The following is a 72,089-nucleotide window of genomic DNA, read 5'->3' as shown; positions in this document are numbered from 1 at the left end:
TTCACACCTCTAGTTGGGTGTTGTCAGTCTTTCAGGCTGGCCCAGTGGCTCTACTTGTCTCTCTCCTGTCTTGAATCTGGTTAACTGAACTTGTCCATCCAAAGACTTCACAGAAGCACACAAATGGCAAGAAAGGATTTTTTATGTAGCATTTAATAAAAACAAAGCATGAGTCGCTTCAAAAAGACTACATTTACTGCAGCTGGCAGAGGCAGAGGTGTTTTCTATTGATACACGGAATTTACAGAATCATTTTAAATGTTAATAGGGGAAGACTGCAGGAGGGAGCAGTAAAATGCAGGGGTCCCCAGCAAAAACAAGAAACTTTACGAGTCTGATGAAACCCGCTGGTTTTCCATCAGGCAGTCACGGGGCAGCTCCAACGACCCAGTGGCTGTGCTGGGTCAATGTTATCGAGCTCAGTCCGGCTCGGCCGTGAACGAGCTGAGGCGGCGTCGTGCTCTGCTTAAGAAGAGGTGTTATTTTCCCGCTTCAGATGAAGCGTCCAACGTGTTTTTACGCTTTCTCCGAGACATGTCACGTCGCTAAGTTGTTAGCGCCACGCGCTAACACGTCAATAGTGCAGCGTAGCTGCTGGAGGTTTTAAGGGTTCAGCTGAAAACACCCGACCTCTCACGCTGCTCACACATCGAACTTAAGTTGTCGCCGTTGCGCTCACGCCGTAATACAGTATTAGATGCGGTTAAAGTCAGACATGAAAAAATAAATAAATTTTACATGAATAAGTGATGCTTAGCCTGGTGGGGGGAGGAGAACCTGACCTAGTAAGCACTGGAGGAAACCCTGTCAAGATCGTCAACACTCGTTTATCTTAATGCTATTGAAACATGTAAACCACAAAGCATTATATCCACTGCTACCTTTCTAATTTTAAACTCAGTAACTTATGCTGTAACTTCACCTTGCCCTGCCTGCTCCTTTCTTCTTGCTGCCCACTGGCTGTGATCACAAGCGACAACATAGTAGTTCCCGCTGCTTCTTCGGGAAACAGCGCAAAATAAATAAATAAATATAACTTGGGATCTTGTAGGCGTGGCGGTGGGATTTCAGCCGTGGCGGGCCGCCATGGCTACGCCTATGTAAGGGAAACCCTGTGCTTTTATTTTCAATAAATTCATCATGTTTCACATTTCTCATGTACCATGTTCAACGCCTTGGGCTTCCCGACAGGCGCTTTATAAATAAAGCTTTGATAGATTGATGTGGCATTACAAAATAAAGTGCAATCAAAAGTCATTAATGACTATTTTTACTAATTCCATGGTAATTTCTCAAAAACTGTTTCATTCCGCAACATCAATCCACTTCATTCTTAGAGTACACATCGAGCACTACATCCTCCCCAAATTTCATAAAGATCTGATGTGGCATTTCAAAATAAAGTGCAGTGAAACTAGTCAGTAATGACAATTTTCACTATATTCCACGGCTGATTTCTCAAAAACTGTTTGATTCCGCAACTTCATTCCACATCTGCCTTAAAGTACACATAGACGACTACATCCTCACAAAATTTCTGATGTATCATCAGGTCTTAATAAAATTTGCAGAGGATGTAGTCCTCGATGTGTACTCTAAGACTGATAAACAACACAACACTACAAATGATGTTGTGGATTCAGACAGTTTTTGAGAAATTAACCATTGAATATAGTGAAAATTGTCTCTAAAGTCATATTTGATTGCACTTTATTTTGAAATGCCACATCAGGTCCTTATGAAAGTTGGGGAGGATTTAGCAGTCGGTGTGTACTTTAAGACTGATGTGGAATGATGTTGTGGAATTAGACAGTTTTTGAGAATGAAACCATTGAATTTAGTGATAATTGTCAATAATTTTCACTTTCTTTTGAAATCCCACATCAGATCAGGATGAAAGGGAGGGGAGGGATAAGAATTGCAAAGTAGACAAATGTGTTTATTCTTTTAATTTAAAGTATTTTTAAATGGATAAAATCATAAAAAACACGGTTTTATCCTGCACAAAATTTTACACAAACACGTTTATATCGTGTTCATTATTTTAACTAAAAGTATTTTTTAAATAGATAAAATCATAAAACGCAGTTTTATCGTAGACACAATTTTACACAAACGTTGAAATGTGTTTTGAGCGCTTTTATTTTGAAAGGCACTCTATAACGAGGACACCGTAATTTCTCTTGTAGTTGCGCCTGTAAAAATCGAAAGACGGCTGGCTAAAAGGCAGTCAGAAAACTGAGGTCCGCTTGCTGGAGATGATCTACACAAGAAAGCAGCTTTCTACACACCTTAAATAATAACAGGACAGGGCCCCGGGCTAAATAATTGTCCCAGTCCGTCTCTGCACGAGTCCCGCTGGTGTTTCTTACCTGCTCCGTGCGAGCGGCTCTGTGGTTCCCAGCTCACATCCGACAGTCTGCGCTGATCACCGAGCCCTTCCTCGAACTGGGCCAAGGCTTCTTCAACCTTCGTGATGAGTTTTCTAGCAGTAGCTACTTGCTTGTTGACAAAGTCCATCAGAGACTCTCCTGAATCCATGTTTAACCCAGAGACTCAACATTCACCTCAAACAACAAGCTAACTTTGCCAACGGTCACTTTACTTCTTCTTCGTCTTGGTTTTGGTTGGCGCTCGGAGAACAATGAACGTGTTACCGCCACCTGCAGGTCAGGATAAGAACGACACCAAGTGAGAACTTGGAAGTACAAATCCAAAATATAAACTTTCTTTCATTGTAAAAACCAGGGTTCAAAATTAACCTTTATGATCATCACCTTGGATTTCCACTAGCCATTTTTTCTGCAGTCAAAAAAGAGATTATGAATGCCCCTGAATGAAGATTTTGTCATTTTATTAACACTGCTGTTGTGAAAAACGCACACATACTGCAATACACACAAGAACATATAGAAAGTGCAACATTGATTTATTTTTTTCCCACTGTATCTCTTTCCTCTGAATCAAACATCCTCATCCTCAGAGCTCTCTGAACTTGTTTCTTTTTCTGAATCTGAGTAAGCATCACTTTCTTTTGTTGCATTTTTGCGCACAAATTCAGGCCTGCGTCTGCGCAAACTGTCAGCATGCCAGATGTCCATGGCTGTGGTTGGATCAAAGTCTTTAATGTCAGGTGAGCACAACTGGGTTTTCAGGAGGTCAGAGAGGGTCTCACCTTTCAGAATCAGAAAAACTTTATTTATCCCCGAGGGGCAATTAAAAAAATAAAATAAAAATAAAAATAACAGCAGAGCAGGATGATGTTGGACATACGAACATTGAATAAATAGGCAATAAGGAAGTAATAAAGCAGCAAGAAGATGGATAAAACAGTAAAATATGCAAAAATCACTGAGTAAGTGAATAAAGTGACTACAGGAAATGCAGCGTAGGCGTCGCCCAGAGGGGAGCCATTGAAACGTGGGGTGAAGAATGTGAGAGGGGTTGTGGAGGATTTTGGCTGCCTGTCTCTGGGCTTGTTGATAGAAAACCTGAGCAAGAGTTCTAACAGGCAGGCCTACTTTTGGAACACACTGATGTAGTGTGCTGCAGTCTGTTCCTGTTCTGGAGGCTAAGAGAGTAGAACCAGCAAGTGATGGAGAAGGTCATGATGTTTTCCAGGAAGGCACAGTAAAAAGTCATCATGACTGAGGAGCTGACTCCAAAGGAGTTGAGCTTCCTAAGGAGATATAACCGTTGGTGGCACTTCCTGAGAATCTCCTCTGTGTTAGCAGATAATTTCAGGAGGTTGTCAAAGGTGGTTCCCAGATACTTGTACTCCTCCACTACCTCCTCTGGGGTCCCATGGATAATGGTGGTGACTGAAGCAGCCGGATCCCTCGGCCTCCTGCAGAAGGTCACCACCATGTCTTTGGTTTTGCTCACATTCAGGTCACGTTTGGAGCTGTCACACCACTCTACAAACTCCTGAAGAGCAGGTCTGTGGTGTTGTGAGGAGCCTGACAACAGTGATAGGAGGACTGTATCATCAGCGTATTTCACCAGGTGACAGTTGGGATGTGTGGATCTGCAGTCGTCGGTGGAGAGGATGTAGAGCGGGGGGAGAGCACACAGCCCTGGGGGGAGCCGGTGGAGGTGGAACGGAGACCGGAGAGACAGTTGTTGACCCAAACTTTCTGAGTCCTGTTGGTTAAAAAGTCCAGTATCCACAGGGTTAACTGGTCATCTAAATGAAATTGGGAGGAAAGTTTAGTAGCCAGGATGTGAGGCTGCAGAGTGTTGAATGCTGATGAAAAGTCAACAAACAGAAGCCTGGCGGAGGAGTCAGGGAGCTCCAGATGTTTGTGGATGGAGTCCAGGATGAAGATTTTTGCATCATCGGCGCCTCTGCGTGCATGATAAGCAAACTGGAGTGGATCCATCAGGGGCTCAGTTGCTCTTACAATGTGCTCTTTTATGATCTTCTCCATGGCCTTCATCACCAAGGAGGTTAGAGCTACAGGACGAAGATCGTTAGGAGACTTTGGGCGTGAACGCCAGTCACTCTTTACCTGCTTCATGACACTGAACCCTCTTTCACCGTCAGCTGTACTTGCAGGGATGGTGAGGAGAGCATCAAAGAGGTAAAGGACGTCAGGACACCGATGGCGCAGCATTCTGTTCACAGTAGGCCAGGTTTTCTCAAAAGTTCCTGCAGAAGGGTCGACAAAATTACAGTCTAGCAAGCAATAGTTTAAAATGCTGCTTTATATATTATTTTAAAGACATAATTAGATTTGTAATGCGCTTTTAACAAATTCAAATCTCACACTATTAGACATTTAGCTTTTCAAGGACTTGTTAAAAACTTTGCCATTTAGGAACATCAATGTTAATTTTTTTCTCTAACATAATTCTCTAAATACCTTGGCTAAATCCTGCTGTGTACAGTTCAGCCTTAAGAATTGTCCATTGATCAGGGATCAAGTCCACATCCACTCCAGCAGACAGCAGAAGAGGTCGGAAGTGACTTGTGAGCTTGTTTATCTCCTCATCACCAAAATCTGAGCACAAGGGAAAACATTACTACAAAGTTCAGAAGTTGTCGTAAATCATAAAATGCATTGGCAAGATGTGTCCACCACTAACCGAAACTCGTGTCTGCCTCTGGCCAGCACTGGAACCTGGTCAGTCGCATAGCATGCAGGACACCACTGTTCACATCACTAAATCTCGCAGTGATGCATTGACACAGAGAACCGATCAACTCGTTCTTTGCCTTGTTGTGCTGGCCAGCATCAGAAGGCTTCAGAAGGACTCCCTCATATGTACAGGTGCTGGCCAGTAAATTAGAATATCATCAAAAGGTTGAAAATATTTCAGTAATTCCATTCAAAACGTGAAACTTGTACATTATATTCATGCAATGCACACAGACCAATGTATTTCCAATGTTCATTACATTTAAATTTGATATTCATAAGTGACAACTAATGAAAACTCCAAATTTGGTATCTCAAAAAATTAGAATATTCTGAAAAGGCTGAATATAGAAGACACCTGCTGCCACTCTAATCAGCTGATTTACTCAAAACACCTGCAAAGGCCTTTAAAAGGTCCCTCAGTCTTGTTTTGAAGGCACCACAATCATGGGGAAGACTTCTGACTTAACAGCTGTCCAAAAGACAATCATTGACACCTTGCACAAGGAGGGCAAGACACAAAAGGTGATTGCTAAAGAAGCTGGCTGTTCGCAGAGCTCTGTTTCCAAGCACATTAACAGACAGGCGAAGGGACGGAAAAAATGTGGTAGAAAAAAGTGTACAAGCTCTAGGGATAACCGCACCCTGCAGAGAATTGTGACGACAAACCCATTCAAAAATGTGGGGGAGATCCACAAAGAGTGGACTGCAGCTGGAGTCAGCGCTTCAAGAACCACCACGAGGAGACTCATGAAAGACATGGGATTCAGGTGTCGCATTCCGTGTGTCAAGCCACTCTTGAACAAGAAACAGCGCAAGAAGCGTCTCGCCTGGGCCAAGGACAAAAAGGACTGGACTGATGCTGAGTGGTCCAAAGTTATGTTTTCTGATGAAAGCAAGTTCTGCATTTCCTTTGGAAATCAAGGACCCAGAGTCTGGAGGAAGAGCGGAGAAGCACAGGATCCACGTTGCATGAGGTCCAGTGTAAAGTTTCCACCGTCAGTGATGGTGTGGGGTGCCATGTCATCTGCCGGTGTTGGCCCACTCTGTTTCCTGAGGTCCAGGGTCAATGCAGCCGTCTACCAGGAAGTTTTAGAGCACTTCATGCTTCCTGCTGCTGACCAACTTTATGGGGATGCAGACTTCACCTTTCAACAGGACTTGGCACCTGCACACAGTGCCAAAACCACCAGCACCTGGTTCAAGGACCATGGTATCCCTGTCCTTGATTGGCCAGCAAACTCGCCTGACCTTAACCCCATAGAAAATCTATGGGGTATTGTGAAGCGGAGGATGCAATACGCTAGACCCAACAATGCAGAGGAGCTGAAGACGACTATCAGAGCAACCTGGGCTCTCATAACACCTGAGCAGTGCCACAGACTGATCGAGTCCATGCCACGCCGCATTACTGCAGTTATTGAGGCAAAAGGAGCCCCGACTAAGTATTGAGTGCTATACATGCACATTCTTTTCATGTTCATTCTTTTCAGTTGGCCAACATTAGAGAAACAAACATTTTTTCATTGGCCTTTAGAATATTCTAATTTTCTGAGATACCAGATTTGATGTTTTCATTGGTTGTCACCTATAAATATCAAAATTAAACGTAATAAACATCGGAAATACATTGGTCTGTGTGCATTGCATGAATATAATGTACAAGTTTCACGTTTTGAATGGAATTACTGAAATATTTTCAACCTTTTGATGATATTCTAATTTACTGGCCAGCACCTGTATCTGTGTCCAGCACTGATCTCAGCTTAGGCCCAGGTCTACAGTTGTGCAGATAGATTGATGGGTGTCATTTCATCCATCCACGTATCTACAGTATTTATTTGAAAGCAACAAAACCTAAAATCAAAGAATACAATGTAGGTTACATACCTTGACTTGTACTTTTGAATGGCAGCTTGAGTAGAAGACAGGCAACTCTGAGCTTCAGCCAGGGTTGACACGGACCTCTGCAGTGACTTGGAGAGGCTGCTCAGTTGATAGATGGTGTCATGGAGAAGGCAGCAAAACCTGAGCACCCCACCATCCTTGGCTATGTTGAGGAACCCCTTGGCCTTTGCCCTCACAACTGCATTGGTGTTCGTGGTATTTTGGGACTACAGACAAACAAACTAAATTATATCACAGCCACAGACCGCATTAAAACTGATGATAATGAGTATCAGATTTAGAGAACATTGTATCTATCTACACTAGTTTTAGTAGGCTGTAAATTACCTTCTCCTCTAAGTGGTGGACAAAGCCAACATATCCCCTGAGAAAATGATCAAGTGCATTGAAGAAATGTGGGAGCCACCGGGTTCCACCTATTCTGGTTGGCATCAAAGGCTTCAGGTGGAGCTCCCTGAAGTGATCCTTTAGGCTGGCCCTGTTTACGCCACTCTTATGATATAAGGTGTAGAGTCCACTCAACAGGTCCTCAACTTGCCTGACCATCACATTCTTCCTTATTCCATCCAAAAGGGAGAGTTCAAGCTTATGGGCCATGCAGTGGATTCCAAGCACGTAACATCTGTCTCCACGCAGTTTTGTAACAACACCATTGTTTACTCCTGTCATTACAGATGCTCCATCAGTCGTGATGGCAACCAGCTTCTTCTTCCAATCAGTGCTGACTTCACTGTCCAACATACCGCACACAGCTTCAGCTATATTTGCAGCATCTGGCTTTGAGACTGATTTAACCCCAACGAAGTCTACTTGAACTTTTCCTTCACTGGCACTCCTGACATAAACAATTTCTTCTTCCATCACTGCACTGTCCAGGGATCCATCTGACATGACTGACATGAACTTGCCATCTAATAATCTTGTCTTCATTTTTCTCCTCTCATCCTCTGCTATGTAGTGTATGAATTCTTTTGCTTGGTGGTCATTTGTATGTGTCTCTCCTATCTTCAAGCCTTTCTTTCTGTCCACCCTAAATTAATCATGTGAATAAAGCCAAAGTTAGTGCAGAGTTCAGTTACTGAGTTCTTTTATTTTTTCTTTTTGAAATCAAGCATAACATTTCATCTGTGTCAGTAAAGGCGTGTACATCATCACTCTGTATCAGTTTAAATGCACTGATTCTGAAACATGAAAATGGAATGATTGATTTACTTACTCACACATCCATGCGAAGTCGGTGAAAGGCCTTCCCTTTTTGCGATGGCATGAGCATTTCTAAAAAGAAGCTGCATCTTTTCCAACTCCAAACTTCTGAGTGAAGAGAGGCTTTTCCCAGCAACACTCTCTTCAACTGGAACTGCCTTAGCAATCTTCATTTGGAGGCTTTCCTGGTGACTTTGAGCTTTCTCGTGGTCCTTTACAGCAGTAGCGGTTTTAGGCACGGGCAGACAGGGCAATTGCCCGGGGCAGCATTTTTTCATGACACAAAAGGGGCGCACAAGCGCTGAGAAAAAAAAAAAAAGAAAAAAAGGAAATCTGCGCCGCACTGAGGTTTTCTATTATCTGTCATATGACAGTGTCTGGATTGGAAACAGCAAGTTGGCGCCCCCTGCAGCTGCTGACTGAGAACGTTCACGTGCACCGTGTGTCTATGAAGAACAGGAAGGGGAGGGGTGCGGCGGGGGAATTCACCTCTGCGTCTTTCCCAAATGAAATGAGCGCAAAATGAGCGTGCAGGGGCTGAATCAACTGTATTAACATGGCTAAAGTCAATCACATCTTAACGTTCTTCCATATTTCATTCATAATATCATAAACACAGGCCTATCATTCTTTCAGGTTTCTCTGAATTGTGTGAAATGGCCGAATAAAAAAAGGAAAAACAAAACGATTTTGTGGTCACCCCCCCATCAAGGTCAAATAGTTTAGTCCTGACTAAAGGAAACTTACTGAGTCAGGAGCCAAACAGAAGAGATAAACATAAAAAGGCTAAAACTACCAGGTGCCCCATTCAGGGGGAAAAAAAGAAAAAAGAGGAGAAAGATAAAGGTATGTAGCTCTCATGATGCATGTTGCATGATGCATGTTTAACGGTTAAATGCGGTCAACTAATTGCTAACAGAGCTAATAGGGCTGAAATATTGAAACGAATATTCAAATGGTTCGAAAAAAGTCCTTGAATCGTTTTTTACTGATTCAAACTAGGATTTGTTAAATGCTCACTGCAGCCTGTGGCCTGCCTGAACAACAAACACATGTTTATCATGTTCACATAATAATAAATAAAACAACTCTACAAGCAGAAGAAAACACCCCAGTCACCACTAACTATCCTGTTTATTTATTGCAGATGGCTGCACTGATTATTTTTACATGATTTGTTCTGTAAAAGTTGGCATTTTTGGTAGTCTACAGTTTTTTTTATGTCAGTTTAAATTACAATTTCAGAGGCAATTCTAAAATATTATGGATCATGAGATCTATTGGAGATCTACCCCAACTTTTGGACTGCTCTGCCAGTCACTGTGGCTCAAGCTGAGAGGAGCTTTTCAAAACTTGATCAAGTGATACCTGAGGTCACCTATGTTTCAGGGGCGGCTCACTAACTGTCAGGAACCGAGTTCAGAAGACCCGTGAAGACGCCAACACAGTAAAAATATATAAAAAGTCTTTATTGAAGGCAGAGGTACCTGGAGGGCAAGGCTGAGTCAGGGTCAGAGACAGGCAAGGTCCAAATGGCAGGCAGCGAGCAAGGCAGGGGTCAGGCAAAAAACAAGGTCCAGAGGCAGAGATCAGGCAGGGTGGATGGCTGGAGAACTACTGGCAGAGCTGTAATAATCTGGCATCTGTTGACTGGATGGCTGGTTCTTTTATAGCAGGGGAAGCAGGTGAATGGGATGAGGCTGATTACAGGAGCAGGTGGAATGAATGGAGCTGATTGAAGCTGACAGAGGTTGCTGGGGAAAGCAGGGCTTGGCTGGAGCTTGGGGAGAGGAACCAGGTGAGCTGAATGAAGGTATAATGAGGAAGTGGCGGAGGGTGAAGGATGGGAGTCATGACAGAACCCCCCCCTCAAGGGCGGATACCAGACGCCCACAGGAAACCAGAGCAGGGCGGGAGGAGGGGGACCAGGAAGGAGGGCCAGAGCAGGGCGGGAGGAGGGGGACCAGGAAGGAGGGCCGGAAGGGTCTGGGGGGCCGGCGACGGGGAACCAGGAGCCGGGACTGTGGGAGTCTGGGGGGCCGGCGACGGGGAACCAGGAGCCGAGACTGTGGGAGTCTGGGGGGCCGGCGACGGGGAACCAGGAGCCGAGACTGTGGGAGTCTGGGGGGCCGGCGACGGGGAACCAGGAGCCGAGGCTGTGGGAGTCTGGGGGGCCGGCGACGGGGAACCAGGAGCCGAGACTGTGGGAGTGTGGTGACAAAGGACACTGTCGGACTACGACTAAGAGGAGACACTGGACTACGACTAAGAGGAGACACTAGACTACGACTAAGAGGGGAAACTGGACTACGACTAAGAGGGGACACAGACACTAGACTACGACTAAGAGGGGAAACTGGACTACGACTAAGAGGGGAAACTGGACTACGACTAAGAGGGGACACAGACACTAGACTACGACTAAGAGGGGAAACTGGACTACGACTAAGAGGGGAAACTGGACTACGACTAAGAGGGGACACAGACACTAGACTACGACTAAGAGGGGACACAGACACTAGAGACTGGGGAACTTCAGACTGGGGAACTTGAGGGCAGGAGGGGTCCTCTTCAGAGCAGGGGCAGGAGGGGTCCTCTTCAGAGCAGGGGCAGGAGGGGTCCTCTTCAGAGCAGGGGCAGGAGGGGTCCTCTTCAGAGCAGGGGCAGGAGGGGTCCTCTTCAGAGCAGGGGCAGGAGGGGTCCTCTTCAGAGCAGGGGCAGGAGGGGTCCTCTTCAGAGCCTGGAGGCATCGACCCTTGGACTGAAGCCCCTTGGACTGGCTGGGCCGGAGCCCCTTGGACAGGCTGGGCCGGAGCGACCTTCAGAATCACCACTGGAACTGGAGACAGAAGAGACATCAGAACAGCGGTGACGTCATCAGACGAGCCGACGTCAGGGGAGGCAGACGAGCCGACGTCAGGGGAGGCAGACGAGCCGACGTCAGGGGAGGCAGACGAGCCGACGTCAGGAGAGGCAGACGAGCCGACGTCAGGAGAGGCAGACGAGCCGACGTCAGGAGAGGCAGACGAGCCGACGTCAGGAGAGGCAGACGAGCCGACGTCAGGAGAGGCAGACGAGCCGACGTCAGGAGAGGCAGACGAGCCGACGTCAGGAGAGGCAGACGAGCCGACGTCAGGAGAGGCAGACGAGCCGACGTCAGGAGAGGCAGACGAGCCGACGTCAGGAGAGGCAGACGAGCCGACTTCAGGAGAGGCAGACGAGCCGACTTCAGGAGAGGCAGACGAGCCGACTTCAGGAGAGGCAGACGAGCCGACTTCAGGAGAGGCAGACGAGCCGACTTCAGGAGAGGCAGACGAGCCGACTTCAGGAGAGGCAGACGAGCCGACTTCAGGAGAGGCAGACGAGCCGACTTCAGGAGAGGCAGACGAGCCGACTTCAGGAGAGGCGACGTCATCAGACGAGCCGACTTCAGAGGAGGCCACGTCGACTTGGGAGCCGACTTCAGAGGCGTCGACATCTCTCCCGGGAGCGTCTACTTCGGGGCTCGAGCCGGGAGGAGTTGACTTCTGACCTGGGGCCCCATGGATGGGCTGGACCGGAGCCCGTGCATCCTCCTCTGCCGAGGCAGGATGCGATGCGTCCTCCTGGACCATCACGGAGACAAGGTGCGATGTGTCACCTTGGACCACCGCTGGAGCGGGAGGCGATGCGTCCCCTTGGACCACCGCTGGAACGGGAGGCGATGCGTCCACCGGGACCACCGCCGGAACGGGAGGCGATGCGTCCACCGGGACCACCGCCGGAACGGGAGGCGATGCGTCCACCGGGACCACCGCCAGAGCAGGATGCGATGCGTCCCCCGGGACCACCGCCAGAGCAGGATGCGATGCGTCCCCCGGGACCACCGCCAGAGCAGGATGCGATGCGTCCCCCGGGACCACCGCCAGAGCAGGTTGCGATGCGTCCTCAGAGACCACCGCCAGAGCAGGTTGCGATGCGTCCCCCGGGACCACCGCCAGAGCAGGTTGCGATGCGTCCCCCGGACCACCGCCAGAGCAGGTTGCGATGCGTCCCCCGGACCACCGCCAGAGCAGGTTGCGATGCGTCCCCCGGACCACCGCCAGAGCAGGTTGCGATGCGTCCCCCGGGACCACCGCCAGAGCAGGTTGCGATGAGTCCCCCGGGACCACCGCCAGAGCAGGTTGCGATGCGTCCCCCGGGACCACCGCCAGAGCAGGTTGCGATGCGGGCGGATGGTGTTTGGACAGGGGTTGCTGGCGACGGTTCCGGCGTCGTCGTCGGGTGGAGGGAGAGACAGCTTCAACAGGGACAGGGGAAAGGCAAAGGAAACCGGATCTGATGGGAGCAGGAGAGTACTGATGCACCGGGACAGACAGAGTGGATATGGATGAGGTGACCTGATGTTCTTGGGGTGTGGAATCGGAGACAGGAACAGGAGACGAGCAACGACCAAAGGTCTCCTGCAGACCCCTGGCAAACTCCCAGAAGGACACAGATCTGGACGGACGCAGAGAAATATAGTCCATTGCCCATACCAGGGCGTCACCACCCAGATTAGACATTATGAACGAGACCTTTACATGATCTGAGGAAGCCAGGTCCAAACAACGAGCGCAGGCTTCGATATAAGTCCGGCAAGTCTCTGGGTCTCCACAGTATCTGTAATGGAGAGTTTTTGGTGTAGTCCAAGATTCTGCTGGATCCATGTCAGGTCAGATGAAAAGTCGAGAAAAAAATATAAAAAATAAACTCCCAAGTACTGTGTCGGCGTAGGGTCAGAGTTTGGCCAGATTATTCTGTCAGGAACCGAGTTCAGAAGACCCGTGAAGACGCCAACACAGTAAAAATATATAAAAAGTCTTTATTGAAGGCAGAGGTACCTGGAGGGCAAGGCTGAGTCAGGGTCAGAGACAGGCAAGGTCCAAATGGCAGGCAGCGAGCAAGGCAGGGGTCAGGCAAAAAACAAGGTCCAGAGGCAGAGATCAGGCAGGGTGGATGGCTGGAGAACTACTGGCAGAGCTGTAATAATCTGGCATCTGTTGACTGGATGGCTGGTTCTTTTATAGCAGGGGAAGCAGGTGAATGGGATGAGGCTGATTACAGGAGCAGGTGGAATGAATGGAGCTGATTGAAGCTGACAGAGGTTGCTGGGGAAAGCAGGGCTTGGCTGGAGCTTGGGGAGAGGAACCAGGTGAGCTGAATGAAGGTATAATGAGGAAGTGGCGGAGGGTGAAGGATGGGAGTCATGACACTAACCTGGCTCTGATTAGTATCAATCACTCAGTAGGGGAGCAGATTTCATGTGATGACATTATTGATGACGTTGCATCAAGGTTAGGTTTTAATTTTAGTTTGTGTTTTCTGTTCAAAGTGCAATGCTGTAGTGATTATCTTTAGTTTGTTATGTGTGAAATATTTGTGCTATTTAGAATATTTATTATCTATTATGTTCATATATTCTTAATATTTAGTTATTGTTTGTTTTTGTATATTTGATTCTATATATTTTGATACAGTATATAATGTATATTGCTTTACATTCTGACAACTTCATAGTAATTAATGTAAATATGTGCAACTTAGAAAAATGAATGTTCAATAGTCGTTCTAATAAAACATGCCTGTTTGTAGAAAACATGCGTGTGTTCGTGCAGCTGGGGTGGTGTGGTGGTGGTGGTGGTGGGGGGGGCGGTTGGGGGGGGGGGCGCTCAAAGGGGGCCTCGCCCGGGGAGTAATTCGATGTAGAACCGCCACTGCTTTACAGCCTCGATTTTAAAATTATTAGTCCCCACCACAAAACTGTTAGTTTTGTTTTTTTCTTTCGTGTACACTCGGCAAATTTTACAAAACATTTCTGCATTTTCATTGTCAAACACAAGCCATTCACGGCCTGTCTGCCATTTACTGTTGAAGTTTCTTCTCTTCGCTTTGCACGCTCTGTCAACACTCTCATCTTCTGCTTCCTTCCTCTTCTCACCTCCTCCAGACGTCTGTCCTAACCACCACAGCATTTCATCCAACTTCGCCGTCCAGCTCTGATTTTTCTTTGTCTTCGCTCTTCATCACGCATTTTTTGCTTGTGTTTTCAGGCGTTTCTGGTGTCGCGCTCTCATTGTTGATTGGACCAAATTGCACAGCAGACAGAAGCGTGCCTGTGCGCTGCAGCCAATAGGCATCTAAAACGTCACAAATAGCACACGGTTTACGGTAGTGTCGTGACTCGTCTTCGAGGAGGGCAGGAGGGGGCAAACGACCCAGAGTGTCTCTGACATGAATTGCTTGGTTGCCTCACGGATCACCGGCCAAACTGGCTAGTAATATTTTAACAGTACCCGCCAAAACGAATTTTAACCCGCATTTGGCGGGTTGGCGGGTGTTAATTTCGAACCCTGGTTGTAACATATCATCATCAGAAGTTTCTGTTCATAGGAAACCAAAAATACCTATAAGCTGACAAACCATTCAAATTAAAGCTGCAATAGCAAATCTGCAAGGAAATCTAGCTTTTAAACACAAACACGGTCACAGAACACTTAACCCATCATCCCTGAGTCGCGTCCGGCAGATACCGGAACCAGCATTGCCACAGTAATCAAGAAAGCACTAAACACCAGTCGCCATTACCTACGTCTAAACATATTTTGTTGTCTGTGACTTCTAATAGTGTTTTTCATTTTTTTGGACTCTGGTAGTTTGTCCTAAAGTTCAAGCGGTAGCAGTTGGCTGTTTCTCCTTCTCTGATATTGTTGAGCCAAGAGAACCTCTCACACCAGTGGTGTTCTGCTGCAAAAAACAAAAAAAAAACAAAAAAAAATCTCATAATGAGCGGAGGACCCAGGAAAGTGCGGCGGTTTGGCAAAAGCGACAACCAATACCATAGATGCTTTAGACAAAGCCATGTTATTGGCATGGTTTTTAGACAAATGCAAGAGAACCACAAGTTGTTGTATTTTCTTTTATCGCAGCAAAACATTTATAGCTAAACTATGTTAGAACGTTGTTAAGAGGCATGAAAAAATGTGTTATGCTAGTTTGTTTAGCAGAAAAATGTATTTTTAGAATCTGTTAGTAACTTGTCTTTGTTTTGTCTCCATCTGCTGGCAGATGTTTTGTTTTGCTTTATCATTCAGATATTTTTATGCAAAATCCCAAAAAAATTTAAATGTAAAGGTAATTTTCAGACTACTTTAGTCACTTTTTCTTCAGTTGTTTTGAGGTCTAAATTTGCACAGAAACTCTATTTATACTACATTTTCTATTAATATTGTATAAATGTCTTTTTCTTGTTTGTGGGCATTTTTAAAATGATTAAGCTGTTTGTGCTTCATGCTATTCTATTTTTATTTTAGCCAGTTTGTTACATAGTCTAGCTCATGTCATTATTCAACTTTTCTTATTTTGCTTTAATTTGTGGATTGTTTGCCAGAGTTAGGCACCAGCTCTCCATGACCCGTATGAGGATTAAGTGGTATAGAAAATGAGTGAGTGAGTTTGTGGGCTATTTTTGTGGTTGCATTACCCTTTATAATAGTTAAAGTGTCTCATGTTGTCCCCTTTGCAGCTCCCTTAACACAAAAGACAGAAGTTTTGACATTTTAAACAATAACCTCTGAACTTTAGTTACAGTTGCATTTCTCACTTGTGTATACCACGAGCTAAGTGTGATCAGATGGAATTCTTGTGTTAGGTGTGTTTAAAGACCATTCAGCATAACAAACAAGTGGTTTTTCAGGGTTGTGTTTGAGCTATAAAATGTTTAACTTGTTTTTTCATAAAGCACCTAATTTCTGTTGGCTTTGATCACATTTCTGACTAATACTGCAGTTTTCTGACTGTCGGACGGATGGACGACAGAAACACAAACACTTCTTGTTTTTGTCCAACAGGACAGGAACGTTACGGGAACATGACCCAGGTGTATTACAGAGAAGCTGTGGGAGCTCTGGTGGTCTTCGACATGACGAGGCTGTCCACGTTCCAGGCTGTCCTCAAGTGGAAAGGAGATCTGGATTCAAAGGTAAGTGACTTTGCTGCAGTAGACTGTTGTGTCCACTTGGGGGCAGACTAGACTCAACCTGTGGCAGTTCCAAGCAAGTCTGCTGTTCCACCAGGTCACCCTGAGCAATGGAAGGCCAGTTCCAGCTGTTCTGTTGGCCAACAAATGTGACCAGAGTAGTCACGGTTTGTGTCCCAGACTTCCCAAACTGGACAGCTTCTACCAGGAGCACGGGTTTGTTGGCTGCTTCGAAACCTCTGCCAAGGCAAGACGCAGCTTTTATTTTCAGACACCAAATTGGGCATTTGTTTGTGCTTAACCCTCCCACTGTGACCCCGCGAGGAAAGTTGACCATTGAGCAGGGTTGATGGTTTATCCCTTGGGTCCATGTGGCAGGGGTGAGGAGTGAGCACCACCTCACCCCTGCCACCCCTCAAGGGATAAACCATCAATCCTGCTCAAAGGTCAACTTTCCTCGCGGGGTCACCCATAAAGACAGTGGGAGGGTTAAAAGTGTTCAACTTTAATGATCAGGTTTGATTCAAATCAGGGGAAAAAAGAACCAAACCTCAAAAAACTAAAAAGTGTTGGCAAACCTCTCCAGTAGGTGCAGTAGCGAATATCTGCATCCATCTATAAAACACACAGAAGGCTCTGTGATGATTCAGCCATTCCATCTAAAAGGCAGTTCTGAATAATGAGAAGTACCACCCTACCTCAGTGGTTCCCAAACTTATTTAGCCGCGCACCCCCTTCTATGTCCCGACCATGTTGACGCACCCCCCAGCCAGTGGCGGCTGGTGAAAAATATTTTTGGTGGGGCTGTGCTATTTTTTTTAAAACAAACTTGTGCTTTCTGAGCTTTGTGCACAACTTCACTATTTCCTGAATTAAGCACAGCTCTTTTATTTCCTGTCTTACATCATTGGACAAACTGATTAATCCAGGTGTGTCTGACTATTGGCACGCTGCCTTGCGGACCAAGGTTGAAAAATACTGCATTAAATTGCACATAAAATAACACGACCATAAATGGTAAATAGGCAATGCAAGAGGCAAGTAGCAAAAACATTTTCTTTAATTTCAACATTTGAGTGAAAACGAAAAATTATGAGCAGGTCACTGTTACAGTAATGGTAGTAAACACTACTTAGACAAAATGCCAGAAATTTACACTGTTAGGACTTATGGAAAGTGGAAACACTTTCATAGGAAATAATGTCATCAGTATCCTCTTACAAATGTCATATTTCCCACTTCCCAAGCTGGGGAATTTGTTTGCTGCAGCAGAAGTGTAACAAGTAAAATGGAATCAGATTGATGTATGTACAAATTTACTTGAAATACACATTTACGTGATTAAATATGTATAATAGGTATGTGTGTTGAAATTAGTTTTTACAGTTATTGCACATTAAACAATGTACATGTTATTAAACAAATGTCCCGGTTTGTGGGACAACCAAGGATTTCTGATTCTGATTGTCTTGTTTACAGAAATGTAATGTACAGCTTACCTCTGCACCCAGCTGCTGTTCTCCCTGTCCAAACGTCCTCCGTTTCTTTGTTGGCTGCTGCACTGATGCGCTGCATTCCTCAGTCAGAGAATGAATGGAGTCCCCAATGAGACACAAGTTCCACATCCACCTTCTGTGGATCCCAGCCGTTTTGAATAACAAACACAGAAAGCAAAATAACGCATTAGCGTGATTGCATCCAGCTAGCCACTGCTTCCTGGTGTACAAATTTTGGGAGAAGCGTCGTGTGTACAGTTTACCCTTCTCCTTCTCCTGCTGGCTTATCTTTACGTCGGGCTGATCTGGTCCAAGCTCTTTGACATTAAGTTTTTCCACCATAGTTCTCCTCTCGAACGGATACTGGAGGAGACCGAACTGAATTCAGTGGCTGCTGAGATCCGGTATCCATGTTGTAGGCGCACTGTCTACGTCTGCGTCACGACCGTCAAAACGTGCTGGAGTCGAGACTCTACGAGTTCTACCAAACATCAACGAAAGCCTTGGCGGTAGCTCTATCGCCCATCATGCTTCTGAAACGTTCTGAAACAACGTCATCGCTGATTGGATACATTCCATTCCTACCCTTTGATTTTCTTGTCAGCAATTGGACAACCGGTCCCGTCCTGTTTGGGCGATTGAAAAACAGCACACAGCCTCCACCGCTCGGCAGAGACCGGCAGAGATCGGCAGAGACCGGCAGAGACCAATATAGATATATATATACATGTATGATTTATTTTTGTTACAAAACACACAATTAACTTAGAATATGTGATTATTGTTAATTTTATTTATTTATTTTTAAAAATAAAAATTAAAAACACAGGGGAAACTGGGAGGGCGGCGCCCTATCGCCCTCTACTGGCCAGCCGCCACTGCCCCCAGCCCCACATCAGGGCATGTATATATATATATATATATATATATATATATATATATATATATATATATATATATATATATATATATATATATATACAGTTGTGGTCAGAGTTTTACATACACTTGTAAAAAATATAACATAATGGCTCTACTGAGTGTCCCGTTATTTCTAAAACTCTGACTTTTCTCTGATAGAGTGATTGGAACAGATACTTCTTTGTCATAAAAAACATTTATGAAGTTTGGTTCTTTAATGTCTTTATTATAGGTTAACAGATAAAAGTGATCACATTTGCTGGGTCACAAATATACATACAGCAACATGAACTAGCAATTTTGTTGACTTAGAAATGTGTCAGTGAACTGAGCTTCATAGCATGGCCTCTTAACTTCTTGTGAGTGATTATGAGTGACTACAGCTGGTGACTTCTCTTAGGCCAGGTAAATAGGGCTCATTGGATACAAACGCCCACAAACGCTACAATGGGAAAGTCAAAGGAGCTCAGCATGAATCTGAAAAAGCGAATTATTGACTTGAACAAGTCAAGAAAGTCACTTGGGGCCATTTCAAAGAAGCTGCAGGTCCCAAGAGCAACAGTGCAAACAATTGTTTGTAAGTATAAGGTGCTTGGCACTGTTTCATCACTGCCAAGATCAGGAAGAAAACGCAAGCTATCACCTGCTGCTGAGAGGAAATTGGTCAGGAGGGTAAAGAGTGAACCAAGAATCACCAAAAAGCAGATCTGCCAAGAATTAGAAGCTGCTGGAACACAGGTGTCATTGTCCACAGTCAAACGTGTTTTGCATCTCCATGGACTGAGAGGCTGCCGTGCAAGAAGGAAGCCCTTGCTCCAAAAGCGGCACCTTAAGGCTCGACTGAAGTTTGCTGCTGATCACATGGACAAAGATAAGACCTTCTGGAGGAAAGTTCTGTGGTCAGACGAAACAAAAATCGAGCTTTTTGGCCACAATGCCCAGCAATATGTTTGGAGGAGAAAAGGTGAGGCCTTTAACCCCAAGAACACCATGCCTACAGTCAAGCATGGTGGTGGGAATATTATGCTGTGGGGCTGTTTTGCTGCCAATGGAACTGGTGCTTTACAGAGAGTAAATGGGATAATGAAGGAGGAGGATTACCTACACATTCTTCAACATAACCTAAAATCATCAGCACGAAGGTTGAGTCTTGGGCGCAGTTGGGTGTTCCAACAGGACAATGACCCCAAACACACATCAAAAGTGGTAAAGGAATGGCTAAATCAGGCTAGAATAAGGGTTTTAGAATGGCCTTCCCAAAGTCCTGACTTAAACCCCATTGAAAACATGTGGACAGTGCTGAAGAAACAAGTCCATGTCAGAAAGCCATCAAATTTAACTGAACTTCACCAATTCTGTCAAGAGGAGTGGTCAAAGATTCAACCAGAAGCTTGCCAGAAGCTTGTGGATGGCTACCAAAAGCGCCTAATTGAAGTGAAAATGGCTAAGGGACATGTAACCAAATATTAGCACTGCTGTATGTATATTTGTGACCCAGCAAATGGGATCACTTTTCTCTGTTAACCCATAATAAAGACATTAAAGAACCAAACTTCATGAATGTTTTTTGTGACAAAGAATTATCTGTTCCAATCACTCTATCAGAGAAAAATCAGAGTTTTAGAAATAACGGGACACTCAGTAGAGCCATTATATTATATTTCTTACAAGTGTTTGTAAACCTCTGACCACAACTGTATACATATATATATATATATATATATATATATATATATATATATATATATATATATAGAGAGAGAGAGAGAGAGAGAGAGAGAGAGAGAGAGAAACGTCACGCTAAACCAGGGGTTGGCAACCTGTTCCCATCAAAGAGCCATTATTACCCATTTCCCACAGTAAAGAAAACACTGGAAGCCACAACAGCCGCGGCGTTGTGGGCAGGGCCTACCCTCAGACAGCAGAGCACTGCTCACAACAGGTGACAGCAGCCAGTACCGGTCGCTCGTATACGTCAAAGCTATCTTTCATAAGAAGATAATCAATAAAACGATTTATATAAAGTGGATCCAGAAGTTGTAGCCCGTCTCTGCCTACAATATTTTGACATTTTTCACCCTGTTGGTGGTTTTACTGAGCAGGTGCCACTTTTGTCATACGTTTCTTTTTAAAACATGTTTAGAATGTTCAGAATACAAATCCAGGCTCTGTCACGTTTGATTGTTGTAATTAAACTTTGTAGGTGGGGAAGGTCAGAAAAGGATCCGATCATTTTGTTTTTCCCTCATTTACAGTGACGGAGATAACAGCGCAGTGCGCCTGGCTCTGGTGTTAATCAAGTTAAATTTGTAACAATTTTCACAGGAAAACAAAACAGTTAAAAGCAGGGCTTGTGTTGTGTTGACCGGACAGTTCCTGTATTTGGCTGTTTATTTTGACGGAGAAAGAATAGAAAGAATTACCCCGACGCATGGAGACGAACTGACACTGTATTCGTTTCGCAAATCGCAGATGTAGCTAAATCACTTAAGAAAAGATTTCCTTCTGAACATCTGAGCTGGACACCGCTCAGCGCAGCTCACTGTCAGCGTGTACATAAGGTGCACAGCGAGCTGAAGATGTGGAGAGGGGCTTGGAACGCGTTGCAGAACCAGAGCGCATGCGGGAAGATTCCTTCCACTGAAGCGAGAGTTTTCCAAACCCAGTCTCTCAGAGAGACTTGTCACTTAGAAAATGTTCCCTGATTATGAAACTTTGGCTGAATTGTGCTTGTTCCTGTCTCCAAAGTGAAGTCTGAGGAGAGTCCCAGAATCTCACAACGTTTTCAGCTCAGAAAGCGCCTATGATTACGCACAAGCGTGCCGCGTCAACCCGGTCACACAGACCGGGTTGGACCTGTTCAGGTTTACGCAGACAATCTTTACATTTAGAATTAGCTTACAGATGTAAAATTAATGCAGTAAAATATAAAGCATTTTTATTTAAATATCCATTCATTACTTTACAAGCACAGAGAGCCGCATCAGATGGATGGAAGAGCCGCATGTGTCTCCAGAGCCGCGGATTGCCGACCCCTGAGCTAGGGCATGTGCGGAGGACACACACACACACACACACACACGCACACACACACACACACACACAAACACACACACACACACACACACACAAGCAAAATATACTTGTTTTCAATTACGTTTATTGGGCTCACTTACATTTTCGTAGGCCCACCCACAAATGAGTTTCTGGCTACGCTAATGGTGACTTTTGACAGACTTCTCTGAGCTCCGCAGCATTACACTTTTCACCTCGCGCACCCCCTAGCGGCAGCTCGCGCACCCCTGGGAACCATCTGGAGCACATCTGCTACATTATCAGAGCAGTAGAGGCTTATCACGATAGAGAAGACACAAAGAAACACCATCAGTCATGGCTCAACCTCTGCAGAACCCAGAGGAGTCAGAACACAGAGCAACCAGGAAGTAAAGATTGGAGACAACTTCTCTAAGTCCACTTGAATTGCACGAATAATAGCATTCATCTTTGTTTTTAGGATTTTTCAAAAAGTATTTTCAATAAAGGGTTAACTTTTTCTATTTTCAAATGAAATAAAAGAATATAGGATCAGATTAGATCTTTTGCACTCACTTCTGGACACCCTTTTAGGTGACACCCTGGAGTCAAACACTGCCCTCAAGTTGCCATAAATAAGAACTGGATGCTGTCTTTGCAAATGTAAACAGTTCTGTTGATTTTATTTTTTCCATCAAAATTAATTTAGCTTTAATTGTCATGAAGAGGAGGGTGTCCTCCACGTCTCATTTCAATTATGACGGCCTTCTTTTTTTTACTTTTCCAGAAAAACGATTTTCATAAGTTTATTTAAATCATAATAGACATCCCAATAAATCTTGAGCTGCTGTAATACTCTAAAATATATATATATATATATATATATATATATATATATATATATATATATATATATATATATATATATATATATATATATATATAATGCTTTTATTAGACTGTAATAATTTGTGAGAAAATTAAAGAATCTACAAAGATCCTGCTGATCAGGAAAAAAACTTTTTTATTGTGTCTTCTTTAATTATCATCTTTATCCTTAGAAGTAGCTGAAAGTTGTCTGTTACAACCCTAATGATCCTCTGTTGTCATCTTCACAAACCTTTTTCTCCAGGATGACACAAATGTTGATGCTGCCATCACGTGTTTGGTGAAGACCATCATAGCTGCAGAGGAGGAGAAATCAACGATTGACACTGCCAGAAGTGACATTATTATTCTCCCTCGCTTGGACTGTGACAAGAAGGAGAAGGCACTGGGTGGGTGTTCAGGATGCCCCCAAGTAAACCCCAAAACCAAGGAAATGACTCAAAACAGATTATGGATCTGATTATCAAAGGCAGATTTAGTAATTTGGGGGCCCAAGGCGAACACAGACATGGGGCCCCTTACACTAAATTTTCGACAATCTTATCTTTAACTGGATTTGCGAAACTCTCCCCTCTTCTGACATGAGTTATTTTCCCTTTATATTAGTCCTCCTCTTTTTTCCTGTATTTCCCGCCCTTTGAGCGCTTTCAATATTTGCTCTGCTTTCTTTTTCCTGTCAGTGCTCCTGTGCTTTAGCCTTAGTTTTTTTTCTTCTATTTTACATTTTGGTCTATGTTTTCCTCCCTTTAAACATTTTCCATAGACTTTCCTTTCTGCTTCCTTTTGATGTTTACATCGAAAAACAACGTCACTTTTAGAAGTGAAAATAAAAGCTTTTATGAAGCAAGCTGCTTCTTTCTCTCATTGGAGCCACTAGGATAACTCCATTTCATGCTTAATGTTTTGACTATTGCTTTGAGTTTGTTACGAACGCTCGCGCCTCTCTTCTTATCTGTGGTCTTATGGCACTTGGCAAACAACAATTTGGTGCATTACCGCCACCAACTGGATTGGAGTGGAATGACTACCAATCACTTCCTGTTTGTGCAACGCTGTCTTAATAACCCTCTTATGACCATAATTATAACAGGGTCGCCTGGTATTTTTTCTTATATCTTATGGCTGTAAAATTGTATAAAAAAAAGTGCAAAGTGTGTGTAACTCTTCTCCTTTTTTCAGAGCAACCTCAGCTTTCAGAGTATGATTTGTATTTAGAATTTATTTCTATTAAAGCCTTTAAAAATTCAGCTTAAAAGTGAAAAAAGCAAAAAACGGATTAGAAGTTTTTTTACAGGAACTTCAAAATTACTGGGCAAACAATTTGGAATGAACAATTTAAACTTTGAACTGCATCTATTCTTAAAAAGTTTGAACCTTGGTATCTTTTTTTAGCAGTTTTAAGACCATTTATTTTTGTAAACTTTCAGATGTTTTTATTTGATGTGGTAGACCTTGAAGAGTTTCTCTCCAGCTGCAGGCAGAGTCTTGCACACCTCACACTGCCATGGGGTGCTTCTCTTACACACCGTGCACTGCTATACCAAAAACTTTTGTTTTAGCAAAAATAATTATTTATTGTAAAATGATAAATAATGTTGGAATGAAGCTAAATCTTACAATTAGCAAATAGTTGAGGGTTGTTCAAATAAAAAAATAAAAAAAAAAAGACTGAACAAACATTCATACCCTGGTTCACTGGAGATCTGTCCTTCTTCATGGTCACTGTCTTCAGATATAAGCCTTCTGGGACACCTAATGGATCGTGTTGATTTTCTTTGAGGCATTTCCAAAATTTCATGCAGGCTTTTTATGCTAATTAGCTTCCCCATCCCGTTATCCGCTTTCACTGCGGCGCTGCGCTCCGTTTCAATCAGGCAGTACAGCAGGATTTCCCCTCGTAGCGATATTGTCCATAACTCTGATTGCTTCATGCTATAGATCGTTGGGAAGCTGTTTTTATATACTTTTAGGAACCGTTGGAATTTTTTGAATCTGATCAGCCATTCAATAGTTATAAAACGGAGCACTTTGGATGACAAACTCAGCACTTCTCTGAATCTGTGTTGTGATTTGTTGCGCTCAAGACAGGGGATCCCGGTGGCTACCGTAATGTATTGTACATGCACGAAAAGCCCCGTTTTTAATCTTTCCAGCACTTTTGGAATTTTAATGATATCTTGAACGGTTCAGGAATTATGGTAATGAGAAGTGGGTGTGGCTTACATCCATATATTATTTTAAGTCTGAAATTGATATGGAATGATCAGAAGTTGATATGTGTATTGTTTATTTGAAAACTATTTACAGAGCAGCCTCGAAATTGAGATTAAATATTTTTGATCATAATAGTAAAGAAAATATTACAGAACAAGTATTTCAATAAAATCAGAACAATAATATTTAAGTGCATGGATTAATACATCTGAACTCATGCAGTAGGAACTAGGAAATATGAAATGCTAGAACCAGACAACTTTATGTATAATTTTTTATTTTAATTTGATGAAACTGATTTATTTTTTTTATTTTTTTTTTTTACCGTGTCCTGTCTGGCTGTGAAGCAAGCAGAATTGATGTCTGAATGCTGGTGACAAGCCTTACAGATTTACTCTCAGGTGGAGCATCAAAGCGTTTGCTTTTAATGTCACGCCTGATACTTAAAACTTTATTGTTATTGTTGTATTTAACCAAAGTACATCCTTACTTTGGTTAAATAAATCAGTTGTTGAACCCCCCCACGCCTCTGTTTGGTCTCCTTTCTTATTACAGCCCACCACTTCCAGTCTGGGTTGTAACAATCTGCAGACAGATTTCTGAGTATCTCCTCCTTTGGTATACAGATCCTCACTGAGCCATGTACTGTGAACAAATAGTTTCTCCATGATATTATCCAGCAAGGTCCCGTTTTTGTCAAAACAAGGGTGAGGTAATGAAAAAATAGAATTATTTCATTAAATTAACATTTAATTTATTTATATGCATCATTAAAATAAAAAAAACATGTTTTGAAATATATAAAGTGCACCAAACTGGACTCAGTTCATTCAACAATTCTAAATGGACATTTATGTAACTCATCAATTAATTATTTGAAAGGATAATTTGTCAATTAAATGCTGAAAAAAACCCAATATATTAATGAGGCAAGAACTTTTTAAACTTGAACATACATACACCCACAAGTCTATTTTTACCTGTAGTCTCCTCTCAAGAGTGGCTGAAGTAATATTAAAACTTTGACAGAATACAAATTCTCTCTCTCTCTCTCTGGAAGCCCCACTCTAAGGGCCTTTGCAGTGTAATAGTGACTCATATATTGTACAACCACAGTCATAAAGTTTTCAATCAGTAGTTTTATTTCAGTATGTATTTTTCCAGTATCACAAAAAATATAATTTTATATGGTTAAAACCATCTAGCTTATGTGCACTTTTTAAAACACTGCCCAGCAAACATTTGGACGTTTAATGACAGTTGAACAGTCACAACTGTAAAATAATATCACAGGAATTAGAAAAAAATAACTTGACATCTACTCTATTTTCCTTGCCCGTACTCTAACCTGGATCCTCCGGGGGGAGAGTCACCCGCTCTCCCAGCTGAGCTATGACAACAACTAGTGAACAACAGATTTTTTTATATAGATATAGCTTCCATCATTTTGGTCCGGCAGGAAGCCAATGGGCCAATGAGGTAGAGGGTAAAGTGCGGGGTAAACTAACCAATCAGAAGACAGAGAAGATCTGCCACAGGCCACGCCTCCAGAGTGCCAAAACCCCTTCACAGCCGAGCGAGCAGGATCAGAAACCGAGCGCGCAGAGAGGCTGCCGAGCGTGCACAGAGGCTGCCGCGCGCGCACGTTTTCCTCTGCCGTGTGCTCGTTGACAACGCGCGCACGCAGGTTTGTCACTTGTGCACATCCTTGTGCGCTCACAGACACCGTTTGCTCCCTCTCAGTGCACAAATGACCTCTCGCCATGTATATTTTCGCTCGCGAGTCCCGTTCACACGCTCGCGAGTCCCGTTCACACGCTCGCGAGTCCCGTTCACACGCGCGATGTGGACCCAATCCGCGTGCACGGGTTGTGGCACGACTCTGACGCCATACATATACCTTATTAATTATTTTACTGTATATTACATCTAAATTTCATGGTTAAACAGTACACGTTAAAATTGTAGTTTTCTGATAAGCTCAGCTAGTGCAAAAGCGGCAGTAACCTAAAAAACATAGACATAATTTTACTTACCGGAAATAATGAAGTGGAGACTCCTTGGACGCTCTATTAGTGCAATTAATACCACAGCAAGTCATTTTGTCAAACAATTGCACAAATAATATCCAAAAAGAATGCACAAACGCTACAACTACTGGTCTAATTTCAGAGACTAAAAGTCGCGGAACAGTTTTCAGGCGAGACCGAGGCTCTACTGAGGCCTTTCCACGGAGCTAGCTCTGTGGTCACGTGGGTCTGAGGCGGCTGTCACGTGGGTCTGATGCTCATTAATTACACAGAATTTTAGCCATTTAATACATTTAAACAGAAGAGTGAGAAAAAAATTCACCCCCCTCAGAGTTGTCATGAGTGTAAACTAGATCATTTAAACCAAAAACATGTTTTGGTACCAGGCTGTAAACATGTTTATTTCTGCTGTGAAATTGGTATTTTTAACATGGGAGTCAATGAGGATTTGCTCGCTTCTGACACCAGCCCCCAACGGATGAGGGTGGAACTGCAATTTATTTCACTTCCGGGTTTGCTTCAGTTTTTGACCGCATTGTGGGGCTTGGGAGAAACAAAAAACAACCTGCACCAAACCTAGGTACATCTGAGAAGGTAGTAGAAGGTAGAAGTTTACAACACTGTTGCATTAAGGATTGACTACATACACATGAACTGATCAATAAGATGTGATAATTCCATGTAAATATGAAATATCAATCTGATTGGCCTTTGAATGTTTAATCAGAAGACTTGAGTTTCTTGACTTATTCGGGGAACATACAGAAACAAACACAATTATTGTGTTGCAAGTCTTTTTATCTCTTAAAAATGTTTAAAAATATGTCTTTGTCTAACATGTCTGGCTGCCAGTCAAATTCAATTTAATATCCTAGTTCTGGTTTTAGGGCCTTACATGGACAAGCTCCATCATACATTGGCGATCTTCTCAGTCCCTACACCCCCAGCAGGTCCCTGAGGTCCATTGACCAAAGCCTGGTTGTGCAGCGCACCAGGCTCTGGAACTCTCTCCCCATGAGCCTGAGATCGTTGGACTCAGTGGTCTCCTTTAAAAAGCAGCTGAAATCTTACCAGTTCAGGCTGGCTTTGATGTGACCTTTATCATCACCCTCCTTATTCTGCCCGGGATCCACCGATTTCTCTCTTTCCTCTTCGTTTTCGTATTCCCTTTCCTTACATTTTTAATCACAAATTTTAGAATTTTTTCAAAATCTTTTTTATATTTGAAATTTTTTGTTCTTGTGAAGCGCCTCTGATTTTTATCTTGAGAGGAGCTATATAAAAATTGTTTCCTTTTCTTTCTAATTAATATAGGCCATTTTAGTGGATGTTATTGTTCCTTTATGCCCAGATCATATCTGTAGAACTCATAACTTTACAGGAAATTTTTGGCCAAGCTGTGTGATCAGTATCAGTAATGAACACTCTTTGAATTCGTGATTGGAAGCAAAAAACTTGATAGGAGCATCCCTAGATATGGCTTTTCACATGTATGTACATTTTATTTATATAGCACTCATCACAGACAGAAAATCACATGGTGTTTCACATAGATCAAAACAAATCATTAAGCCATAAAATCATAGTGATCTTAAAACAGAAATAAAATCTAAGTCACATATTTATAAAATACCATTAAACAAAGCTAAGATGATTACAAATTTGAGTTAAAAATAAGAAAATACAATATTTAGAAATGGCAGCTTTAAGTGAAAGTCTTCTGCTGTTTTTTTAAAAGTGTCCAGACTGTCAAGACTACGTAAGGCTAAAAGGAGGACCACTCCAATATCAGGGTGCAACAGTCTGGAAGGAGCCATCACCTGGACTTCTATAATTGGTCTTTGGAACTTCTAGAAGGTTCTAGTTTGTGGACCTGAGGGCTCGGGTTTGAGTATGAGGCTTTAGCAATTCAGTGATATAATGTGAGTTCTCATGTGTTTAGCCGAGTGACTACTGTCACTAAAACATTTACCACAAGTTTTACATTTAAATGGCTTCTCACCTGTGTGAGTTCTCATGTGTGTAGTCAAGGAACCACTGCAACTAAAACATTTACCACAAGTTTTACATGGATATGGCTTCTCATCTGTGTGAGTTCTCATGTGTGTAGTCAAGGAACTACTGCGACTAAAACATTTACCACAAGTTTTACATGAATATGGCTTCTCACCTGTGTGAGTTCTCATGTGTGTAGTCAAGGAACTACTGCGACTAAAACATTTACCACAAGTTTTACATGAATATGGCTTCTCACCTGTGTGAATTCTCATGTGTTTAGTCAAGGAACCACTGGCACTAAAACATTTACCACAAGTTTTACATGAATATGGCTTCTCACCTGTGTGAGTTCTCATGTGTTTAGTCAAGGAACCACTGTCAGTAAAACATTTACCACAAGTTTTACATGAATATGGCTTCTCACCTGTGTGAATTCTCATGTGTTTAGTCAAGGGACCACCCTCACTAAAACATTTACCACAAGTTTTACATGAATATGGCTTCTCACCTGTGTGAATTCTCATGTGTGCAGTCAAGGAACCACTGACACTAAAACATTTACCACAAGATTTACATGGATATGGCTTCTCACCTGTGTGAGTTCTCATGTGTGTAGTCAAGGTACTACTGACACTAAAACATTTACCACAAGTTTTACAATGAAATGGCTTCTCACCTTTGTGAGTTCTCTTGTGATAAATCAAAGCAGCACTCTGTGAGAAACATTTACTACAACTTTTACATTGAAATGGCTTCTCACCTGTGTGAGTCCTCATGTGTGTAGCCAAGTTACCACCGTGTCTAAAACATTTACCACAAGTTTTACATGAATATAGCTTCTTACCTGTGTGAGTTCTCATGTGCCTTTTTTGTTTTTTATCATCTACACTGTCTCTGTGATTTTTGGATTGGCATATTTTATTACGTGTCAGTTTTTCATTGCTGTTTGATTCTGAGTTTTCTTTCCTGCATCCACCCTGATCTTGGTTCTCAGCTTCTGTAGTACTCTGACACAAGGGTTGCTTCTTGTTTGGTTCTGGTTCATGACAGTCTGTTTCTTCAGAAGGAGAAGTCTCCATGAAGGTAACAACTTCCTGCTTCAGAAGAAACTGCCCTTCATGCTGATGGATAAGGAGTTCTTGTTGTTCCTCTTTCATCAGTGGAGGTTCTGGTTCCTTCTGGTCCAAACTGGAGGTCCATTTCTGTTTAGAGAGCTGCTGGCCAGTCAGAGCCATCTTGTTTTCCCAGACATGATGCTGTGGAAGTTCTGGACAGGATAAAAGACAAAACAAAATGTAGATTAATGTGAATTAAAAAAAATCTCGTGTTTGGACAAAGCTTTTCATTCAACGTGTTTTCTTTATTTTCATGACCATTTACATTGTGCGATTCTAACTGAAGGCATTAAAATTATGAATGAATACATGTGGAGTTATGTACTTAACCAAAACGGTGACATAACTGAAAATATTTTTTATCATCTATTTTCTTCAAAATAGTCACCCTTTGCTCTGATTACTGCTTTGCACACTCTTGGCATTCTAGGTTCGCTGGAGTTTTTGACAATTAAAATTGCACCCACATTTTCCAAGTTAACACATCTCTTTTAATAATACTTTCTGAATCCTACTTCAGCCCTCTCCCCCCTCCCCCTGCGCAGCAGCCGCAAACTGATGAGCCTGCAGCCTCTCGGAGTTCCTGCTGCTACATGAAAATAATTATTTCATTTTCTGTTCCTCACTTCTGATTACCTTCAGTGGTGTCTGTTTGTTGCAACCAGCAGGTACAAAAACTAACTTGTTTTTATTTGACTATTTTACTTTCCTGTCTGTTTATTATCTTCCTGCATCTCCTCTCAATCCTAAAGAAAAACTAATACCTGGGTTCATTTATATTCACCTTATGAGTTACCTTTGAACTGCAGTTCTAAGATCTACTGACCAGAAAACAGCGGAGTGACGCTGCTCGCCTGCCGACTACAACAGGACCGTTTTTGCTGCGGATTCGTGCCGGAGCGGAGCGGAGATAGTGGAATTTTGGGGGTGTGTTACCGGAGAACAAAACAAGTGATGTGCCTCGCTCCGCAGCAGCGAAACGCATCAGGCACAAATAACAGACAGAAAACATTAAAGGAAATTAGCCGACATGAACGATCGCGTGTTTAATTTGTTTTTGAGGTGGTGACACCTGATGTGGCGGTGCTCAGGACGCAGATGTCTGGAGCGCATCAACGATCAGAGCTTTGCATGCGAAAACTGGTTAAGATTAAGATGGGGGTGAGGGGAAGGTAAAATTGCAAGAGGGAAAAGGTCACAGTCTGGTTAAATGTCCGTTTTACCGCCGGTGTCGACGCTCTGGCACAGCGCGTTGCCTCCGACTCCCGACGCAGGGGCTCATCACCTGCTGTCTTTTCCGAGGACTGCATCTTGTCAGTCATTATCACGTGACAGCGACTAGTCGAAGACAGGCATAAAAAGTCACTACAGAGCCGTGAAGTCGACTAGTCGACTAGTTCATACAACCCCTAATATATACACATATATACATATATATATATATACATACTAGGGCTGCAACAAACGATTATTTGGATAATCGATGAATCGGATGGGGTCTCTACACGATTAATCGATTAATCGGATTACATGGGGAAATTTTTAAAAACTGCTAGGGAAACGTTATTTCTCTCCTTCCTTTACTTTATTTAACACAACATTATTAGAAAACAGTTCAATAGCAGAAAAACAACATGCCATCACCTAAATTGTCTTATAAGGTGTATAGACAGAGACCCTAAGCTACATCTATCTGTGACCTAAAATGCTTGGTCCAAGTTAAACAGCTTAAGGGCAATTCTCATCGGTTTTGTTTGATCTCATCTGTAGACATTTATTATAATTGGGGATGTCAAACAACTAATTTTTAAATGTAATTAAACATAGGCTGTGAATTAATCAAAATTGATCACTATTTCCAAAAATGACTGAAAAAATACCAAATAAAACAAAAGTAAATGAATGCCACCCTCCTTGTGATGATGCCCTGGGCAACTGCCATAAAGTCACATCAAGAAATGCTACTGATCATTCCAATGATCCCAAATAGACTCACATTAGGCCACATGAAAGCAACTGAACCCAAAAATATATTAACCAGTATATAACTGCACTCTCACACAACACGCCTGCAGCAACAGTTAGGACTCCTCCCTCCCTTTTAAAAGCGTTTTTGCTTCCGAGGACATTGTGGTTGTAAAACCACATGCTAGTAGTCTGGCCCCGGTGTGATCAACCAGTTTCTGCGGGAATGTGACGGCGGAACCAGGGCCAGATTAACACGTTGTACCCTGGGCAACAATATTCAAGGGCCCCATCATCACGACCCGAGGATCACCATAATGTGGTCACATACAGAATATTTTACTATAATATGCAGTAAATATACTCAATACTTGAATGCCTGACAACACGTTACCCGCCCAGAGTAACCTTTGACCCAACTCGTGTGGACTGACCAATGAGGAGAGGGTCTTAACTTGAGGCCCTCTCTTCATTGGTCAGTCTGCTTGAGACTGACTCTCAACTGACGTTCAGTCATAGGCAGCGAAGCGTCTCTGTGCAGCGCAAAATCCCGGGTGGACAGTTTGTTTAAAGAGCAAGTAACGTCTAAATTAACTTTTTTTTGCTGATGAACTGTATAAATGAGTGTCTATTAGTGTTTTAAATGTGTGCATTCTTTATTTTAGCATTTTGGTGCATTTTCTGTAAAAATAAAAAATTCTGTCTAAAAACCACAGTAATGCGCCACCTTCAGCTGAAAACATAGAATTTGAGTCATTTTGAATAAATTTTAGCCAATGGCTAAAGAGTAAAGTACTACGTAAACCAGTAGAGTACTACGTAGCAGCTCCGTGCCAAAGTTATAAAAGCAACGAGCGTCTCGGCCACGCCCTGTGGCGAGTGGGAGTTGGATTTGCAAGCGAGTGTAGGAGGTCAGCGGTAGTTCAGCATTAGCATATAGCATTAGCATATCCTAGTCTTAGCATATCTTTTAGTGTTATAAATACTTATTTAGTGTTAGATTTGGCTGTTGGATATTGTAGTTGAGTTAGTGTTTGGCTGTTAGTGTAATTGGGAAAGTATTTCGGGTTTAGTGCTCCATATCGTCTTAGTATTGGTGAGTAGGTGTAGTGTAGTATGCTTGCGGTGACTCTGTGGGCATTTTACCCGCGATTCTGCACGTCTCCGTTTGAAGAGGGAGGCTGTGCCCACCGTGGCTCTTCCGCGATTTAGATGCAGCCCACCGACTCTGCTCCCCCACCACGGCGGGCTCCAGTCTGAGGTGAGTACGCTAAATAAACGTTTTAACATCTTCTAAAGACAATTCCCTACCTAAATGCAAAGTCTGAGAGACGTGGTTCACTTCCTTTAGCTAGTCAGTCGGCAATTCTGCAACAGTTTCTCTAACTGACGCAGCACTTAGACAGCATTACAGCGTGAAATCCAGCTTGTGAACAGGTTCTGTGAGGAATTCTGTTCAGGAGGTCTCCTTTCAGGCTCTCCACATCATATGTGACTGACTTTTACGTTATAATGATCACACACTAGGAATGTTATAAAGCGCCTATATGGGACAGTTTCTTTTGTATATTATCTGACTTTATAAACTCCCAACAACAATGTGCTTATATATTTTTTTCAGGCTAAATCTACCCAAGACACTGGCTGTCAGACTGATTTAGCTGCAAGAATGCACTTGTCCAGGCTGACGTGAAACCTTCCCTGTAGCAAAGGTGAATTATTTTTAATAATCTTCTATGTAAACATTTTATTATTACCTTCTAGTTTTAATTTGTTTTACAGACTATTGTTACATGTGATTTTATGCTCTTTTAAACATTTATAAATGTGCTGCTTCTTTGTTTTTACATAGCCAGCCAGAATGGAGTTCACAGCCGCAGCGTGTCTGGTGACCCACAGGGACCATGATGGAAATTCATCTTCCAGAAAGTCCCAGAGCAGCGGCCACACCCCCTGAAAAGACCAAGGTGTGAGGTGTCTGCTGTTGATTCCAGCTTCCACCTCAGTGACAGTGCAAGCTCAGTGAACTGTTCAAGGTAAAAAAAAATTTAAACATTTCAGAATTTTTAAGATATTAACAATTAAATAAGTATGTGATTACATCATGACGGAGGCTACTGATTCTGCCACCGTGACACTTGGTGGTGACGTGTGAGCTGATTCACCTGGAAAACAACTTTTACATTAAATATTTTGTTTTTGCTATCAAAAGTAAATTAACTAATAACCTGCATTATTGCAGGACACTCAGCAAAATATGGACTCTACACCATGAGGCAGGTACATGTTATTAACTCTATAAGAGCACATAAGGTGAGCAACACCACATATTGTACACTGTCCTGAATTTGTTTTCTTTCTGCATCTCATTAGCCTGGCTGATCACCTGATAACTCCTGTCATCTGGTCGTGACAGCATGAGGATGTCCTCACACACCTGTAACCTATCAGCTCATCTGGCAGAATAGAGAGAGAAGAGACAACACCACATCTCCTGTTCCTGGAAAGCCTTCAGCCATCCTTTGATGACTGAGAACCTCCATCAGCTCTGTCTCCTGTCTGCCTACAATTATTATAATAAATATTGTGTTTGACAAGTTTTTTTGTGCTGCCAAATATCTCATAGATTCCAGTTTTGATATTTTAATGGATATTTATAAATTACATTAATTGAATTATCACAATGCATGTTTAACTAGCTCTGTTGTGATGAATTAAACTAGCACCTCACTGTTAAAAGCTCGTTTTAATTTCAAGCATGTTTAAGTATTTATGGACATGAACAAAAACAGGAAATATATAAATTGAGATTTATTTAATTAATATAACAAATAAGGGGGAAAGAGTCATTGAAAGGCACATTCTTCTGGAAGCTCCTGATCCTGACGACACCAGCAGAGACCACCTGCAGACACCAGAGGCCAGCTGCAGACACCAGAGGACCTAGAACCAAGAGAGCAGCTGTTATCAGTAAATAAATAAATCAGGGCAGTTTTAGTGAGCTGAACACATTACAGAATAATTTTCTCATGGGGTATTTTCATAACTTTATGCAGCAGACTGTAACTTGAGCCCAGAGCTACCGGAGAGCTGCTATCCAGCATGTTTCAGTGGATTTTCCTGCTTTAACAGGTTAGATTAACTGTTAAGCAGCTCAGCTATTTGTTGCTGATTAAAACCAGGTGTGCTGAAGCAGATAAACCTCTAAAACATGCTGACTAGCTCTAGGGCCGTGGAGACAAACCCTGCAGCTAATCCAATGCTATGGCTAACGGCTACTTACGTTCAGAGGTGGTTCTGTTGGGTCGGTTCTGGTAGTTACAGGCAACTCACAAGCTCACAACAATAAGACTCAGGTCCGCTTGTCTCCTCCAAATAGACTTGGTCCCTTTCTTCTCGAGTGTCTGGGTAAGGAGGGGGAGAAACATCCTCCACTTCTAATAACTACTCAGAGTGAAGGGAGCTAGCATCGTCTAGTTAGCCGTCGTCTTCGTCACTGCCGCGGCTCCGCCCTCTCGGTCCTCCAGGCAACGCCTACTAATGTTGCATTTTTTAAAATTGATATGTGGGTGGAGAAGGACTCCATGGCTCAATTGACCCGCTCTTTAATGTAGGGTGACCATATTTCCATTTCCAAACAAGAGGACAGGGGATCTGTGCCTATGACGTCACACTATGGCAACTCCACACAAACCATGTTGGGACCCATTTTTTGTAAGAACTAAATTAATATCAGATTCTGCCAATAAAAGGGCTCTAAAACAATTCATATCTAAATATTTTGCAAATTTAATGCAAAATCTCATTTTTCTGCTTTAGTGCTGCAACAAGGTTTTATTAATAATAAATTATTATACCTTTTGTTTTACTACAGCATTGGTAAGCTTCCTGTGCACAGATTATTAAGGATGCTTGTTTCAGCTGTGAGATTAGACGATAGGATCAATGAAAAAATAAGTTGTCCCACACTCCATGGAAACTTTCAGAGAATCCACAAATAGTGGCTTTCAAATAGTTTTGGTACTTTTTGCAAGTTTAGAAAAGAAGCAGATGAGACAGCATGCCTGATTGTTTAGTTTTTCATCTGATAATATTAGAACATGTCAGTAATGTCTGAGGGGCTTTTATAAACACTGTATAACTAACACTACTGGAGAGAGTATGAATTACACAGAGGCTTCTGGGGAGCCCAGTTATGAGGGGGGGGGGGGGGGCATTTTGCCTTGGCCCCCAAAATGTCTTGAAACGGCCCTGGGTGTGTGACTGAGTTTTGAAGGTGATCTGAATTGTATCAGATGTATAAATATGACATGTGTATAACTTATTGTTTTTTACTGGTAAAAACGTGTAGTGGAGATAAATCTACCTACATTTTACTTTTCAACACTTTGTTTTGTTTTCTTGTTTTTATTTAACTATTTTCCTGTCCTGTCTCTCATCTTCCTGCATCTCCTCTTAATTCTCCGGAAAATCTGTTGGCTGGATTCTTACTTTTTCACCTCAGCAGTTACTTTTGAGCAGATCAAAGGGATCTCCTGACCGCAAAGCGCAGAGCACGTTTTCGATGCTGCGTGAGGTGAAATCACCGCAGCACAGGTGATGAGCTCCGCAGTAGCAGAGCGCTTCAGGCACAAATAAGACAGAAAATAGAGAAAATGTGCAGACATGAACGATCGTGTGCTAATTATAGTTTTTTGGTTGCGCCACTTTGAGAATGGACCGTGCGCTGGAAGCAGCTGTCTGGATCGCTGCGCAACAATGCGCTGTGCCGCTCTCTGCTCAAAAGAGTCCAAAAATGATATAATATAGGTAGAAAACTTTTTTCCGGCTCCCCTGGATGTGTAGGATATACAGCTCCCCCATAATTCGATCCCTGCTCCTGGATGAAAAGCTGGACATTTTCATCAATACAAGAACCCGCAGTCCGGACGCGCCGGACAGAGAATGAAAAGTGGACATGTCTGGGGAAAACGGAACGTACGGTCACCATAGTCCTCATAAAGCGGGAAATTTTAGATACAGAATTTTCCTCGTGCCCTGGGCCCTTTAGTTCGTGGGCCCTGGGCAATTGCCCAGTTGCCCATATGGTTAATCCGGCCTTGGGCGGAACCGGTTCGCAGCAGCGCGAGTCCCCCCCGGCTCATCTAATAAGCGTTGCGCTCACAACTTTAGACTCTTTTTTTTACGAGCTTAGGGCATGTATAGCTTGTGTAATAATCCGGGACTTGGATGAATCACTTTTGAAAAGTTTTTAACTTACACGGACACAGAGTCCTCTCCTTCCTCGCTGATGATTCTGACATGCTTGCGTTTAAGATGCTGTATCATCACCGTAGTACTCCCGTGCCATGCTAAGTCTGACCTAAACGTTGCAGGTAACGAATGTCTTTGCCTGATTTAACTGAAAATGCTCCCAAACTTAAAAAGTTTTTACTTTTTTGACTCTCGCTGCTTCTGCCATGTTCCTCTTCCAAACACCTGCCGGCTCTCCTTCGCACTGATCTGCTGGCTCTCCCTCGCGCTGATCTGACTTGCTCTGGTCTGCGCGCAACGGCGGGCGGGAAGGGGGGGGCGCTTTTGGAAGAGTTGTGCGACACAACGAATCGATGACGCAATTCGCTGCCAACGCTTTTAGCGATCGATTTTCATCGAATTTATCGATTCGTTGTTGCAGCCCTAATACATACATATATACAGTATATATACATACATACATATATATATATATATATATATATATATATATATATATACATACATATATATATATATATATATATATATATATATATATATATATATATATATATATTAGCGTCACGAAATGTCCTGTTTTTGGCGTCTGCTTGAGCGGAGACGTGATGTCTCCGTCAGGAGGCCTAATCTACATGAGCAATTGGCCCAAGGCCTTTCATGTCCTCTGCTCATCTAAACTGCTTCACCTCCTTACAGCTCAAGACTAGACGGAGAACTCTTTTGATAAATACATAATCAAACAACGATAGTTATTGCAAATTATAATGTGAATCAGATGTTCAATCATTTTGTGAAATGACAATGTATTACTTGATATAATAATCCTGTGATCAGTAGTTGTTACGTGCCGTGTCCCTTTTCGGTCACAAGATGGCCTCAGTGGCCTTTGTCTCGCCCGTCTCCCGGTGCCCAGCTGTTCCAAATCATTGATGATCACTTGGCAGCAGTTAAAAGCTGCTCCCAGCCACCAGTTGGAGGAGAAGGTCAAGGAAAGTGTAGACTGGGAACAGTTTATACTATTCTCTTCTCCTCGGTTTGCTTTTGGTACAACTCGGTTCACTCGCTAGTCTTCGGTTTGCTCTCAATAGGATTTCGGATTTAGATTTAAGATTAGACCATTTGGCGTATAGACTTCGGACCGGCTTTAGACCCTGACCTCGGATCTCCCTTTTTGAATATATATATTTATTATTCTCGGTTTTCTTCCCACCCCCTTCTGGGGTGGCGTTTTCAGTTTCTCCCTTTTTAAATATAGCTCCTTTTGTTTTGTATATAGCATTGTTTTTTGAATTCTTTGCAAATATTCCATTCATTTTGTAATAAATCCCTTGTTTTTTAGCGACACAGCACTCTGTTATTATTTATCCCGCACACTAATTTTATTACTCCCCTCCTCATCTCTCTTAGAGAGCCGGGGATGTAATAGTAGTACTTAATTATAATTTTGGACAGCTGCACTAGACAGGTTGACACAGAGTTTTGTTAAGTCATATTGCACATTTCCTTTTGTCTGATACAATCAGAACCTCCGTTTCTGATGTAAGGCGTGGTTTTCTGTGGTTAGGGATGGGTACCGCATTCGGTACTTTTTAAGGTAACGACCGAATTCCACAGTACCGATCGAGCACCGATTCACTTCATTTGAAACGGTGCCTCGTTTCGGTACCCGTCCTTCACAATGAGAACTTGCCTAGACAGCTGCGCATGCGCAAGAGCGTTATGTCGTCGGTCGCTGCGAGCGAGTTGTAAACAGAGCAGCATGGTAGAAAGAACGAACGCTAAAGCTTGGGTCCACTTCACTAAATGTGATGGGTAACTAGGTGATTATTAAACCAGCGACAACGATCTAAGTGAGACATCCTCATCTTAATCTGCTCCAGTAGGTAAATAAAATGTAAGATAACGTTAGCTTGATTTGTTAGCTTCTGTTTCACTAATGGTGCATTCGCTTTCTCCTCGGAACTCCGAAATTCCGACTAGAAGAACATGAACGCGCACTAAAGTTTGGCTTCACTTTACTAAATGCGACGGGTGATTGGGTGAAGATGAAACCAGTGACAATGATTTAAGTGTGAGGCATCATCGTTTAAATCTGCTCCAGCAGTTAAATAAACTGTTTAAGATAACATAGCTTGATATGTTAGCTTCCTATGCCACCATTGTTATCATCTAATGGTGCGTTCGTGTTCTCCTCGGAAATTCTAGCTTCCCAGTAGGAAAAATCAATTGAAAAAGGACAGTAAAAGGAATGAAGATACACAGTAAATTTAGTTCACAGTAAAGGTGTTTGCTTCTGTTTAATTATCAGCTTATAAAACTACAAGGGCGATGTTAAAATACAAGCAGTTGTATGTTATTTATCGTGATATTTATCAAATATGGTTATAAATTGAGAAAAATTTATATATAATTATAAAAGACAATTAAAATATTAAACACTCAAAAGTATCGACAATTGGTACCGTTAAGTACCGGTATCAATTCGTAGGTACCGGGAATTAGTACCGGATCGATTCAAATGTCAAAGGTACCCATCCCTATCTGTGGTGTCTGTATAAGCCCTCTTTTGCATGTCAAATTCTGATTCGCCAGTAAACCAAAATATGACAATTATAAAAACTATTCCCACGTCACCTTTACTTCAGTTCAAAGCGTTCTAGAGAAGTTTCGGACAGGCCATCCGGAACCTTTACAACCATAAGAACCTTGACAAGCTGGATAAAATCTGTTGCACGTTACACCTGACTGCAGCGGTTCCTTCAGAATAAAAGTTGAACCTCACGACCCCTTCAAGGTCTCGCTGATGCCAATAATAACCTGTCGTGACCTGGAAGCATTCCAAGACTAGTCTGGTCGGCACTGCTGCTGTCTCTACCGGCTTCGGTACCAAGGAAGGTCCAAGGACCTCGACATTCTGGATCTGAACGGAGGCTTCCCCTGTGGGTACGTAGACCGACAGATGGCGTTTAATGTGTTTTATAAATCACCAACCGTAGTTTAGAGCGAAACATTCGCTCCCACTCAGAACTAATTGCTTCTCCGGATACGAGAGCTCTGAAAACAACATTCCACACATACACCATTCATCTCACGTCTCATTCAACTCAATTCAATTCAATTCAAAAATACTTTATTAATCCCGGAGGGAAATTGATTAACTCCACCTAGTTTCATCAGTACACAGAGTGTTTACAGTTAGGCTTGTTTAAATTGTGTAGAAATAAATTTCTTAACTATTATAAACCTGACTCTCTCTTTTCTCTGAGTTAATAGAAAGTGTCTAGTAATCACTGCAATAAAAAGTTCTGATCTTCTGGTTAAAATATTCAAAGATCTATCAGATTGATATTTCATATTTCTATGGAATCTCACATTGTATGGTTCATAAGTAAGATGTAAACTACCCATTGTTACTTTATATATATATATATATATATATATATATATAGGGGTGGGCCGTTATCGGCGTTAACGCGCTGCGGCAAAGCCAGACTCTTATCGTGCGATAAAAAAATGATGCCGTTAATCTATTCTCAAAGTTGGGTTGGGACCTGGGTCTATACTATGTAAGCTATGATGACTTTCACATTGCGCGGATGGATACCTGGTTGGCGCGGATGTATACTCGGCGCGGATCATCGTACGTATGGACAGACGCCAGGCTCGCAGAGTTTAATGTTCCCCATGCAGCCGAACGGTCGCACCTTCGCCACCAGCAGCGCTTCTCCCTTCTCATCGCGCAGGACAAGTAAATAATTTATGTACTTTCACGAGAGTTTAATCCATAAATCAGACTTTCGTTCTTTTTATTTTGTTTTGTTTACCTCCGACATTTCCAGCCGGGCTTTCCCCGGGCCACACTTCACCGTCCGCGGCCGAAGCAGCGCTCGGATGTGAGAAAACCGAGACAAGACTTTCTCAGACAGGTGCGGTTTCCAACTAAGTTTAGCTCTTTAAGCAACTGTTTAATGTGATAAAGTGATAAATTGTTTCTACAGGTCGTTGTTCATGTGGCTTCGACTCAAATTCACCTGTAATAATAAACATTTTACTCATAAATTTTTATATTTGTTTAGAAAAGTTCAGCTAGGATAACTCCCCTTGCCGTTTTCAGAGACAACAACAGCAACAGTTGGCTTCTGCTCATACAGGTGAGCTGTGGCATCATTTCCAGCTCTCGCTCCTATTCACCAGAGGTGATCCTACATGCAAACTAAAGGGGGCATTGGAAGGGCACCCCAGAAATTTAACCCCCTCCCCAGACCAGATAGTTTGTGTGTGTATGTATGTATGTCTCTATGTATGTATGTATGTGTGTGTATATATATCTATATACTTTTTTCTTTAGCAGGCCATATTGTGCAGAACAGAAGATCTAGTTTGTCACCAGACAGTGGGTGTGTCCGAATCCAGAGGAAGGATGCTTGTAAGAGCGCATTTTGAGGTCGATGACGTCAAAGCGCAGCGACGAGTACTGTCCGAATTCGAAGAATCCTCATTCTCGCGTCCTCGCTCCACCCACATTTCGAGGATGGGTCTGATGGATCCTCACAGGAGCAAGGGTATCCCAGCATGCTTTGCGCGCCGGCCGCTGGACTCGACACTCGCAACAACGGCGGATGGAGCGGGACAGCAGTACAGCTTAAAATGTAAGTTAGTTAAAAAAAATAGCGGTCAAAAAAATAAAATACGTGTTTGGGTACTTTTGGTTTGTTTTTTATATAAGATCTGATACCGCTAATTGTTTTTTTTTTCATGTAATTTAAGGCTAAAACATGCCCCACCGAAAACCAGCTTGAATGTTTAATAGGAAAAAACCCACCGTAAACTAGCTTGATCCCAGCAGGCTTTTTAAAAGAAAATAGCGGTAGAAAACTAAGCTGAAAGCGGTTCTGTTTATAGACATTTTTCGTTTGTATAAGTACATTTTAAGCAGAAATCAGCGAGAACGAGCTTGTATGGTGGTCCCGTCATAATTCCCGTGTGTGTGTGTTTATTTAGCGAATAAAGCTTCTCATCATTTGTTTTAAGTTTAACACCCCACCGTAAACTTGCTTGAAAGTCTAATAGGAAAAAACTCACCGTAAAAGACCTTGCATCTTATGTAATCATGTAACGAACGCCAAAAATAACGAAAACTAAGTTTAATGTTTATTTAAGTTAATTTGTAAGAAACCACATTACTGATTTAATGTTTTTTAATTTCATTTTAGGTGGAATAAACCACAGAACACAATTTTCATCTCCCATGTTGATAAATTAAAATATTGTTTATTGCATGTTTTATCAACTATGATTTATAATCTGACTTTGTTCTTCTATTCCTCTCTATTCTCATCCAGAACCAGTATCTTTAAGGAGCATCTGTAATTTCATTATGCCCACAGTGTTCTCTGCTGTTAAATGACAATAAAGCCTTGTAATTCTAATTCCCTTTGTCTGTAGGACTGCAAGTATCCAGGGTCAGGAGAGGGAGTCAGCGGAAAGCCCACTGCTGAAACCTGGCCCTGGTTTGTCCCCATGGACGAGGTGTTGGGACAGAGGCCTTCCACTATGCCTCCTGTCCTTATTGCTTCCATTCCCGAGGACACTCCAGGGCCAAGTGCAGCAGTGGGTGAGACAGAGGACAGGGAGAGTGGTGGAAGGAAGCTGGACTCCTCATCAGGGAAAAAAGGAGAAGGGCTGATGAGCTCCTTGACCTGATCAGGGAGGACATGAGACAACAGAGGGAAGCGGAGGAGAGGAGAGAAAGAAGGATGGACAGATTTTTAGCATTGATGGAAAGGATGGCAGAGAAATGGGGTTTTTTTCTTTTAGTTTCTTCTGGTTCAGGTTCTATACAAGTATATGTGTTTGAATGTTTTTGTTATTTGTTTAAATGTAATAAAATTTCTATTAATTGATAACTCTTTTTTGATCATTAACAGTTTTATTATTCAGTTTTTAACAAGTAACAACATAGTAAATAAATTGTAAGGGAACACTGTAAGGAATAAAAGTAAAGATAAAAGTAAAATGTATACAGTAAACTTGGAAAGCAGGGAGTCTTTGGTGGTGTTGCTAAATCTTCTAAACATGGATCGAGGTGGATGGAGTGCTGGAACCGAGATCCGTGGCTGAACGTTTCTGATTGGCAAGTGGAACATCAGAGTGGTCTGCAGAGGGTGCTTCTGGATGCCTCATCTCACTGACCACTGCATCGTCCATCAAAAGGGTTTGCTGGGCTGGCTCAATCGACGGCTGTCACATCACTAACATTCAGATATATGCAAAAAAGGAGATCATGAGTATAATACTTGTAATTCTAGCAGATAACAGGACTAAATGATTTTTAAACTTTAAATACAAAGGCCGGTGACGTTTATTGAGCCGTCGCAGCTCCTCAAAAACCACAAATAAAATGAAATATTGCTGTGGATCCATTTTCAACGTCGCTACTAGCTTGTTAGCTTGTTAGCCTGTTTGCCGCCATCACGGTAGCTAGGCAACTTGATCTGGGGGTGGGAATAAAAACGAGGCTAGTACTGTCCGAATTCAGAGCTGCTGACTTCCGGTTTTAGCGGTCTTGCAAGGACCCGGCCTTGCTAGACCGGCGAGGACCCGTACTCACAAGCATCCTTCCTCTGGATTCGGACACGGCCAGTGTGAACAAGCTGGTCTGCTTAAGTGACTGGTGGAAGAAGGAAAAATAGAGCTTGGACTGATTGACCAGATGCTACTGACTGTTAATAGTTAATCATGACATATTCTGTAGACCTACAGTGCAGAATTTGTTGAACTGAATAAACAGCTATTAAACACAATTACTTATTGATCATTATTTGTTTTCATCATCAGTTATAGTAGTAAAACTGCTTTATCAGTCTGTGATGCATTATTGAAACAAGAAATACGCCTCCATTCTCAAAGACTTGCTTTTATTCATTATCTAGGTAGCACACACATATGCCTTTGGCAGAATTTGAATGAGCCATTTTAATCTAGATTAATCTAGATTAATTCCAAGATTACAGTGAGATTAATCTAGATTAAAAAAATTAATCTATGCCCACCACTAATATATATATACACACACACACAAGCGCTGTTTATTCTTAGCTGTCGGCAGTGCTATGCATCAGAACCGCCGAAGTCAGGTTGCTGCTTCAAGTCTGCTCAATGCAGTGTGCAGGAACATGGCAAGCCACTGTAGCATTTAATTCGCAACCATGTCTATTTTCAAAAATTATTTAAAACATATTATTGATAACCTGTACATAATAGATATGTCACCATTCCAATTTAGTAGTAGAATTTAAATGTTTAAGCAGTTCCAGTACCACTGAATATCTTAGCCCTTTGAGACCGGCGGGAGCGCCGGCCCTCCCATTTGCATATCTGTGTTCAAATGCTTGTAGAATTGAAATTATATTATTTATTTATTTTTTGCATATTAAACCGGAGGATTTACACTAATATCTCACGCGCTAAACATGTCCCAGAGCGATGTGCTTTTTTGCAATAATACATTTAGACAAACACATCCTACACACATCACACACCTACTACAAACTCCCAACACACTCACACCATTACAAACGTTTAGACATATCATGGACCTACCAAATGGTGCATCCTCTCTCCTCGAAGCAGTTGACGCCATTACAGCGCTGGGTGATTAAGTTTCAGTTTCTGTTTCCTCACATATATATTAATGGAATAATCTTTATTATTGCTATTATTATTAGTAAGAGATTAGGAAAACTTTATACTCCTAAAAAATTAGCTACAAATAGTTTATTTAAATGAGTGTATCTCAGAAACTAATTTATAAAAGCACTTCAAATAAATTTGTTGTTGTTTGAAAGGATTGTGTGTAACTTTTTACCATTGACAATTTTGAGGGATAAAGTTTGTCATTTCCGCCGTGGATCGCCTCCCGTGTGTCAGGTAATAAAAGCGACGGCGACAAATTTCGCTGATCGCGGTCGTTAGTCGCCTCCCGTGTGTCAGCCCATAATGGGCTCGACGCACAATGTCGGTTCAGAGTTAATAAAGTGGTAGATATGATGTTTCACAAGGTGCTGCTAGAGTTATGTGAAATCTTACTTCTGATTTTACTATAAAAAACATAATAATAATCAACTTCTCCTTCATGTTTGCTCGGAGGTTTACGGAGCATCCTGACCGCTCATTGGTCAGTGAATGAAACCTCCGTTGATTGGTCCTCATCCGAGCGACAGCGATGAAAAGTTGAAAATGTTTCAACTTTCTGGGATCGCGTCGCTGGGTCGTCTGTGCACGACACGTGCACAAGTGCAAACTTTCACACGCACGTTTTTCGCGTTTCGCTTGGTAGGAGGGAGACCCGCGATTATCGCTTTGTCGCGCATGTCTCATTGAAAATGAATGGAGGAGAGGCGATGTCGCCTCCCGTGTGTCGAGCCCATTACTCGTGCAGCCTTCCTCTCTCTCTCTCTCTCTCTCTCTCAGCTACATAATGATACTTTTTATCAATTGAATATGTGAGACTTCCACCAACAGCAGAAGGATATCATGTTGTTGTGGGATTTTTTCATGTTCACAAGCACATTCCCTCTCACAGATTGTCTAAAAATAGGTCGTTTTTTTAGTTTAGTATAACTCCGCTTTTACGTTGCCTGTTAACAAAATTTAAAAACTGGGGTGTAGTTTATAATCTCCTTTTTAAAGCTGAATTGAAACCGAAACTCAGGGAGGCGGAGTCTTGCTGCTACAGCGTCCCAAATCAGACCTGTTCAAAAGACGCCGATACGCGTCCATGGACCCCAGAGGGTTAATGATTAATTAATACTTGTTGAGTACCCACTCACTTTTTGTATTTTGAGTTCACTGGCTTTGGTTGGGAGTAGGGCCTAAGAGATTCAGGCTGCAACGCCCTTTGTGTGTTATCAAACCACCTTAGTGATTTTACTCCCAAATAGGGTTAAATATACTTTACGATAATTGTTGAAAAAAGACAGTTTTCTTTCCCTAAGTGGATATTATTATTTGAGATAGTGGATTAAATCCTCTCACTTTGTGTTTTGTCATCGCCCCTACAGGCCTGTTGGAGCATCCCACCTGTAGGCGCAGAGTCAAGGAGTTCCAGATCAAGTTTATTTTCATCATTTTAAGATGGTCTCGTCTTGATTATGTTGCGGGTCCACCACTCCTAGTGAGTCTTGCTCAGGGCCCGTAACACTCAGAACAGCAAACTTGGAAACATCTGAAAATATTCCAATATTCCAAAATACTGTAACCATACCCTAAAAGGTTATTGTTGTGGGTCATAAGTGCAGCTGCTCTGAGTTTGTTGTGATTAAATGTTTAGAAAGAGCTGCAGCTGCAGGTAAATGTAGCTTTATCTCAGCTTGTATGCTTTAATTAACCACTGCTAAGGGCAAATAGTAGCCTGGCAAGCCAGACTAAATAAATGTATTATTTAGCCTGCTCACAACCCAAGGTTTAGAGCTGAAAACGTCTCTTGGATGAGAGTTAATAACCAGAAACGTCCAGATGTTTTCATTAAATCTCTTAGGTTGATGGTGTCCAGGATGACTGAGAATCTACACCTACATGCTGAAGCACGACTCATCACATAAGTCAAAAGGAAAACTGAAACACTTAAATGTAGCTGCTATCAGTAACAATCTAACAGATTTAAACTATTAAAAGCTCTAAACACTAAATATTTCAGGAAAGCAAAAAAAAAAAAAATCACAACTTTGTGTTGTGAGATTTATCATCATGAACATTATTATTACATGACAACGTAACCTGGTGCCAGTCGTGGTGGCAACCCCCGTACCCGCTGGTGGACACCAGAGGTTCGGGGAGCCGTCAGGCTGAAGAAGGAGGCCTACAGGGCGTGGCTGGTCTGTGGGTCTCCGGAGGCAGCAGACAGGTACCGGATAGCCAAGCGGGGTGCAGCAGTGGCAGTTGCCGAGGCAAAATCTCGGGCGTGGGAGGAGTTTGGTGAGGCCATGGAGAAAGACTATCGATCGGCTCCAAAGAGGTTCTGGCAAACTGTCCGGCGCCTCAGGAGAGGAAGGCAGCAACTCGCTCACACTGTTTACAGTGGGGATGGGGAGCTGCTGACGTCAACTGAGGCTATAGTCGGACGGTGGAAGGAATACTTTGAGGAGCTCCTCAATCCCACCAATGCGCATTCCGAGGAGGAACCAGAGCTGGGAGGCCTGGGGATGGACTGTCCGATCTCGGGGGCAGAAGTTGCTGAGGTAGTCAAACAACTACACAGCGGCGGAGCCCCGGGGGCGGATGAGGTTCGTCCTGGGTATCTCAAGGCTATGGATGTTGTAGGGCTGTCATGGTTGACACGTCTCTACAACATTGCGTGGTCATCGGGGGCAGTTCCTAGGGAGTGGCAGACTGGGGTGGTGGTCCCCATCTTTAAGAAGGGTGACCTGAGGGTGTGTTCCAACTATAGGGGGATCACACTCCTCAGCCTCCCTGGAAAGGTCTACTCCAAGGTACTGGAGAGGAGGGTCCGATCGATAGTTGAATCTCAGATAGAGGAGGAGCAATGTGGTTTTCGTCCTGGCCGTGGAACTGTGGACCAGCTCTATACCCTTGCAAGGGTGATGGAGGGGGCATGGGAGTTTGCCCAACCAATCCACATGTGCTTTGTGGATTTGGAGAAGGCTTATGACCGTGTCCCCAGGGGCACCCTGTGGGGGACGCTCCAGGAGTATGGGGTGGGTGGCTTTCTGTTAAGGGCCATTCAGTCCCTTTACCAGAGGAGCGTGAGTTTGGTCCGCATAGCCGGTAGTAAGTCGGACCTGTTCCCAGTGAGGGTTGGACTCCGCCAGGGCTGCCCTTTGTCACCGGTTCTGTTCATCACTTTTATGAACAGAATTTCTAGACGCAGCCGTGGTGTGGAGTGTGTCGAGTTTGGTGGCAGGAGAATCTCGTCTCTGCTTTTTGCGGATGATGTGGTCCTCCTAGCTTCATCCAGCTCTGACCTTCAGCTCTTGCTGGGTAGGTTCGCGGCCGAATGTGAAGCGGCTGGGATGAGGATCAGCACCTCCAAATCTGAGACCATGGTTCTCGACCGGAAAAGGGTGGCTTGCCACCTCCGGGTCGGGGGAGAGGTCCTACCTCAAGTGGAGGAGTTTAAGTATCTCGGGGTCTTGTTCACGAGTGAGGGTAGGAGGGATCGGGAGATCGACAGGCGGATTGGTTCGGCGTCTGCAGTGATGCGGACACTGAGCCGATCTGTCGTGGGGAAGAGGGAGCTGAGCCAGAAAGCCAGGCTCTCGATTTACCGGTCGATCTACGTCCCAATCCTCACCTATGGTCATGAGCTTTGGGTAATGACCGAAAGAACGAGATCGCGGATACAAGCGGCCGAAATGAGTTTCCTCCGTAGGGTGGCCGGGCTCAGCCTTAGAGATAGGGTGAGGAGCTCGGACATTCGGGAGGGACTCGGAGTAGAACCGCTGCTCCTCCGGATCGAAAGGAGCCAGTTGAGGTGGTTTGGGCATCTGGTCAGGATGCCTCCTGGACGCCTCCCCGGTGAGGTGTTTCGGGCATGTCCTGCCGGCAGAAGGCCCCCGGGTCGACCCAGGACACGTTGGAGAGGTTACATCTCCAATCTGGTCCGGGAACGCCTTGGGGTCCTGCCGGAGGAGCTGGTGGACAAGGCCGGGGAGAGGACGGCCTGGAGCTCCCTAGTTGGGATGCTGCCCCCGCGACCCGGACCCGGATAAGCGGAGGAAGACGACGACGACGACGACGTAACCTGCGCCCACCTCGGCTGAAGACCCCCTGGACGCAACTACGACAGGACACAGCGAAGAAGAGACGCTGGAAAAGGAGAACTACTTCAATCACCTGCACCCAATCTCCAACCTGGTTTCACGGTCAAAGGTTCAGAAGGACTTTCGGGGACAAGATCAGCTCCCTGACAGGTGGACAACCACCTCAACACGCCATGGAAGGACCCAAACGTCTCCCTACTGAGAAGTTGAACTGTGCACTCTCACATCCCAAACTCCATTCTTGCATTCCAGACCTGGACTTCAAGGAACTCATCAACTTAAGACTGAAACCATCCTGATCAACGGACGAGGACTCTAACCGTTCCAAACCGTTCTTCAACCGGGACTCTCAGTCCACGGACAAGCCCTTTGATGAAGAACACCTGGATTGCCTCAGCTTCTGCCATAGTTAGAGCTGCAAGAATTGATACTACCTGCTCCTCATTCACAGAAACAGCCGTGAGCGACCTGCAGCTTTAAATTCATCTGATGTTTCAATAAACTCTACTGATGTTTTCTGTATATTATATGGTCTTTCCGATCCTTCCCAATCTCTTTACAGGAACTGCTCTAGATTGTAGAATTGTTGCATCACAGTAAATTCACATCAATATGTATGAAATAGCTCTTCTTTAGTTTATGACGGTGTTGATTTAACTGATTTCCATTATCTCACTTGTGTCTCTGTAAACTGCTGTTTGTTATTGTCAGTTGTGTTTGCCTTATCGTGTTTTATTATTTTAGTTGTTCTTTGTTTTCTTTTTGTTTGATTATTTGGATAAACAGGAGGGATTATGTTATGGAAATGTTATGTTTAATATTAACTAAATGTATTATTCTATGCCTGAAAGCATTCACACACACACACACACACACACACACACACACACACACACACACACACTGTCTTATCTTTGTTATAAATAAACTCAGAGCAGAAACTCGGGGCAGTTGCCTTGAGCTTCTGCCCCTGATTGCAATTTGGTGACTTGTCTGCTTGCTGTCTCTCCTCTCTCTCCAGCTGCAGGTATTGGGCTATTGATAAAATCCCTAAGTCCACTCATGGAGGGAACAGGAAGGGAAACCACTGAAGAACCAGGATAAACAGACCCGAGGAAACATGGACGGAGACACAGCGCTGCCCCGTGGCCAGGCGGCAATGTGGAAACAGACCTGTGGCTATTCCAAACACAGGCGCCATCTTGTTAGCGGCCAGAAGCAGAGTTCCTTACTCTGGAACAGCAGCTGCTATGTGTGGACTCTCATGTGATTTGTTTATTTACATTTGTAGTAAACCTTTCTCTACAATCATCATGACTAAATGATTTAGGTTTCTTCTGGACTTTCCTGCACGAGTCTACATGTTGCTTCACTCTAACACATTTCTTATTAACCAAACAGCCTGAAGACCTTATTGCTGGATGACTTGTCTCCCTCACGTGTCTGGAGAGACCACTTGTGAAGAACTTGACAGACTTACCATCTGACTCAGAAGACCTGCTCTCATTCCAGTCATCATCCTCGTCTCCAGTTTCAGACCCAGAGTCTGACAGCTCAGAGTCCAGATTCACACCATCATCTTCGTCATCTCCACTAACTTCAGTCTCTGAAGAATCAGACGTTTGTTCATGAGGGTTCAGATCTGGGTTCCTGCTAGTTCCTGCTCCTCCACCATTTTCTGCTGCCATCTGGTCAGCTGAGCTGCTGGTTGGAACATCTCTGTCTTCTATTTGCTGCTGATGAAGCTGTGAGACCAGAGGTTTCTCTTCATCATCCTCACTCTTTATAGAAACAGCAGTAACAGGAAACCTGACAGCTTCAGTCTCCTCCTTCAAACAGAGATGCTCTCCCTCCAGACTGGTCCAGAGCTCCTCCTGTTCCTCCTTTATGTGGAGGTGTTCTGAGTCCAGCTGGTCCACACCAGCACTCTGTTCTTCAGGAGCTTCTGCTTTAACCAGCACCAGCTGTGGAACATCTGTAGGAAACACAGACACATGATGTTACAGACCACCATACCTTTATATTTACACCATGAGTGATACTGGCTACATGATGTGGGAAAAAGGAACAAGAACATGAACTTAATTTAGATAAAAACATATTTCTACTTTAGGAACAATAAAAACTTCCATCCCAATCAGCGTGTTTGTTTCCGACCATAACTTCTAAGCCTCCTACTCACAACCCAAGCTTTAGAGCTGAAGCTTATGTGAGGAGAAACGTCTCCGAGATTAAATCAGCAACTATTCGGTCAAAAGACAAATGAATAAACACTTAGATGTAGCTGCTGTCAGTAACAATCCTTAACTTTTAAGCTCTCAGCAGGCTAGAGCATTACAAAGCGAAGGAATCTTACTAATAAGCATTTTGGGAGATTTAGTGTTATATATATATATATATATATATATATATATATATATATATATATATATATATATATATATCAGCATTTTTATTTTTGTTGATATACATATATATATATATATAGATATACATATATATATATACATATATATATATATATATATATATATATATATATATATATATATATAAACAAAAATAAAAATGCAACACCTTTGTTTCTGCTCCAATTTTTCATGAGATGGACTTAAAGATCTAAAATTCATTCCAGATACACAATATTACCATTTCTCTCAAACATTGTTCACAAATCAGTCTAAATGTGTGATAATGAGCACTTCTGCTTTGCTGAGATAATTCATCCCACCTCACAGGTGTGCCACATCAAGATGCTGATCCAACATCATGAGTAGTGCACAGGTGTACCTTATACTGCCCACAATAAAAGGCCACTGTTTCTGCCTCTAACAATGGATTCCGTCGTTGCTGGTTTCTCTTTTTTCCGCCACAGCACAGAGATCACCACGTAGAGCTCCAGAAAAATGTGTTCAGACCGTGGAGCGCACGTTTAACGAAGCTTTGAATCAGTAAAAAAATGAATCAAGGTACTTAATGAATCGAACCATTTGATGATTCGTTTCAGCCCTACTTCCTTTCAGCACTTTAACGACTCTTTAACTGTCAATTTTTTACTGTGTGGGCGTCGCAACGAGCCCTCGCACCGTGAGAACAAACATCCCAGCTCTAAAGCTGATCTTCATCCGCATACGTTACACATCACTAGGGATGGGTACCTTTGACATTTGAATCGATCCGGTACTAATTCCCGCCCGGTACCTACGAATCGATACCGGTACTTAATGGTACCAATTTTCGATATTTTTGGGTGTTTATTATATTAATTCTCTTTTATAATTAAATATATATTTTTCTCAATATATAACAATATTTGAAATATATCACGATAAATAACATACAACTGTTTGTATTTTAACATCGTCCTTGTAGTTTTATAAGCTGATAATTAAACTGAAGCAAACATCTTTACTATTAACTAAATTTACTGTGTATCTTCATTCCTTTTGCCGTCTTTGTTCATTTGATTTTTCCTACTGGGAAGTTAGAATTTCCGAGGAGAAAGCGAACGCACCATTAGCGAAACGGAAGCTAACATATCAAGCTAATTATATTTACCTACCGGAGCAGATTAAGATGAGTATGTCTCACTTAGATCGTTGTCGCTGGTTTCATCATCATCATCCAGTTACCCATCACATTTAGTGAAGTGGACCCAAGCTTTAGCCTGCGTTCTTTCTACCATGCTGCTCTGTTTACAACTGGTTCGCAGCGAGCGACGACATAATGCTCTTGCGCATGCGCAGCTGTCTTGGCAAGTTCTCGTTATGATGGACGGGTACCGAAACGAGGCACCGTTTGAAATGACGTGAATCGGTGCTTAAAAAGTACCGAATTCGGTACCCATCCCTACACGTCACATGATCAGGAAGCAGAAAAGCTATGTGTTAGGAGATCGATTTGGGCCACTGCTGTAAAAAAAAGTGAGGCGAGAACCGGAAAAGCTTCTACCAATCACAATTCCACAACGGATATGAACGAATAACGCTCGAAACGCGCGGATTCTTCCTGATGTAAGAGGTGAGTCTCCACTTTGTTTTGGTAGTTTTGGCGTTGACATCATCATAGAGCAACGTTCAGTGACTCTTAAAAAAACTGTAAAAATGCTGAAAAACGCTGGCAGCGAAGAGCTTTTCTGATCAGGAAACGGCTGGCAGTGAATGAGTTAAACAAAAAGAAAATTCTAATTTGTGGCGTGCATCCATAAAATAATCAATTTTTAGACTTCTCCTGTGTTCACAAATCAGTCAGTGAATCATACCTTACATGCACAAACCACGGCCCATCGTCATTTATTGGACTAATGATGGACGAATGGAAAAACAGCCCAACCCTAGTGTGGGCTACCGGAGCTGCAATACTTACTCTGAACTGTGTGGCGCTAAAGAGTAGTATGTTTTTACACACTGGGCCTTTAAGCTCCAAACCACAGCGACATGCTGAAGCAACAGAAGTCGTACGTGCTGTCAGCGCCGCTGCTGTCGTGTCTGCAGCATGCTGTCTCCCCAACTATGATTGGTCAAATGATGATGTGTGACTGATGCTACAACAAAGGTAGGTTGTGAACAAGATGAAAACCTCTCCTGTCTCTGACTGATTCTCGTAGTGACTGAAACCCGACAGAAGACCAAATAGTTCCCACAACTTAATCTCACCGCTCCCCATGGGGACGGGTCAAATGCAGGACGTAACTTCACCAGTGTGTGACGATGACTTTGGGACTTTAACTCCCCTCAAAACAAAAAAATTCTTTGGATCAGAATGAGTCACCTGACCACTATACTTGGCTTCAAAAATCATTCATTGGAGAGATCTATTCACTCTAAAACTTCAAGGTTCTACAACAGTCTGTGAATGAGTGAATGACTGTGATGTAAAACGCTTTGGGGGGTTTTAGAACTCCAGTAGTGCTAAACATATACAGATCATTATTTTAAAGATTGAACCTCATTCTCATAATTTCACTGTAATGTCCCACCATAATGTAACCCAGTAGATAAAACGCCTTAATTTTATTTTATTTTTTGTATCAGCTAACTTCCATGCTTTCATTTCGGAAAATATTTTTAGTTTGAAAAGACTGAAGTGTAATTCCTTAGTTCGTTCCTGATTCTGGTTGGCGCTCCCGTCGAGTTAAACTTGCCCTCTCATTTGTTGAGAGTGGCGTTATTCCCGCCTTCCTACAAGGTGAACGACTCAGGCGCCGTATTTTGCTCCTTGAAGAGCTGGAGGAAGATTGCAGAGGAGCCGCACTGAACCATATTTCAGGAGATTGAGTCAAGCCATACATACCTTTTATTGGGTGAGTCGCTATACAGAACAGAAGTTTAAGAGTATTTGTGTTTTCTAGGCGGCTAATTTAGGTTATGTGTTATAGTGGGTTGCGTGGAGCCCACGCTAGAGAGACCAGGTGGCTGTGCTGATGCTTCAAGCACGCTAATACCTCATCTCGGTGAGTTAACGCCATGTGCTCGCTAAGCTCTGCTAGCAACCTGCTAACTAAAACTAATTGACTAATTGAGTTCATTTTAATGGATGTTAATGGTAAATCTGCTAACAGAAGGGAACAAATAATTATTTTTGTTTTATTTTTCCAAATGAATGTGAATATTGTGGATCTTAAGTGGCAGTTTTGTTGATTATCATATTGTTATTGTGTATTTTTTGTATTATTCTATGGTTACACGCTAATCATAATCCTTGTTTAAAAAAAACTGGTTAAAAACTGGAAAAAAAAGATTCAAACTATTAGTTACGTTAAACATGTTTCATGCATTGCCAAAATGTATTTTGAGAAAAGAAATGTACATGCATGTAAATTGTTACTATGGTAATTTGAAGGATGAAGAAAGAAAAGATTGTACAAGCTATAGCTGTGAGAATAAGAGATGAGAATTTTATTTAGCTGTATGCAATAATTGCATTATTGTTGCGCAGGCTAGGTTTTTATGCTCGGGGACTGAAGTGGATTGGAGTCCTGGATTCTCTCCGGATGGAGATGGCGTGCCTGTGCCCGAAGTGAACTGAATCCCAATCAGGAGAACATCATTCTTCTATACTGAGCGAACAGTCCAGTGGTAACCACTCAGACCACTGAACCTGAGTTTTACAAGACCGAGGAGACTTTCTTTTTGACTAGACTATGACCAAAAAGACTGACTTTGAACTCAACCCGACTGGTTTACTGATACAGGGGGAAAGGCCCAATTGTTTTATTATATGTCTTTTGCAGCTGCTGTATTTTTTGTTCTATTTTCATATATCTAAATAAAATTCCAAATCTGGTGCAACTGTGTTTTTTTGCTCATTCTTTGGATCCAGCTATTACATTTCCCACTCACTGGTAATTTGTAAGGTAATCCTGTTGGACCTAGAGTCTGGCCTATTTATTATTATTTTTTGAATAAGTGGTAACTTAATCTGACGCCAGGGTTACAATATACTGACAATATATTCATTCATCCACCAGTACCTGTGTCCATGCTGTCCAGGTCCAGGTGGTGAAGAACACACGATGAATCAGTCCCAGCTGCAGGAGAGCTGATTAAGATGCCGCTTCAGAACAACGCAGAAGATTAAAGATCCAAGGCTTTGGTTCCGGCCAAAGGAACAGCAACAGATCCAGAGGGCAGGAAGTCTAGAGAAAAGATGTTCTGACCCACAACCTGATTCTGGAGCTCCGATTGTCACGAAGACCGCAGAATATCTTCTCTGGTTCTGGAAAGAACTCCACCAAGTTGTTGAGGAGGAGAAGAAAGTTTACACAGCCTGGTGAGATTTCTGCAGCTGCAGCAGTTAGTCGCTTTAGCAGATCAACTCTCCCAGAGACTGAAGTGAAGACATTTTTACTGCAGAGCCTCAAATATTCTCCTCACACACCAGAACAACAACAAGCTAGCTCTGCTAGCAGCTTCTGGTTTCTGCTACTTCCGGTGGTCGGTGACCAGCGTAAAGGTGCACTTTCGCCACCTGCTGGAGCAGAATAAAACACACCTGGCTGTCACACATAACTTCCTCTGGTGGTTTTCAGACAAAACATTTGTCGTAATGTTTTTTTTAACGGTTTCGTCAAAAGACCCAAAAAAAACAAGTACACTACATTTTGTTATACTTCTGACCCATAACCTAATTGTTTTAGTGAAGGTATTTAGTACAGATTGCTGCGCTCAAAAGGAACAGGAAATGCGTCCCAAGATGATTTGGTCATGATAAAATTCATTTCAGTTTATTTATGAAGCGCCAAATCACGACAAGAGTCGTTTGAAGGCACTTCACACAGTAAACATTCCAATACAGGTCAGTTCATTAAGCCAATCAGAAAAAAATCCTATGTAAGTGTGGTGGCAGAGGTGGTATGGGTTTGCTTGTACTAAACAGTATGTTAAGTTAAAAGATTAAAACAACGCCACCTTTGGAATTTCACCCAAGGAAAATAAAATTGGTACCTTTAGGCACACATAGGTTCAATGCTCTCAGCAGGGGCGTTGGACTAGGGGGGGGGGGGGGGGGGGGAAGGGTACCGTTTACCCAGGGCCCACTGCAGGGAGGGGCCCTGAGACAGCTTTGAATAAAAATGTTTTATTGTTGTTGTTTTTTTCCCCCAACTTACTTAATGTCTTAATAAACTTCCCTTTACCTGGACAAAGAGGTTAAGAAACAGAATTTCACCTTAAAAATAATAACTGAATAATCTCTGAGGCATCTATCACCCCTTAAAAATGTGCAAAGTGGTTTAGTCCACACCTGCGGCCAGGGGCTGCACGGCCGCATGTACAGCTATGAGATATCGCAGATGCCGACAGCCAGAGCTGGAGGCAGGAGAGTCAGTCATGTCTTTTCCCAAGAAAGGGAAATCTGGCTTCCAGAAAAAGAAAAGAAGGAGAAGAAGAAAAAGTTAATTGAACAGAAGCAAGTATTGACTAGGTTTTTCAAGAAGGAAGGTGAGCAGCAGCAGAACACAGTTTTAGCTGATATTAGCTAGCTCTCAGAAGTAGGTGTTCAGTGTTAAACGCCTTTAGTTTCACCATCAAATATAAATTAATTAGTGTTATCAGTGAAAACACTAATTAATATATATATATATATTAATCAGAATTATTATCGCGGGCGGCCGCCGCCAATTAATTTGCGAACCTCGCAGTAAAAACAGGTTCACTCTGTGTGGATATTTCAGCTCCTTCCCAGTCATGGACCAGGACAAACTTGGTATCGATGGATTCGTGGTAATCTCAGGAATGAGAAGCTGCCACTGTTTTTCATATAGCATGATGACACTGGTGTTAGAGGATTGTTATTGACTTGGTTAGATATTTTAAGCCTATTTTAAATTTCTTTATATTTGATCTTGAAAACGGGCAATCTTATAATTTGGCTGATAATGCAGGGATTATAAAATTTAGAGTACATTACATTCACAGAGAAAACCTGGTTTATTTCATGTCATATGTATTTAATATATCAATACATATCAGTATTAGCAAAGCTTAACATCATGAACCATGACAGACATGACTGACGAGCAGATGAAGATATCATGCCAGGCACTGATGAGACAATATTACAAGGATCTCACAGCTGAATTTTAGAATGAGATGTTACACCTGAGAACAATATATGGTGCCACATTTCCACACATTCGGTCTCCTCTTGAGCTGCTTAATGCCATCTACAGGATGCAATTACAGAGCATTTTTGGAGAAGTTTGTATTGGACTGAGGATTTTTTGCACACTACCTGTGGCTGTTGCTGGGGGTGAACGGGCTTTTAGCAAACTGAAACTGGTGAAAATGTTTTTGAGATCAACAATGTCCAAGGATAGACTGAACAGCCTAGCTCTTCTTTCTATTGAAAGCCAATTAGACAAAGGATTGGACTTTAAAGATCTCATAAGTGATTTTGCTAACATGAAGACCCGTCAGTGGGCATTTACTGGAAAATAAATTCCAGGATTTTTGTTTGAACACATTGTTGGCAAATAAAAATAATTATATGTGAAGTCTGGGCATTTCACTTTTATTATGCTGGCATTTGTATTTGCTCAATATAGAGGTTAAACTAAGATCATATTTATTATCTTGTCTTATAGCATGACAAAAAATGTGTAAGAGAGATATTAAGTAATTGAGCATGGGGGCCCACCTAGAAGACTTGTACCTAGGGCCCAGAATTTGGTGCTACGCCCCTGGCTCTCAGAAAGGCGGCAGAAACGAGGTGTACGCTAAGTCCACAATTTTATTTTGTGTTTTGTTAAAAGGACAGCAATTTCAACTACTAATTTAAAAATAGAAAGGGAGAATTAAAACAAGGAAAAGAAAATAATTAGTGTTACCAGGCTGGAGCTTACCAAGGTAAGGTGGACCCACTGGAGGTTCTAGCAACAACACAAACTAAATACCAAAAATCACCCAAAGCACCAGTGAACAGTCACACAGATGTGAAGGGGGGCCCACACCAACTCGCACACAGAAGAACCACCGCCACCACCCTTGGCTCCAGCCTGGGCAAAACAAAAGTTAAAAACCACAATAAAATAAACTCTGTTAAAATGTACAATAGTGCTCCAAAATCCTCATGCGTCAGAGGGGAGAGAAGATCTCCCTTTCCACTCCAACCAACACGCTGGGTGGGAGAATGTCTGGCAGAGGAGCACCAGCCCTGGTTAAAATCCTCGGTTATGCTCTGAGTGAGCGGTGGCCCAAACAGCTCCCGATAGGTCGGTCCGCTCTGTCGAACCGCTCCTCGGTTGTGGAGGGAGAGGGGGGGGTCACAACAGTGACTCAAAACACTTTGTCATAGCACCACAACACCTCGGGTCCTAAAAAAACAAAAGGTAATAAACCTTATTAACCCAAGAAAAGAATATTCATACTGAGCGTGCAGGGAGGGGGCGTGCCACACATATACACCACGCCGACAGCAGTAGATCACTTAGAAGGCAAGCACGCTTCTTTTCCAACAGCACGCGGTAACGTTACAGCTTTCGTCAGGCTTCCAAATGTCGCCTCTGTCTGTACATAGCCTATATCAGTTATCACTAATCTGCTTTTTAACAGCTGATCAGAATACTCACCGCGATCCACACGCATCCAGCTTACGCTACCACTGTTCCAAAATACAGCTACTGTTTCGTAGTGCAGCTACTTCCGTAAACAAGGGAGGAAACCAATAATACCTAGCTGCAGAAGTAGCCCCGGCCAAACACGCCCCCGGCACACCCCCCACCCACCCCGACAAAACACGCCCCCCTGTTGAGCTACCCCCGAGCTCAATAACGGCGGCCCTCCCAGCAAACAACACAATTGAAAGAAAATAAATAAAGAAATAGTAATAATGTAATTAAAAAGACAGGACTCCAGGTTTAAATATCAATGTATGGATTTTTTTGGCCATCCCCAGTGAGATTATTTTTGTTTCTTGCATACACACTTTATGGCCATCCCAAGCCCCCACCCGGAAGTACCAGAAATTGCAGTTCCACCCTCATCCGCTGGGGGCTGGTGTCGAAAGCGAGCAAATCCTCATTGACTCCCATGCTAAAAATACCAATTTCACAGCAGAAATAGACATGTTTACAGCCTGGTACCAGAACATGTTTTTTGTTTAAATTATCTAGTTTACACTCATGACAACTCTGAGGGGGGTGAATTTTTTTCTCAATCTTCTACGCCGGGGACACACCAGCCGCGGAAGCACTGCGAAGCGCCGCGAAAATGGGACCGCCTTCATTCGGCGCCCTTGTTAAGCTGTTCTATAGACCACATGGGCCGCCGAAGCGCAGCGAATCGCCTCGCGCCAGCGCTCCAGCCCGTGCTGTGCAGCGATCATTTCGGCGTCGGCTCTATTTTTTTCGCGAGCCGCGGGTGAATCGCGTCAATTCTGGCAGGAAGTCAAACCTAGACATAAGAGGCAGGCTGGTAAAGTTAACAAAATAAAGCATTTCAAAATAAATTTCCGCAATAGTCAAATGTGTTCGTAATCACACTGCAGAAAAACCACACGAACACACACACACGTCGAACTTGTGTGCGTGTGTGACCACGTGAAGGGATGTGTGGTTTTGGGTGTCTTTTCACCGGAGCAAACAGGACAGAGAGGCCGCAAGTCTGAGGCAAGCAGTTAAGATGGATGACTTTAAATTAATTATGGAAGTTGAGAAACACAAGAAGCTGTACGACCCCCGCAAAACATGGTTATTTACGTACCCATTTCGGAAGAAACTGCTAGGATACAGCTGCAGAACTGGAGCGGGTTCCAAGAGATTCAACTGGCAGAAACAACTCATACCATAGGTTCACACACACACGCATGCACGCACGCAAACACATACACACACACACACACACACACACACACACACACACACACACACACACACACACACACACACACACACACACACACACACACACACACACACACACACACACACACAGGGGGCATGTGTCCAGGAGCTGACGCAAACATTGGTTGAATAGTCCAGGGGACAGGGTGAACCCTTGGGGCAACCGAGTATATCGGTATTGCTGTCCTCTGAATGTGAAAGAGAAAATGTTCCTCAGAGATTCATGAAGTGGAAGACAAAAGAATGTGTTTGCCAAGTCTATGCAGGTGAACCATGCATGTGAAGATGGTAGGTTTGTCAGAGCCACATATGGGTTAGGGACGGGAAGTGAGTCTGTGTTAAGTAGGGCGTTTATACGACGCAGGTCATGAACCATTCGATATTTACCAGTATTTTTCTTTTCTACAGGTAAAATCGGAGTGTTCCACTCAGACACAGATGGCTCCAACACCCCTGCTTGCAACAGACCACCGATGGTGTCGGCTATCCCGTCTTCTGCATAGGGTTTGTGTGGGTATTGTGGAACCCATAGGGGAGCATGATCTTTTAGGTGAAAAGTCACCGGTGGGATGGACACCAACCCAACATCGGTGGGGCCCGTCGACCACAGGGAGCCTGGAAGCGAGTCTAACATTGTCAGAGCATCAGGGTGGTCAGTTTGTTTACGGCCATGAGATCTGCTAATAGTTTCCTGTTGTAAATGTGTCATATTAGTACAAACCGCAGCGATTTTAAACGTCTGAGTTGAGTCTGAGTATGACACTTGTGGAAGAGGAGTCGAACGCCAATCAGTGGTTGCTATGGAACGTTTAACCATTCCTCCTAGCTCTTTTGCCTGATGGGCCGGATGTAAAGCGAGAGAGACATGAGGTACCGCATCGTCTCCCATCATATACCATGCCAATTGTTGCTGGGTTAAGTTGACTGCCGCGGCCACACCTTCTGGTGCAGCATAAATATCTGTTGTTTGAACACACCATTGCTGTCCTTCTAGTTGGTTTTGGAAGGCTTCCTTGTACCAGACTGAGTCATGTCTGTCATAGAATAATGTTAGGTGAGGAGGGTCAGGAGGGGGAACATAAGGATGGACCTGAGTCAGCCAGGGTTTCCACTGCTGGTACAGAGTCATTAAACCAGGAGTGTTCTTGGTTTCTGTGTTCAACAGAGCCCAGTAAATCTCAGCACAGTCTGATATGTCAGGCAGTTTTTGAGCCAAGTACATGCCTTCACTGGCTTCTCCGGTGCAGGGCAAAATAGTCCCTTCAGGCAGAGTGACAGTAAGTCCCGTAGGACCACACAAAATGGTGGCTCCTAACTTGATGAGGAGATCTCTTCCCAGTAAGTTGACTGGAACTGTCGGAGAACAGATGAAGCTGTGCAGTACTGTTTGGTGTCCCACTGTAGTCGGAAGTGGCAGGGAGAAAGGCAGAGTTTGTTGTTCCCCAGAGAAGCCCATCACTGAAATAGTGCGTGTAGATGTCTTAGAGGGCGGCACAGTTTGTATGGTGGAGCAAGTGGCACCAGTGTCAACCAAAAATGGTTGATCTCTTCCATCTACATTTATTGACAGCAGGGGGTCTGCCGTGGCTCCCTGACCGCCGGAGTTTCTCTGTGGGGTGTCCTATTGTCTTGGACCACCCTCCCACTGGTCCCAGCCCATCATTGGCATCTGGGTGTGGGGTCCGGTAGGCCCTCCTCGTCCTGAGAAGGTGCCTCTGCCTCGACCTTCACTTTGTGGGCTGTATGGCAAGGGGCAGTTCCTGGACCAATGTCCTGGTTGACCACAGTTGTAGCAAATGTCTTGAGCAGGTGGTCGCCCTTTGCCGCCTACTGGCCTTCACTGTCCCCGTCCCCTGAAACCACCTCTAGGTCGACCAGCAAAAGGTGGTCGCTGGGCAGCATATGTGAAGGGTGTGTTTTGTTGTGGTGGCATATATGGCCCTGAGTATGGTGGCTGCGGCTGCCAAGCCATAGGCGAACCCTGATCAGGAAGTGACGGTAGTGGTGGGGGTGTGGCTGTGGACGCGACCATTTGTTTCTTAACCTTGTCCCCCTTTTCGCCCAAAGTCTTTTTTGCGGCTTGTAATTGGACCCTGAGCAATTGTTTTTGCAAGTCCTCTAAGTTATCAGTGTTTTTTCTTCCTGTACCTGTACTTTGTTGAGGTTAAAAATAAGGTGTTTCTTCCACTTACTAAAGTCACAGTCATGCAGATCGGGGTTGTCTTCCATTTTCTGAGTCACTGATTTGGGGACTTCCTTCAGGACTCCCTTTTTGAACCACATACTATTCGTGCCCTTTTTGAATGGGTGTTGGCCAGTTTGGGCCACCCAGTTGTCAATGGCTTGGTTCAGGTAAATAGAAGGATTTTGTTTAGTATCCCATTTGATTTTGCTCATTGTGCTGCTATCTTTTAGCGGGAACATCTTTCTGACTGCCGGGCCTAATCGAGCTATCACTCTACCGAGAGGTACAGAGTTAGAATCATGAGTTGTGCCAGCGTCTTTCTCTAGGGCCTCCGCCTGTGAGCGTGACATGCACCTAGTGATTACCGCTTGGAAATCTCCCAATGCAAGGTCCTGTCCAGCAGTGAGGGTGTCAAAGTCTGAGAGCCAAGTGTTTCCACCCTCTTGGATATCTGGTAATTTATCTATTAAAGCCTGGATATCCCCAAGGGAATACGGCTGATAGACTTTCTGGGCGTTGGGTTTATTCTGTACCATGGGTAGTTGGTAGGTCGGTGGGGGGCACATGGACCTAGTGTGTCTTCTGTCTAGGCATGGGGATGCAGGGCGGGAAAATTCAAGCAGGTCCCTAGACACTTCTCTCGGGCTTCATAGCTCTGACTGGCTGCTGGAGGGGGATCTGATGATTCCTGCCCTACCATAACCATTTTTACCACTATATTTTTGTTTGGGTCTTCCTGATCTTCTCCCAGGATTTTAACTGGATGAACTGAGTGCGGCCAGTAAGGTAAGATTGAAACCAGCGGAGGGGGGTGTGAGTGTGTAATCTACTAGTTCTGAGGGATGGGGAAGTTCAAAGGAGGAGAACTGAATGGTGGGTTCAAATAAATCAGGAGAGGGAGGGGAGGAATGAGGTAAAGAGAGATGGATTCTATTGACCTTATCATTAAAAACTGAAGGAGAGAGTTACAGGTTTCTGAAGAGTAAAGATGGATGGGTAAGGAGTCTTGAGGATGAAAAATGCTGTTCATGATGGAAAATAATGTTTTAGTGTTGCTGGAGTTGGACGAGATGAGACCGGAGTAATACTGAGATTTGGCATGAGAGATGGAATCCTTGTAGAGAGAAATCTGAGCAGAATATAAGTCTTTATGGATGGTGAGACCGGTTTTCTTGTAGAGTCTTTCAAGCCTCCGGTTGGTAGCTTTCAAGGAGCGTAGGGCAGGGGTGAACCATGGAGCAGACCGAGTAAACTATACAGAGCGGGATTTGATGGGAGCAAATGAATTAAGGATAGAAACCAGACCGTTATTGTACTGAATGACAAGATCATCGGGAGTAGAGGACAAATTAGGGGTCAAGGTGGCAAAACTGGAGGACAGGGAGGCTAGATCAATGTCCTTAATATTACGAAAAGAAATGATACGTGGTGACTTGATGATGGAGAGACGGAGGGGAACAGAAAAGGAGATGAGGAAGTGGTCCGTGAAAGGGAGCGGGTCAGCTGTACAGTTGGAGGGGGTCAGGCTGGAGCAGCAGATTAAATCCAGGGTGTGACCTTTAATGTGAGTGGGAAAATTGGCATATTGATGAAAACTGAGGCTGTCCAAAGATGAGGAGAAGTCTTTGCTGAGGGGGAGGGCCATATTGTCCATATGAATATTAAAATCACCAAGTAAAATTACATTTGGGGAAAGGGCGGACAGATGGGATAAAAGAGCAGAGAGTTCATTTAAAAACTCAGGGCTGAACTTGGGGGGACGATAAACAGTGACAATTATTGTGGGGGTCGGGCCGGAGAGTTGACAGGCGAGGCATTCCAGAGTGGTGAGAGGAGGAAGGCTTACGGGAAGGACCTTCCAAGTCTCGCGATAGAGTATCGCGAGACCACCGCCGCGGCCCGACCCACGTGGTTTGGAGAGGTAAACAAATCCGGAAGGAGTACAGTCATTGAGTTGTGAGAAATCGCTGGGTTGTTGCCATGTTTCGTTCAGACAAAGAAAGTCTAGCTTATGGTCACTGATGGTATCTTGGAGGAGATGTCCTTTACCAGAGAGGGAGCGAATGTTGAGAAGACCAAAATTAGCAGTGCGGAAGTCCCTGGCGACAGGAGCATTAGCCCGACTAGCCAGCCGGGCTAACACGCTGGAGTCGGCAGCTCGGCAGGTATTCCTGGGTAGCTGCCGGCTAGTCGTGGACCAGAAGGAGGGTATTCCTTTGGAGCCGTCAAGATGGAGGTTCCGCCGGGACCCCCGATGAATATACCGATGGCGAGGCTGGAAGGTGATGTCGGGGAAGAGGCACAGAGCTGGTGGTGGAGATCCGGAGTAGTGAAAGTGGAGGTTGAAGAGCTCCGCCGCCGAGTACTGGAGAAGGCCATCCACGGACAGAAGAATGAGCGACAGGATGATCCAGGCCAGTGAGAGCCACAGAGAAATCCTGCTGGACCACATTATGGAGTGGAGCAGGGAGGTGGTGATGTGCAACCAGAACGCAAGCTGAGCAGGTAGGTGAAAATGAGTTTTCACCGATACAGGGATGTGACTAGGGTGAAAAAGAAGAAAAAAAAATACAAAAAGTTTGTTTGCCAGCGAGCAGTGGCAGCGAGACGCGCCAGCGTTCACTCAACCGGAACCGGAACCAACTGTAATAATATTAATAAGAAGAAGAAGAAGAAGAAAATATCATTTCTATAGCGCCTCTCAAGATAAAAATGACGATGCGCTTAATAAGTAAAGGTTATCAGCTGTAGTTTTAGTGTGCTCATAGGAAACACGACAAAATAACACAAATCACATTTCTCTTTATGGCCTATACAGTTATAATCAATGTCACATGATTTACAGAATACATGTGACCAACTAACATTTTGCATTCTATCACCAGATGTTTGGATCAGAATGTGAACCAATCAGATCATAGAACAGGTGAGAGCCAGGCATTTCCCATCATCACCTAGGTTTTGCAGCCGATGGATAATAATAATAAGATTATTTATGACGATGGATCCCTACATGTGTAGCTTAAGTCGGGCAGATTTCCCTACATGTGTAGCTCGTGGGTGACGATGGATGAAGATATCGCGTTAGCGTTCATACTTGTTTAATTATTTATTTTAATTTTGGTGCCTGTTAGCAATCGAAACACATCCTAACGCGCTTGTGGATATCATATACTGTATATGGAGATATGACTGTAATAATATTAATAATAATAATAAGAAGAAGAAAATATCATTTCTATAGCGCCTCTCAAGATAAAAATCACGAGGCTCTTAATAAGTAAAGGTTATCAGCTGTAGTTTTAGTGTGCTCATAGGAAACACGACAAAATAACACAAATCACATTTCTCTTTATGGCCTATACAGTTATAATCAATGTCACATGATTTACAGAATACATGTGACCAACTAACATTTTGCATTCTATCACCGGATGTTTGGATCAGAATGTGAACCAATCAGATCACAGAACAGGTGAGAGCCAGGCATTTCCCATCATCCCCTAGGTTTTGCAGCCGATGGAGAGCAACTGCAGCGCCTTGCTCCAAAATCTGTGGCCACCTTGATCTCACGAGGTTATCGTTGCCTGTGTATGCATGTCAGAGCAAATCGGCATCAAGTCGGACACAAATCTAACCGGCATGCACTGAGCGCCGATCATCGGTGATCTAATTTGCGCAGAACTGGCTCATCTTGAACAAGCCCAGGGCTTCACCTTAGCGAGCCGTCTCAGAACAGGACTGAACCACGGCATTGACTTGCCTTTTTAATTTAAAAGCGCCAGCAATGAACACCCTCAAGATTTTTTCAACATGGGGTTTACAGTAAAGAGACAAAGGACCAATGAGGTGAGCAACAGTATCAAGAGATCCTGGGCAAGCAAAAACCCGAATTTCTGATTTGCTGTCATTTTATTTGAAGAAATTCAGGGCCACCCACTGCTTAACATCAGTCAAGCAATTAGTCAACACAGAAAGAGATTCAGCTCCTACTTTTAATGGTAGATAAATTTGCAGATCATCTGCAAAACAATGAAAAGCAACATGCTTTCAGAAAATGGAATCCAGAGGCAGCACATAAACGGCAAAGAGAGCCGGCCCTAGAACCGAACCCTGGGGTACACCACAGCTGAGAGAAGAATCGTTAAAGGGCCAATTTCCACACAATATGACCTACCAGACAGATATGAGCAGAACCATTGTAGGACCATGCCCTTGAGACCAACGTAGGTCTCCAGTCGAGAAAGCAGAATGCCGTGGTCAACTGTATCAAAAGCAGCTGTCAAATGAAACAATGAAAGAGCTGTAGTTAATTAAAAATTCTTGAACGTGTTAAGTCAGTACTGTGGCGTGGCTTAAAACTTCTCAGTGAAGCCATTTTCCTCAACATATTCTTGAAGTTGTAAATGCATTAGAAATAAAAGGTAGCTTTGAGATCTGCCTGTAGTTTGCCAAAACTGTTGGGTCCAGACTGGGCTTCTTTATTAAAGGCTTAATTGTAGCCTGTTTAAAATAATCTGAAAAAACAAAACAAAAAACAAAACCGAAGCAAGTGATGAATTTTTTTTAAATCAGAATGAACGGTCCTATTCAGAGTCAGAAAAACATAATTAATCCCTGAGGGCAAGGGCATAGGAATGAGTTTAATATTGGGGGGGGGGGGGGGGGGGGGGGGGACGACGACTCATTTTGGAAGTCTAACAAATCTGTGATAGGTCAATTGGTCAATATATACACTCACCTAAAGGATTATTAGGAATACCATACTAATATGTGTTTGACCCCCTTTCGCCTTCAGAACTGCCTTAACTCTACGTGGCATTGATTCAACAAGGTGCTGAAAGTATTCTTTAGAAATGTTCATCCCATATTGATAGGATAGTATCTTGCAGTTGGTGGAGATTTGTGGGATGCACATCCAGGGCACGAAGCTCCCATTCCACCACATCCCAAAGATGCTCTATCGGGTTGAGATCTGGTGACTGTGGGGCCGTTGTAGTACAGTGAACTCACTGTCATGTTCAAGAAACCAATTTGAAATGAATGGAGCTTTATGACATGGTGCATTATCCTGCTGGAAGTAGCCATCAGAGTATGGGTACATGGTGGTCATGAAGGGATGGACATGGTCAGAAACAAGGTAACAAGGCATGATGGATCCATGTTCTCATTCTGTTTACACCAAATTCTGACTCTACCATTTGAATGTCTCAACAGATATCGAGACTCATCAGACCAGGCAACATTTTTCCAGTCTTCAACTGTCCAATTTTGGTGAGCTTGTGCAAACTGTAGCCTCTTTTTTCCTATTTGTAGTGGAGATGAGTGGTACCCAGTAGGGTCTTCTGCTGTTGTAGCCCATCCACCTCAAGGTTGTGCGTGTTGTGGCTTCACAAATGCTTTGCTGCATTTGTCGGTGGTAAGGAGTGCTTATTTCAGTCAAAGTTGCTCTTCTATCAGCTTGAATCAGCCGGCCCATTCTCCTCTGACCTCTAGCATCAAAAAGGCATTTTCGCCCACAGGACTGCCACATACTGGATGTTTTTCCCTTTTCACACCATTCTTTGTAAACCCTAGAAATGGTTGTGTGTGAAAATTCTAGTAACTGAGCAGATTGTGAAATACTCAGACCGGCCCGTCTGGCACCAACAACCATGCCACGCTCAAAATAGCTTAAAACACCTTTCTTTGCCATTCTGACATTCACTTTGGAGTTCAGGAGATTGTCTTGACCAGGACCACACCCCTAAATGCACTGAAGCAACTGCCATGTGATTGGTTGATTAGATAATTGCATTAAAGGCCCAATGTGTGAAATCCATTGAAATCATGAAGAAATGTGACAGTATTGCAGCTATGGTGGCCCACTCATGAGTTTGACTGTATAATCAATTTCCAACCTGTGTAGCCTAACCCACACAAAGCTTAAAACAAGCTACTCGACCTTTTTAAGAAAGTATTTATTATGACTTTTTATCATCCTACCAAATCTGAAGGAAGCAAGCTAGTACTGTTCTTGAAGTTGTTACGATTCATACACGGAGGAGGGGTGACGTCAGCCGGGAGGTCAGGTGTTGTGAAAAATTGTGTTCCCCTGAAATATTCTGTCCCCCCGTGTCAGGAGATCGCACTTCAGGCTATTTTCACAACATTTGTGATAAATTTTTATGGGAAAATTATGTAATGTAATATTGTTATGCTTGTGATTTTTTATCTATATTTCCTCCTAAAAATAATAAAAAAAGATTCAGTAAAAACATTCTTGTTCACTCTTTTGCAGCGAGCTTATTTTTCATTTTTGAAAGTTATGTAAAATGATGTAATTTCACTCAGTTTAACCATCTTTTATTTGAGGTAGTTTAGTCCTCATCATGAACAATAAGTTCTGTGGATTTGGAAATATTTTCTCTTTGCTGCCTAAGGGAAACAGAATGTTTCAGGGGAACATAATTTCCCACAACACCAGTTTCACGTGGATCACAGCGCCTCGATGTAAACAAACTGGATGCCGCTACCAGCTTATATGGATATGGAGAGATCACTGATTGATCGTTAGCCACGGCTGGTGAAGGAGTGTTGGTGAGCAGGGGACACGCTGGAGATCAAGTAAACAATGCTGATGTCATGTTTGGAGGAAGGTACATAACCCATGTTGAGGGTCTGACCTCATGAGGAAATTACTATGCAGTGATTTTCTCCAAAATGACTGTGCTTAAATTGCTCTGAAAAGCAAATAATCACATCAGAGCCAAGAAACTTCATTTCCCATGATGCTTTGCACACGGATGCATTGTGATGACGTCACCGCCTAATACCAGAAACACATTCTGTGCATGTGCGGGAGTCACGGAGCTTTCCCGCGAACTCAGACTATAAATCATCAGGAAAGACAAAGGAACTTCGTTCTTTTGCCCAGGATACCTGGTGGTAAGGACACGCTTGTCGAACGCTCCGACTCCCTTGAGCACGCGGAAGCTCTAAGTGCCCAAGTTGAGCCCACGCAACCGCTGGAAAGCCACTCCAACTCCATCAGGACCTCACTGGGAACGAGCGGAGCTCCATCCAGCTCTCAGAGACACTGTAAGTTGTCAAACTCAGCACAAAAGAAACTTCGTTCTCTTTGTGTCCAGCCCGTTGGAGAAACACTCGTGGGGAGAAACAACGGAGAAAACCATCAAACCGACGGACGATGCCAAACTGCGGAGAAACACGGAGAACCGTCAAATCAAACAGTGAGGGACGCTTCACTGTTCTGGTGATCAGAAACTCATGTCCTTCTCTCCCTTTCCTTCTTCCGTTTCCTCTATAGTCCAGAATAAGCAATAAAACCGCGCTATTGCTTAAAAGTAGCTTCGTGTTTTCCTCTTTCGTCCCAAACACGTCCGTCGGGTCATTTTGAAAGAATAAACTACTTATTGATCATTGTTTGGTATCTTTAAATGTTTTCTGCTATGGCCAAGTGGTGAAACTAAAAGATATTAATTCGTGATTAATCTTTGGTGAAGCTTCATGATCATTTTGAAGTATTTTGAGTGATTTTAAGGTTAAGTTACTTCTGATTCTAAGTGCTTTGGAAGTTAAAGTGCAAGTTGCCACCCACACTTTAGCCAGACAAAGGGGTCAGCCATCTTGTATTCAAGACTCCATTTTGAATCCATACACACGCACACACACACACACTACTCCTTTGTGAGAACAAAGGACCCCATTCATACATCCTCCATCACACGCAAACACATCCATCTTCAATCATATCACACGGTTATTATTCATTTATTCCACTGTTTATTCATTTGACAAATTGTTAATTAAATGTTATAAGATTCAGATTTTTGCCTCAAGCGACTTCTTGTGTTGACTAGAAATCTCTGCTCCAAGGATTATACGAACTTCAAGAAAGACTGATAAGGTTTTGGATTCATTTCCCTTTCTAATTAAAGGGTGGTGCCCCGAAGATATCTAAGAATATCTTAATTAATTAATAAATCAGTAAATATTCCCATATTTACAGAATTTATTGAAGAATCCAAAAGTAAGTTAAAACTTACTAATTATTCGCTCCTAATAACCCCAACACCCAAGACATGCAGAATGCAACACAGACCAAAAACGGATGGTAAAATGATTTATTTATAAAGGAGGAACTTAGGATGCACGGATAAGTCTGTGGTTGGAACTGCTACGACAGCTCAGTGTCTGGAGGAGGGAGAACACAGGTGAGCATAGGTTCTGATTCAGAAGTCCATTGTAGGCAGAGGTGTTCAGAACTTACTGTGGGGCGTGTGGATGTTGGCTGGAGGAGGGAGAGGTAGAGAGCCGGGGGAAGCGCAGGAGAGGGAGCATAGGTGGAGAGAAGCAGGGCGTCCTGGTGGATGGGGCACTGGGTTGAGATGAGAGGCGGGTTATGGAGGCTGGTGATATGTTCCGCGTGCTGAATATCCAAAACCTGGAGTAGAGGTAAGTATTCAAAGAGGCCGACAGGAATCCTGAAGAAGGGTAAAAATCCAAATCAGTTCCAGGCGAAGCAAGAAAGGTCAACATCCAAAAATACTAAGAGCTAAACACTACGAATAACATTAATCCAAGAAATACTAGAGATAACTCGAGTGGCTGGCTACTACCAAGCTGAGGCAATCTTCCTGCGTTGAATTGTGTCCTCCATCCACCTTAAATAGGAAAACACCCCGCTGATTGCTGATGTAACGTGAGGAAATATGGGTTTTCTGTCACAAAGGTGGTGTTGGACTCAGCTGGGTCAAAGCTGGGTCGCTGAGAACTTTCACCCACAGATTAAGACCTGAACGCCAGCGAGTCTGGGAGGAAACCATAACATCAGCCACCTGCAGCGTCCAGAAGACGTGTTTCCATGAGTTGTACCCAGAACAAGTCAAAACATAAAGTTTAAACTTCCTTTTCTTGTTTTGAATGTTAAAAGTTTAATCATCAATTTGCTCATTATAAATGTGTTTTAATCAAATGAATGACTATTATGCTTTGGGTAATTATAAGAGATTTAATGAATCCATACTTAATTAGATAATGTTTGAGAGTGTTTGTTACTGACCTTCACACACACTCAAGCACACAAACATTCACACACACCCACACACATCTGCTCACAGTAAACTCCAAAACACATTTGCTGACGCACACGTTTTGCTTTGAGAGGAGAAAGGCTTTTGGTAAGTTTCAGTCTTATGATTTGAGTTTGTGCTGGACAACGAAAGAGAGAGGACGTGTGAACAACCGCTAACGGGGGAACGGAGCCCATTGGCTCAATCCCCCCCTCTCTCTCACGCTGTTTCTGCCAAGCCAGACAGGACAGCTGAATCGCAACTTCTAACGCAGATTCATTACCGAGTCTTTTGATTTCTGAGTGAATTAACTTAAGAAAGCGCATCGACAAAACGCTTTACCATCAACTTGTACCGAGGGCAACTCTGGACCGGTTCCGTTCGACACCTACGTCTCCCCTGTCAGCCGTTGAGTGTCATCTGGATGAACCACCACCATCCTCCACGGCCCGGATCCGAAAGAGGGTCCACAAGAGTTCGGTGAGACAGAGCACGGTGTTTAGCGTTTGATGCAGTTCTCTGATAAGACCTAAGTTTATCCAAAC

General features: G+C 43.2%; 4 protein-coding genes across 8 annotated transcripts in view; 1 reads left to right on the top strand and 3 right to left on the bottom strand.

Moving 5' to 3' along the window:
* LOC129165487 (zinc finger protein ZFP2-like) overlaps window positions 1–2,799 on the bottom strand; it is a 155,502-nt gene extending 152,703 nt beyond the window's left edge. For 2 of the 3 annotated variants that reach the window (XM_070548040.1, XM_070548038.1), the window contains exon 1: window positions 2,373–2,754. In XM_070548040.1, the coding sequence (XP_070404141.1) occupies window positions 2,373–2,541 (169 nt within the window). In that variant the 5' untranslated portion in view covers window positions 2,542–2,754. Of the gene's footprint in view, window positions 1–2,372 lie in introns of all 3 variants that reach the window. The other variant, XM_070548039.1, reaches the window with a different exon arrangement.
* A 1,199-nt stretch (window positions 2,800–3,998) lies between these two features.
* LOC129165502 (uncharacterized) lies at window positions 3,999–5,261 on the bottom strand. The gene is made up of 2 exons (XM_070548047.1): window positions 4,866–5,261; window positions 3,999–4,651 (listed from the first exon to the last, which is right to left on the bottom strand). Exon 2 carries the CDS (start codon window positions 4,614–4,616, stop codon window positions 3,999–4,001), a length of 618 nt encoding a protein of 205 aa, XP_070404148.1. The 5' UTR covers window positions 4,617–4,651; window positions 4,866–5,261.
* Window positions 5,262–15,312: 10,051 nt separating this feature from the next.
* On the top strand, window positions 15,313–16,566 carry LOC129165509 (ras-related protein Rab-38-like). Its single transcript, XM_054748796.2, has 2 exons — window positions 15,313–16,251; window positions 16,346–16,566. Exons 1-2 carry the CDS (start codon window positions 16,078–16,080, stop codon window positions 16,547–16,549), a joined length of 378 nt encoding a protein of 125 aa, XP_054604771.2. The 5' UTR covers window positions 15,313–16,077; the 3' UTR covers window positions 16,550–16,566.
* Window positions 16,567–28,305: 11,739 nt separating this feature from the next.
* Window positions 28,306–70,872, bottom strand: LOC129165501 (zinc finger protein 883-like). 3 transcript variants are annotated; one of them, XM_070548035.1, is made up of 4 exons: window positions 56,688–56,949; window positions 55,417–55,913; window positions 50,425–50,919; window positions 28,306–30,095 (listed from the first exon to the last, which is right to left on the bottom strand). In XM_070548035.1, exons 2-4 carry the CDS (start codon window positions 55,424–55,426, stop codon window positions 28,732–28,734), a joined length of 1,869 nt encoding a protein of 622 aa, XP_070404136.1. In that variant the 5' UTR covers window positions 55,427–55,913; window positions 56,688–56,949; the 3' UTR covers window positions 28,306–28,731. The 3 variants fall into 3 exon arrangements, with proteins under 3 accessions (XP_070404136.1, XP_070404137.1, XP_070404135.1); XM_070548036.1 differs by lacking the exons at window positions 55,417–55,913; window positions 56,688–56,949 and adding an exon at window positions 70,743–70,872; XM_070548034.1 differs by lacking the exon at window positions 56,688–56,949 and having other exon boundaries at window positions 55,417–56,440.
* Between the last annotated feature and the right edge of the window lie 1,217 nt (window positions 70,873–72,089).

The sequence above is a fragment of the Nothobranchius furzeri genome, chromosome 2 (genome assembly GCF_043380555.1).
Source record: "Nothobranchius furzeri strain GRZ-AD chromosome 2, NfurGRZ-RIMD1, whole genome shotgun sequence".
Lineage (NCBI taxonomy): Eukaryota > Metazoa > Chordata > Actinopteri > Cyprinodontiformes > Nothobranchiidae > Nothobranchius > Nothobranchius furzeri.
Note: the sequence above shows the minus strand (reverse complement) of the source record. Positions and strands in the feature narration are given on the sequence as shown.

Bases quoted from the DNA above. Each gene is read 5' to 3' on its own strand.
- LOC129165502 (XM_070548047.1), bottom strand. From the start codon at position 4,616: ATGCTGCGCCATCGGTGTCCTGACGTCCTTTACCTCTTTGATGCTCTC.
- LOC129165509 (XM_054748796.2), top strand. From the start codon at position 16,078: ATGGACGACAGAAACACAAACACTTCTTGTTTTTGTCCAACAGGACAG. The intron at 16,252-16,345 runs GTAAGTGACTTT...CTGTTCCACCAG, and splicing joins AAGGAGATCTGGATTCAAAG to GTCACCCTGAGCAATGGAAG.
- LOC129165501 (XM_070548035.1), bottom strand. The intron at 30,096-50,424 runs GTAAGTCTGTCA...TATCCTGTCCAG, and splicing joins CAGGTCTTCTGAGTCAGATG to AACTTCCACAGCATCATGTC.